This window comes from Salvelinus namaycush, chromosome 24, assembly GCF_016432855.1.
Source record: "Salvelinus namaycush isolate Seneca chromosome 24, SaNama_1.0, whole genome shotgun sequence".
NCBI classification, from domain to species: Eukaryota; Metazoa; Chordata; class Actinopteri; order Salmoniformes; family Salmonidae; genus Salvelinus; species Salvelinus namaycush.
The window spans coordinates 944,566-1,010,643 of NC_052330.1; the positions used below are offsets into that span (position 1 = coordinate 944,566).

The 66,078-nt window shown below is 42.6% G+C and overlaps 2 protein-coding genes across 2 annotated transcripts; one reads left to right on the top strand and one right to left on the bottom strand.

Annotated features, from left to right (window-relative positions):
- The first annotated feature begins 34,491 nt into the window (after positions 1–34,491).
- Positions 34,492–36,995, top strand: LOC120019583 (NF-kappa-B inhibitor alpha-like). Its single transcript, XM_038962891.1, has 5 exons — positions 34,492–34,798; positions 35,352–35,460; positions 35,697–35,993; positions 36,116–36,373; positions 36,589–36,995. The coding sequence occupies exons 1-5, from the start codon at positions 34,554–34,556 to the stop codon at positions 36,619–36,621; spliced, it is 942 nt and encodes a 313-aa protein (XP_038818819.1). The 5' UTR covers positions 34,492–34,553; the 3' UTR covers positions 36,622–36,995.
- Positions 36,996–38,935: 1,940 nt separating this feature from the next.
- LOC120019584 (proteasome subunit alpha type-6) lies at positions 38,936–42,325 on the bottom strand. The gene is made up of 7 exons (XM_038962893.1): positions 42,139–42,325; positions 41,387–41,481; positions 41,187–41,268; positions 40,792–40,947; positions 40,345–40,523; positions 40,057–40,151; positions 38,936–39,837 (listed from the first exon to the last, which is right to left on the bottom strand). Exons 1-7 carry the CDS (start codon positions 42,212–42,214, stop codon positions 39,780–39,782), a joined length of 741 nt encoding a protein of 246 aa, XP_038818821.1. The 5' UTR covers positions 42,215–42,325; the 3' UTR covers positions 38,936–39,779.
- Between the last annotated feature and the right edge of the window lie 23,753 nt (positions 42,326–66,078).

Sequence of the window (66,078 nt, forward strand, 5' to 3'; positions counted from 1 at the left end):
CATGTGTAATTGACATAAAAATTGAAAGAATTTCAAAAAACGGTCCAGAAAGCACTTTTTTAAGGGGGTGATAAGTTTTTGCCAAAAAGTTCAAAATTTAAAATTTTTACTCTTGGGTCTTGACTTGTGTTACAATAGGAATATGAAAAATTAGGGTAGAGCGCATTCGCCCCCTATAGGATTTTTGGAGTGTTACACAGCTCATTTGCAATATGGCATTTGCAATCAACTTTGGATTAATCAACGCCGGATTGAGTGGTATTGTCCATCGTGTATATGGTTCGCTCTGTGCCAATAACTTGCCATGTTATTTTGTACAATTCAGGGGGGAGTTCCCTTACAGAAAAAATTCCCGAAGCCAAGTCTCTCAAGGGAGTGGAAGAGAAACTGAAGCTCTACTGTGTCAAATGCTTTATAAAAATCTAAAAATAATATGAAGCTATCCTCAGTTATTAGGTCTGACTAGTCAAGTATGTCTAATACTAGTTTGACATTGTTAGAAATATGTCTGTTCCTCATGAAGCCAGAATGTGTTTCATCAATGATTGCATCCAGGACTTCTTTAATTCTTTTTGCAAGTAGTAAGGCTAATATCTTATAGTCATTATTAAGAAGACAAATTGGACGCCAGTTATCGATGAGCAGCACTTATAGACTCTATAATCTCTTCAACTTTGATGGGTTCATCACACTGTTTAGATTCTATATCACTGATAGAGTGAACATTATTCAGTGAGTTAAAAAACATATCTGTGGATTCCTGACAGTACGTAGAGCTAATCAATTTTCTGTAAAAATTGCTACAGTATTTAGCGATTAATTTTTGGTCATCTGTAATAACACCATCAATGTTTAATTTATGGATAGTGTTATTTTTAGAGTGACATTTCTCAAGTCTAAAGAAATAGGATGAATTCTGTTCTCCCTCCTCAATCCATTTTTTTCCTAGATCTAATAAAGGCTCCTTCTGCTTTTAATCTATATATATTATCCAGTTTATTTTGTAACTCAATTAGTTCCATCTTCTCCTCCCCCGAGAGGCCGGTTGGGGACCTCTGAGAAAGTATATCTTAATTAAATTATATCTTAATTAAATATCTTAATGATCACCTTTTCCTCCTCAGCTCTTCTGGTCTTAGCAAGATTACTACCATATTTTCTAAGGTATTTGGACACCTCAAATTTAAAGAGCTCCCAGTTCTTGCAATAAGATTTTTCTTCACAAGCCCTTTCCCAAAAGTATGAGAGCAGATCTTTAACCTCAAATTTAACTATATCATTATTTAATAATGAGCTATTTAGCTTCCAGTAGGATGCTCTGCCAAGGTTAGTATCAGGGGTAAATATTTTGATATCAATGTAAATAGCCCTATGGTCTGTGAGGGGAGTAGTACAGATATTTGTAGTAACACTCACTATCAATACATTTGGATATAAGCCAAAAATCTATTCTGGATTGTCTGGAACCTGTTTTGTTACTCCAAGTGAATGATCTGTCGGCCGGAAACCTCTCTCTCCATATATCAGTAAGATCAAACTTGTCACGTTCCTGACCTGTTTTCTGTTATTTTGTATGTGTTTAGTTGGTCAGGGCGTGAGTTGGGGTGGGCATTCTATGTTTTGTGTTTCTATGTTTAGGTCACTTGTAATTAGCCTTATATGGTTCTCAATCAGGGACAGGTGTTTGACGTTTCCTCTGATTGAGAACCATATAAAGGTTGGCTGTTCACACTGTTTGTTTGTGGGTGATTGTCTTCCGTGTCTGTGTCTGTGCACCACACGGGACTGTTTCGTTTGTTCGTTCGTTTGTGTCGTCTGTACCAGTTCATGCGTTCTTCGTGTTATGTAAGTTCGTTTGTTCGGGTCTGTTTGACTTCGTTTATTATTTTGTATATTCTCAAGTATGTTTAGTTTTCGTCTGGTTTAATAAATATTCATGTCGTATCACAACGCTGCGTTTTGGTCAAATCCCTACTCCTCCTCTTCGTCTGAAGAGGAGGACGACAACCGTTACAAAACTTTTCCATAAAAAGTATTAAACCCAAATTCTGATTGGTTTGTCTACCTGGGGGCCATCTATCAGTTGAATTATCTATAGTAATGTTAAAGTCCCCTCCTATCAATAATAACGAAGGTGTTGTACCCGTAGAAGTTTACAGTAATGAGCGTAATGTCATTGTAACTGACCACAAGACAAATAAAGTGACCAAAGGGGTCACATTCCGAGTGTAGAATATTACCACCAAAGGTATTTTTCATTGTAGTGACACCAGCGGAGCGTTCAGATCCATGGGAAAGCCAAATATCGTTGCCCCACTGTGACCTCCAGAAGTTGGCATCAGCCAAAATTGAGTGAGACTCTTGAAGAAAGCAAAAATCTGTTCGAAATTGTTTAGCAAATAAAAATAAGGCCTTGCGCTTCACATTGTTTCGTAACCCCCTAGCATTAAGAGAAACTAAAGACAAAGACAAAACAACAAAGATTATATAAAAGTATAAACTGTAGTAGGATGAGTCAAAGACATAGGAGCAGTGAACGTAAACGATAAGGAACCGAGATCTGCACCATTTAAGTCAATTTAAAGTGAAAATAGATTATTCCATAAACTTTGAGCTGGACGTTATCCGGCTTTGAAATTCAACTCAACTGAAAATTATGTTCAAGTCCAAACCAAGGGTTCTTGTAGTAAGAGAGACTAAAAACCCGCTTTAGTGTAATCAGGAACTATTCTGAGAAACCTACCCCATACTCCTGCCAGTGCCAGCCAGACTCAGAGTCATGTATTTAGCTTGCTGACATTAGCGAGCTAAATGGTTAGCATTGTCACTAGCATGATATGCTAGCTAGCTAGCTTAATTCCTACCTTGCTTGCCATGGCATTGACTATTAGCTAGCTAGCTAACCAAGCAAACCATACGACAGGATTGACATGATGTAGCTAGCTAGCTTTTAATACGTCCAGACAAACTAAAATTCCTGCTAGGTAACTTGTTTCAACTCTGATTTTCTAGCTAAAGTTAGGTAGCTAGCATTCGAAGGCTGACTGTTTTCATAAATGTATTGTGTAGTGCAAAGATTTATGAAGAATCAAGCTATGATGGTCATTTGTGTCATGTCACTACTGCAGTACTACTTGTTCATGTGCTAGCTAACAGCAACAAGCGAAGACGAGCTAGCTAAATGTTGTGTATGGCAGGGTTGCCAGGTCAAGCTAAAAGGTCTAACCCAATGACCACTCAAAACCCTCACAAAAGCAAGACAGGAGTTGTCATATCTATACAATAAACCCTTTTTCCATGACATTATCGAGCCAATTAAGAAGGAATATCATAGTAACTTGTAATGACTTTAGATTTAAAAAAAATTGGGTTTCATCAAAATAATAATTATTGCAAGCTATGACGTGACGTAATTAAGGAATTTGAATTTGTGGCAAGAGAAAAGATAATTTTCCATCAATGGATGTCGAGTTGACTGCTATGATTAAGCTATAAGGCACAAGGGGTATGATATAGGGCCAACAGCTAAGGGCTGTTCTTTAGCACGACGCAACGCGGAGTGCCTGGATACAGCTTTTAGCCATGTTATATTGACCATATACCACAAACCCCCAGGGTGCCTTATTGCTATTATAAACTGGTTACCAACGTAATTAGAATAGTAAAATGTAATGTTTTGTCATATCCGTGGTATATGGTCTGATATACTACGGCTTCCAGCCAATCAGCATTCAGGGCTCGAACCAGGTTTATAATATTAAATAAATTCTCTTTGCGCATGTGCATAACTATAGATACATCCGACAGGAGAGATTGGGTGATGAAAGTTGGACAGAGGATCTCGAAATCTCTGAGCAAGAAACACTTGGATGAACATTAAAAAATGAATGTTAGGCTATGTGCCAGATGTTAAGACTACAAACCGTTATAAATGGCCCATTTGCGAGATTGACTTCACAATAGGCATAGGCTACAGACTAAAATCTGGGTTTATAATTGTTTTGATCTTGTGGACTGGGATATGTTCCAGGTAGCCTCTTGAGAATAACATGGTGACTGAGTTCATCAGGAAGTATATAGGTGATGTTGTTCCCACAGTGACTATTAAAACCTACCCAAACCAGAAACCCGTTTAGAGATGGCAGCATTCGCGCAAAAAAGTGAAAGCGCAAACTACCGCATTTAACCATGGCAAGGTGACTGGGAATATGGTTGAATACAAAGAGTGTTGTTATTCCGTCAATAAGGCAATCAAACAGGCAAAACATCAGAGTGGAGTCGCAATTCAATGGTTCAGACACGAGAAGTATGTGGCAGGGTCTACAGACATTCATGGATTACAAAGGCAAAACCAGCCACATCGCAGACACCAATGTCTAAATCTCCCAGACAAGCTAAACACCTTCTTCGCCCGCTTTGAGGATAACACAGGGCTCCCAAGGACTGTGGGCTCGCGTTCTCTGTGGCCGATGTGAGTAAAACATTTAAGCGTGTTAACCCTCACAAGGCTACCGGCCCAGACGGCATCCATAGCTGTGGCCTTAGAGAATGCGCAGACCAGCTGACTCGAGTATTTACGGACATATTCAATCTCTCCCTATCCCAGTCTGCTATCCCAACTTGCTTCAAGATGTTCACCATTGTTGCTGTACCCAAGAAAGCAAAGGTAACTGAACTAAATGACTATCGCCCTGTAGCACTCACTTCGGTCATCATGAAGTGCTTTGAGAGGCTAGTTAAGGAACATATCACCTCCACCTTACCTGACACCCTAGACCCACTTGAATTTGCTTACCGCCTCAATAGATCTACAGCCGATGCAATCGCTATCGCACTGTAAACTGCCTTTTCCCATCTGGACAAGAGGAATATCTATGTCAGAATGCTGCTTATTGACTGTAGCTCAACCTTCAACACCATAGTACCTTCCAAGCTCATCATTAAGCTCGGGGCCCTGGGTCTGAACCTCGCCCTGTGCAACTAGGCCCTGGACTTCCTGACGGGCCACCCCCAGGTGGTGAAGATAGGAAACAACACCTCCACCTTGCTGATCCTCAACACAGGGGTCCCACAAGGGTGCATGCTCAGCCCCCGTCTGTACTCCATGTTCGACCAAGGCTGTGTGGCTACGCACGCCTCCAACTCAGTCATCGAGTTTGCAGACGATACAACAGTAGTAGGCCGCCTGATTACCAACAATGACGAGACAGCCTACAGGGAGGAGGTGAGGGCCCTGGTGGAGTGATGCCAGGAAAAATAACCTCTCCCTCAAGGTCAACAAAATGAAAGAGCTGCTCGTGGACTTCAGGAAAGTGCAGAGGGAGCACGCCCCTTTCCACATCAATGGGACAGCAGTGGAGAAGGTGGAAAGTTTTAAGGTCCTCAGCGTACACATCACTGACAATCTGAAATGGTCCACCCACACAGACAAACTGGATGTAGTCTATCACAGTGCCATCCATTTTATCACCAAAGCCCCATATACTACCCACCACTGCGACCTGTATGCTCTCGTTGGCTGGCCCTCACTACATATCCGTCACCAAACCCACTGGCTCCAGGTCATCTATAAGTCTTTGCTAGGTAAAGCACAGCCTTATCTCAGCTCACTGATCACCATAGCAACACCCACCTGCTCCAGCAGGTACATTGCACTAGTCATCCCCAAAGTCAACACTTCCTTTGGCTGCCTTTCCTTCCAGTTGCATCAATTAGTATTTGGTAGCATTGCCTTTAAATTGTTGAACTTGGGTCAAACGTATTGGGTAGCCTTCCACAAGCTTCCCACAATAAGTTGGGTGAATTTTGGCCCATTCCTCCTGACAGAGCTGGTGTAACTGAGTCGGGTTTGTAGGCCTCCTTGCTCGCACATGCTTTTTCAGTTCTGCCCACAAATGTTCTATAGGATTGAGGTCAGGGCTTTGTGATGGCCACTCCAATAACCTTGACTTTGTTGTCCTTAAGCCATTTTGCCACAACTTTGGAAGTATGCTTGGGGTCATTGTCCATTTGGAAGACCCATTTGCGACCAAGGATTAACTTCCTGACTGATGTCTTGAGATGTTGCTTCAATATAGCCACAATTTTCCTCCCTCGTGATGCCATCTATTTTGTGAAGTGCACCAGTCCCTCCTGCAGCAAAGCACCCCCACAACATGATGCTGCCACCCCCATGCTTCACGGTTGGGATAGTGTTCTTCGGCTTGCAAGCCTCCCCCTTTTTCCTCCAAACATAACGATGGTCATTATGTCGGAAAAGTTATATTTTTGTTTCATCAGACCAGAGGACATTTCTCCAAAAAGTACAATCTTTGTCCCCATGTGCAGTTGCAAACCGTATTCTGTTTTTTTTAATGGTGGTTTTTGACCAGTGGCTTCTTCCTTGCTGAGCGGCCTTTCAGGTTATGTCGATGTAGGACTCGTGGATAAAAAACTTTTGTACCTGTTTCCTCCAGCATCTTCACAAAGTCCTTTGCTGTTGTTCTGGGATTGATTTGCACTTTTCGCACCAAAGTACGTTAATCTCTAGGAGACAGAACGCATCTCCTTTCTGAGCGGTATGAAGGCTGTGTGGTCCCATGGTGTTTATACTTGCTTACTATTGTTTGTACAGATGAACGGTGGTACCTTCAGGCGTTTGGCAATTGCTCCCAAGGATGAACCAACAACAACAAAAAATTCTGAGGTCTTGGCTGATTTCTTTTGATTTCCCCATGATGTCAAGCAAAGAGGCACTGAGTTTGATGGTAGGCCTTGAACTACATCCACAGGTACACTTCCAATTGACTTAAAGGATGTCAATTAGCCTATCAGAAGCTTCTAAAGCCATGACATAATTTTCTGGAACTTTCCAAGCTGTTTAAAGGCACTGTCAACTTAGTGTATGTAAACTTCTGACCCACTGGAATTGTGATGCAGTGAATTATAAGTGAAATAATCTGTCTGTAAACAATTGTTGAAAAAATTACTTGTGTCATGCACAAAGTAGATGAGAGAGAATACAGTTGACGGCACACGTCAAACATGTGATTTATGACCCTATTTTATGGTCAGGAGGTTACGCCCATATAAGTACATCCTGTCCGGAAGTTCTCACGGTAGGGGGAGGGTGTTTATTTAACCAGCTAGTGCATCTGTTCAGTTTGAAGTAAAGCTGTCATGATGATTGATGTGTAGTGACCTCGTTGAACTTGGGAATGTGTTTGAACATTTGTAAGAGTATGCCCCCCGGAAGTTCTCCCGGTATCGAGTGAGTGTTTATTTAACCAGATAGTGTATCTGTTTATGTTAAAGCTTAAAGCTGTCATGATGATTGATGTGTAGGGACCTCGTTGAACTGTGGAATGTGTTTGAACATTTCAAAGAGTATGGCCCCCCTATTGTAGTGAACTTAGGGCTGTTGTATATGAAAACAGTCATCTCTGGGGGTATTGGACAGCCGCACTACAAGTAAGCGCTGCCAATACTACAAGCGACCTTGATAAACCCCTAAATAAGAAATTAAAATAAACCCAGAACACTAAAGATGAAATTAAACATGTCTCCTAGGCCAATTTTAGGTGTACTTTGTTCCTCGTGTAAAGAACACAATGACAAAACCATCGAAGACTTTCTGTGTGATGCCCCTGATTGTTTTAATGGAGTGCTGGATATGAGTGACGGACATATAGGTTACATTTTCCAACCAGAGGATTCAACTGTGAAGATTTTCACAAACAGCGGCCACAAGCACCCTTTATCAAACAAAACCCGGGAGTTTTTCTCCTGCGCTGCGGATGAGAGAATGGCTTAAGATACGGCTGGCGCTATGACAGATCGAACACGCCCTGAGTGGGACAACCCTGCCCGGGTACGCGCTGGAAGAACAAGTCTGCGGGCGAGATGATTTAAAAGCCATAAGAATCTCTTCAATGGCGTATAGCCCCGACTCCAAAGTGACAATTTTAGCCTGTGAACAATATGATATTTAAAATGCTATAAAATCAGTTAGTTCATATGTATTTTCCAAAGCCTGCAAGGATGTGAACTATTTTATGCCTGTCTTTAGCATTAAATGGTACGATTATCATATATTCTTGACCATGATGAAAAAGCTGGACAATCTTTTCCAAAATCGTGAACAATTACGCCGCTGGGCGCTTCTATCCTTAAGACATACCCAGGGTCTACATGCACGACGTTTGATCTATCCATGGAATGAAAACTTACGGAACGTGGAATGTGAGGGATATCTAGCGAGCAAGAGCTCCTGTCTTGACGATGGTGAATTGGAAACGGATGGATGTCAGTGCTAACCCTATAGCCGGCCCTTTTATCTGTAAGAAAGGAATAGTAAAATTGTGTGTACTAATTATAGCATGTTTTAAAAGGTCTGTACTAAATATTTTGAATTAAATAAAGGGTTTTAAAATTGTATCTCACCTTTTAACGAAGAACCTTTTAACGAGAAAATGTTTCAGGCGGGTGTGCGTTTCAAAACATTGTTTTTTTTCAGAGCTGGGGGGTGTGTCTGCAATTGTTTTAAAACAATGTTTTTTTTATATGAATACAGTCTTTCCTACAACCGACAGTTATAAATAAATGCATTTAAAGGGTATTAAAATGTAGTACAGCGCTGTAATAATATATATATATCGGATGTATAACAATATATATCTTTTTTTGTTTGTGTATAAAACCATTGTGGCTTTGTTATACACTGCTCAAAAAATAAAGGGAACACTAAAATAACACATCCTAGATCTGAATGAATAAAATATTCTTATTAAATACTTTTTTCTTTACATAGTTGAATGTGCTGACAACAAAATCACACAAAAATTATCAATGGAAATCAAATTTATCAACCCATGGAGGTCTGGATTTGGAGTCACACTCAAAATTAGGGTGGAAAACCACACTACAGGCTGATCCAACTTTGATGTAATGTCCTTAGAACAAGTCAAAATGAGGCTCAGTAGTGTGTGTGGCCTCCACGTGCCTGCATGACCTCCCTACAACGCCTGGGCATGCTCCTGATGAGGTGGCGGATGGTCTCCTGAGGGATCTCCTCCCAGACCTGGACTAAAGCATCCGCCAACTCCTGGACAGTCTGTGGTGCAACGTGGCGTTGGTGGATGGAGCGAGACATGATGTCCCAGATGTGCTCAATTGGATTCAGGTCTGGGGAACGGGCGGGCCAGTCCATAGCATCAATGCCTTCCTCTTGCAGGAACTGCTGACACACTCCAGCCACATGAGGTCTAGCACTGTCTTGCATTAGGAGGAACCCAGGGCCAACCGCACCAGCATATGGTCTCACAAGGGGTCTGAGGATCTCATCTCGGTACCTAATGGCAGTCAGGCACCCCACACCATGACTGACCCACCCCCAAACCGGTCATGCTGGAGGATGTTGCAGGCAGCAGAACGTTCTCCACGGCGTCTCCAGACTCTGTCACGTCTGTCACATGTGCGTGTGAACCTGCTTCCATCTGTGAAGAGCACAGGGCGCCAGTGTTGAATTTGCCAATCTTGGTGTTCTCTGGCAAATGCCAAACGTGTTGGGCTGTAAGCACAACCCCCACCTGTGGACGTCGGGCCCTCATACCACCCTCATGGAGTCTGTTTCTGACCGTTTGAGCAGACACATGCACATTTGTGGCCTGCTGGAGGTAATTTTGCAGGGCTCTGGCAGTGCTCCTCCTTGCACAAAGGCGGAGGTAGCGGTCCTGCTGCTGGGTTGTTGCCCTCCTACGGCCTCCTCCATGTCTCCTGATGTACTGGCCTGTCTCCTGGTAGCGCCTCCATGCTCTGGACACTACGCTGACAGACACAGCAAACCTTCTTGCCACAGCTCGCATTGATGTGCCATCCTGGATGAGCTGCACTACCTGAGCCACTTGTGTGGATTGTAGACTCCGTCTCATGCTACCACTAGAGTGAAAGCACCGCCAGCATTCAAAAGTGACCAAAACATCAGCCAGGAAGCATAGGAACTGAGAAGTGGTCTGTGGTCAGCACCTGCAGAACCACTCCTTTATTGGGGGTGTCTTGCTAATTGCCTATAATTTCCACCTTTTGTCTATTCCATTTGCACAACAGCATGTGAAATTTATTGTCAATCAGTGTTGCTTCCTAAGTGGACAGTTTGATTTTACAGAAGTGTGATTGACTTGGAGTTACATTGTGTTGTTTAAGTGTTCCCTTTATTTTTTTGAGCAGTGTATATTGCGCTGTAAAATTGTATGTACTAACTATAGCCTGTTTTTAAAGGTCTGTACTAAATATTTAGAATAAAATAAAGGGTTTTAAAAATGTATCTCACTTTTAACGCCTGGAATATCATGCTTCCCTCTCTCCCTGGATGTCTGAGAAAAAGGCTTTCAGGAAAGACGGGTGTGTGTGCGTGTGTGTGTGCGTGCGCGTGCGGGCGTGTATGTGTGTGTGTTACAAAAACAATGGGTTTTTCAAGCTTGTGTGTCTGCATGGGGTGTTTGGAACCAGGTAGGCACTTTCGTGTCATTAACACACAAACCTTTCAAATCCGAATTTATTCCCCCCCAGAGTAGGTGGGGGCTCAAAAGTCAAAACCCACAGCCACAATATAAAACGGTCTAGACACCCCCTAAGGTTTAAAAACAATGTTATTTCTAATCAACACCGGTACTAACGGTTCATTATGCATACTGGGTGTCCCCAAAAACAGCAGGCGTTATATCCCCCGAGGATGTAGGAAGCAAAAGGCATATGCATCCCTGCATATAAAAGGTCTCGACAACCCCCCCCTAAGGTTGAAAAACAATGTTTATTTTCTAAACAACCCCTTTACTATCGGTTCAATTTTGCATAGAGGATGTCGCCCGAAAAATACTAAACTTCCCCCCACGCTCTGTAAATTCATTCCATACTGATGAAAACTATTTTCCTGCGTTTCTGCAAACCTATACAGATGGAGAATTTTGAAGGTGAGGATATTAATATAATCGATTTTGGGGTGCGGTAGGTATTTTCTGGGAATTGTTTGGATCTTACGAAATGAATGCCCTGTTGGGAACTATCTCTCTCTCTCTAATATTAAACCGGTGTTATATATGTTTTTACAGATATTCTAAAACAGGTGGACATAGATTTTTCAGGTATGTATTTATAACAATTGCACGTATTTTTATAAGTTAAAATGTATATATTTCATATAAATATATGTTAATATTATCTAACGTCTATAGGCTACCCAGCTGCTACCGGGAATAAATGATATGGATCATTCAAAACGTGTATAGGATACACATCTGCTACCAGAATAATTGATTTGGATCAGCCAACATTAGATGGGGGTTCTCAGAAGCAAACAGTGCCAGGTCCTTTACGTAGCCCGTCCCCTTAACGCTATTTTCGACTTAAGTCCAAAAATAAAATCCATAATAATATTTATACATTAAAAACAAAAAGTGTGTACCCTATTTGAAAAAAAAAATGATTGTGCTTTCAGCGGACAGCCCCCCAAAAATGAAACATGATGCATTATGGACTCTGAACGACTTCGGAGGAGCAGATGAAACAGACGGTATTCTACCGTTCTGTACAGCAGGCTTTACCCTAAATCCAAACACCAGCCATCAGCCCAGAACAGCGTGAAGACAGAACAGCCAAAAAGATAATCTGTGAACCCTTCCTTCCTAATGGAGCTTTTTGAAGGTGAGTTGAATATTCAATGTGATGTTTGTATATAGATATATATTATTTAAGAATGATATGTATTAATTATTTTCATTCACGTGTATGTTTAAAAAAAATGAAGGCTATTTATCCATTGAACCATTGTTTTTATTTATACTGTTTGTAAACAATAGCTTCTACAATCTTAGAGTCTATTTGACCCTCTAATTATATCAAACCTCTCAGACTAGAAAGTATGATTAGAAAGTATAATTAGAAACCATGGCCAACTATGTTCAAACTGTGATTAGAAACGATAATTAGAAACTATGACAAACTATGATCAAACTATGATAATAAACTATGAACAACTATGAAGACAAGGCGGTGTGTGTGAGTGATGATCTATTATTTAATTGTGTAATATTACTCTCTCTCTCTCAATGTATACCCTTTCACTCAATGTATACCAAAGTAACAAATATTTAACAACGTTTCAACTTTCGGTATTGCAACAGTTCTGAAAGACAATGACATACAATTTTAGGCAATTATTAATATAATGTGTTACAAGGATGCATCTGTGATAACTTTAGGTGGTAATACTCTCTCTCTCTCTCTCTCTCTCTCTCTCTCTCTCTCTCTCTCTCTGAAAAAGACATGACAGTGACTCCTGAGTGATGAATGTTTGCCCACTCTACAGCCAACCTGGTTATTATATGACCCTGAGAGTCATCTACGAACGTTGGAACATCTTGAATAACAATAAGGGGACACATGTACTCTTAAATGTCCACTCAGAGCATGTTTCCTCTATAATTTTGTTTCTAGGTTTATGACTTCTAGGGAGTGTTTCCTAGAGGCTGTGCTGCGGCATAGGCATTGATAGGTCTTAGATTTTATAGACTGGGTATCTGTAAAACACTTTGTGACAACTACTGATGCAAAAAGGGGTTTTAAGAAATACATTTGGTTGACAGATTTGTATTATTATAAAAAATTATGTTACAGGCGAGACATACCCAGAAATGTCAACGTCTTGTCAAGTGCTCAAATCTGTACAACAGCCCCATATAATCATGTAGAGTAGCTCCAACTTACATGAATGGTTTACCAGACAGTTATGAAAACATTTTAAAGGAGCTCTAATTCAAACATACAAAGATATATATTTGATACGATTACCCCGTTAAAAACTGTTGTTACAATATCACTTCTCATTGTGTACATTTCAAGGTTTCAACAACAATAAAACAACTATCTAATTAATGTTTCTCGGACTAACACACTGTTGAGTTTCCTATTTACTAAAGAACAATCACTAAGACAAAACACAAAAAGTTGTAATATAATCTGTATACATGTCATTCTATATTGAAAACAGGTACATTCTGAAAAATTTTGATGTTGATGTGATAACACTTTTTTAAAATTCATCTCGCAATTTAGGATAATACTGTTTATTTTATACTTTACTTAAACTGGATTATTTATCTTGTCTCATACCATGCTAATACACTACCAAGCAATGCAAACAGATGTGGAATTAACCTGTCATGACTTCCACCGAAGTTGGTCCCTCTCCTTGTTCGGGCGGCGTTCAGCGGTCGGCGTCACCGGTCTTCTAGCCATCATCGATCCATTTTTAATTTTCCATTTGTTTTGTCTTGTTTTCCTACAAACCTGGTTCTCATTTCCCTCATTAAGTGTTGTGTTTTTACCCTCTGTTCCCCCCATGTCTTTGTGTGGAATTGTTTATTGTAAGTGCTTGTGCACATGTTGACTGGTGCGCAACGGGTTTTGTACCCATGTCTTGTTATTCTTTATGCCATTGGTTTTTTCAATTAAACTGCCCCGGCTATTACCTAGTTCTGCTCTCCTGAATCTGACTTCCCTGCCACCGGTTACGCACCCCGTACAGAATTCCACACCCCCACCATGGAGTCAGCAGGAGCAGGTACCCCAGTTATAGGAGTAGAGGAGCGCGTCAGAGAACACGCGGCGATGCTACAACATCTTGGCGTCGCGATGGACCGCGTCGTCCAGACCATGGACCGCTGGGAGAGACAGGGAGTCCCTCCAGCGCCTCCACCAGCACAACAGGGGTTCCCACTACTCGTCCCTCCTGTACCCAGTCCCACTGGGATGCGTCTCGCCCTTCCCAGGGAGTATGATGGGACGGCGGCACGGTGCCAGGGGTTCCTACTACAGCTGGACCTATACCTGGGCACCGTTTACCAGAGCTCCCTCGGGAAGGGAGAGGGTGTCCGCCCTCGTCTCGTGCCTCTCAGGGAGAGCTCTGGAGTGGGCTAACGTCGGTGCATCTGCAGTGGTCGGCTGATGCAGACAGGGCTTTTGGTCACCTGAGGGCTCTGTTTACCTCAGCTCCCGTGCTGGCCCATCCGGATCCCTCTTTGGCGTTCATAGTGGAGGTGGACGCGTCCGAGGCTGGGATAGGAGCCGTGCTCTCTCAGCGCTCGGGTACGCCACCGAAGCTCCGCCTTCTTCTCGAGGAAGTTCAGCCCGGCGGAGCGAAACTATGACGTGGGGGACCGGGAGCTGTTGGCTGTCGTCAAGGCTCTGAAGGCGTGGAGACATTGGCTTGAGGGGGCTAAACACCCCTTTCTCATCTGGACTGACCACCGCAATCTGGAGTACATCCGGGCGGCGAGGAGACTGAACCCTCGCCAGGCAAGGTGGGCCATGTTTTTCACCTGTTTTGTTTTCACATTTTCCTACAGGCCACTCAGGTTCCCAGAACGTGAAGGCAGACGCACTGTCCCGGCTGTATGACACAGAGGAGCGGCCCATGGATCCCACCCCCATACTCCCGGCCTCCTGCCTGGTGGCACAGGTAGTATGTGAGCTGGACGCGGACATTGAGCAGGCGTTACGTGCAGAGCCCGCTCCCCTCCAGTGTCCCGCTGGGCGTCTGTACGTTCCATCTGCTATCCGTGATCGGTTGATCTATTGGGCCTACACGTCACCTTCCTCTGGTCATCCAAGCATCGGTCAGACGGTGCGCTGTCTGGGTGGAAAATACTGGTGGCCTACTTTGGCCAAAGACGTGAGGGTTTATGTTTCCTCTTGCTCGGTGTGCACCCAGTGTAAGGCTCCTAGGCACCTGCCCAGAGGTAAGCTACACCCCTTACCCGCTCCACAACGGCCATGTTCGCACCTGTCGATTGATTTCCTGACCGATCTCCCCCCATCACAGGGAAACACCACGATCCTGGTTGTTGTGGATCGTTTCTTTAAGTCCTGCCATCTCCTTCCTCTGCCCGGTCTCCCTATGGCCCTACAGACTGCGGAGGCCTTGTTTATGCACGTCTTCCGGCACTACGGGGTGCCTGAGGATATAGTGTCTGATCGGGGTCCCCAGTTCACTTCGAGGGTTTGGAGGGCGTTCATGGAACGTCTGGGGGTCTTGATCAGCCTTACCTCGTGTTTTCACCCCGAGAGTAACGGGCAGGTGGAGAGAGTTAACCAGGATGTGGGTAGGTTTCTGAGGTCTTATTGCCAGGACCGGCCGGGGGAGTGGGCGGCGTTTGTGCCCTGGGCAGAGATGGCCCAGAACTTGCTCCGCCACTCCTCCACTAACCTCTCCCCCTTCCAGTGCATACTGGGGTATCAGCCGGTTCTGGCTTCTTGGCATCAGAGTCAGACCGAGGCTCCTGCGGTGGACGACTGGTTCCGGCGCGCGGAGGAGACATGGGACGCCGCTCATGTTCACCTTCAGCGCGCCGTGCTGCGCCAGAAAGCCAGCACAGACCGTCACCGCAGTGAGGCCCCGGTGTTCGCACCGGGGGACCGGGTCTGGCTCTCGACCCGAGACCTGCCCCTCTGCCTGACTTGCCGGATGCTGGGTTCGCGGTTTGTGGGGCCATTTAAAGTCCTGAGGAGACTGAACGAGGTGAGTTACAGGTTACAGCTTCCCCCCGATTACCATATTAACCCCTCATTCCATGTGTCTCTCCTCAGGCCGGTGGTGGCTAGCCCGCTCCAGGAGTCTGAGGTGCGGTTCCTCCGCCCCTTCTGGACATCGAGGGGGCCCCGGCGTACTCCGTTCAATCCATACTGGATTCGAGGCATTGGGCGAGGGGCCTTCAGTACCTCGTGGACTGGGAGGGGTACGGTCTGGAGGAGAGATGCTGGGTTCCGGTGGAAGACGTGTTGGACCCTTCTATGCTGTGGGAGTTCCACCGTCTCCGTCCGGATCGCCCTGCACCTCGCCTTCCGGGTCGTCCTCGAGGCCGGTCCCGGCGCGCTGCTGGAGCTGTGCATCAAGGGGGGGGTACTGTCACGACTTCCACCAAAGTTGGTTCCTCTCCTTGTTTGGCGGTCGGCGTCACCGTCACTTCGGCGGTTGGCGTCACTTCTAGCCATCATCGATCCATTTTCCATTTGTTTTGTCTTGTTTTCCTACACACCTGGTTCTCATTTCCCTCATTAAGTGTTGTGTTTTTAACCCTCTGTTCCCCCCATGTCTTTGTGTGGAATTGTTTATTGTAAGTGCTTGTGCACATGTTGACTGGTGCGCGACGGATTTTGTACCCATGTCTTGTTATTCTTTATGCCGTTGGTTTTTTCAATTAAACTGCTCCGGCTATTACCTAGTTCTGCTCTCCTGAATCTGACTTCCCTGCCACCGGTTATGCACCCCTTACATAACCCCATAACAGGTGTGTGTCTTTTTGGGATCAATAATTGATCAAGAATACCAATATGCGTGATCAGATTACCTAACTCTGTACAGACCAAAGGAATTTCCAGAGTTAGCAATCCCTGACACGGTGTATGATAACTCTGACTCGTACGTCTAATGGTTATTGTAGATGTGAGCTACAGAGGGAGTTTACAGTATGTAAAAGAGCTTTATAAAAGCAAAGAGAGCAACAAATTGACCTACGTGAACTCAGAGGGGCCCCCTACTTTATAATAGAGAATGCAAGGATGTGTACTGAACCTGTACCCATTATAAAACAAAATGATCTATGGTCAAATGCATCTAAAGGTTTTAATGAAGTGGCAGCTGCATTCATATAGATTTTATCAACATAGTCTAGAACCAGTAAGAACATAGATTGAATGATCTGCTTTGTACTATTAAGCAAGAGGCCTGCCCTATTTCTATAGAAGAAGCCCCTTTTTATATACGGCATCTTAATTAACTAACACATCAATATGTTTTTTGAAAGTCAGCTTAGCGTCTATACTAATAAAAACATTAATCATTAGAACAATTTTTGTACACTCTAGAAAACAACATATACTTAGTTTTACACGTATTCAATAATAATTTAAGGTCAATAAAGATTTTATGCAAAATAATGAAAGCATAATGTACTTCAGATAGAGCATGATCAGCAGGGCGGACGATAGAGTACACAACTGTATCGTTGGCATGCAGGTGCAGGTAAAACTTTATTATTATTATATTTATATATTTCTGACAAAACAATATTATTAATGTATACAATATAGTTGTTTATTAGACATTCTAACATATAACCCAATATCGAGATACAAAAAATAAATTAAAAATAAATAAATAAATTATATGCAACACTTGAACAAATGGGAACCCCATTGCTTATAGGTATGCTCGGCTAGTCCTAAATCCAGACATATGTGATTGTTAGTTTGCACCCTCGGGCCTGCTACTACGTCGGGTTAGCGGCAGGCGGACGAGCAATATCCACCATCTGTCGTATTACGGATAAAGCCTGAGCGGGAATGTGACACAAAGCTGACTAGCTTTAGAAAACCCTGAGTAAATATATCTTCCTTCGTAGTATATCCCTCTAGGGCTTGTTACTCTGGACAGCATTGGCTGCGTCCTTTTAATTGAATGAAAACTGCTGTTCTGTGCTATCACTCTGAAAGTGCTATTGATTTTACCTTGAGAGGCGGCAAGTCATCCTCGTCTGAATCCTTGAACTCAATACAAACAGCGATGTTCCTGGCGATGCCTTACCATAGGTCACTTTGAACCATCAACCCAATGGTGAAACACAAGACAGAGTAGACAAAAAGAAGTAAACAGAAACAGCATGCATGATCATTGACTAGGCAACAACAAATGAATCAACAAATGACTTAGTTAGCTAGAAAGTAAGCCTAGATGGAGCAGAACACAGCTAGCAGCATTTTTTACTTTTTAATCAGATGTTCCAATTTTGTACCTTTAAACCAGTCGGAAAGAGTGTTTTGTATTGTCCTGCCAATGCGTCACTTAAGCTTCACTTTTCTTCTTTAGCTAATTTAGTTAGTTAGTCCCTGAATGAAAACAGCTTTGTCATTAGGCTGGCTATCAAGCTCACCAAATCAGGATTTAAAAACTGTGCGGCCCTTTCTAATTGGCACATTCCTGAATTTATAATTAGTTAGTTACATTGGAGGCTGCTAAGGGGAGGATGGCTCATAATAATGGCTGGAATGGAGTAAATGGAATGGCATCAAACACATGGTTTCCATGTATTTGATACCATTCCACTGAATCCGCTCCAGCCATTACCACGAGCACGTTCTCCCCAATTAAGGTGCCACCAACCTCCTGTGGTTAGTTAGCTAAATGTTAGCTAGCTAGTTGTTCATCTAAACATGACGAGATTGCATCTATGGATATCTCGTCCAATGTTAGCTAGCTAGTATGGTAGCTAGATAGCTTGGCTAGTGGGCTGACTTGACATTGTATGTTCTAATGATTTGGATTGAACATTTATATGAAAGTAATTTGTTGAACATTTTAACATAATTTGTTGAATAAATAAAGGTAATACTCACAGTTCACAAAATTATTGTTTATTGTTCTAGATATATATTTGTTTCCCACGCCACATGGATTTTCTCGTCCTGTCATGACATCATCACACTGTGCCTTAAGTGAAACAGATCTCTGTCCATTTGTGGATTGAGCAAACAAACCATCAGAAAAAGAGTTAAAAAATGATCTAAGCACAGAATACACATTCCACAGGGATTTCTGAACATCTGCTCACAAATTGTTCTATATTTGTTCAAATTGTAGTTTTATTTGTGACTTATGGGGAATACATACATACAGTTGAAGTCGGAAGTTTACATACACCTTAGACAAATAAATTTGAGCTCAGTTTTTCACAATTCCTGACATTTAATCCTAGTAAAAAGTCCATCCTTTTAAGAATGTGAAATGTCAGAATAATAGTAGAGAGAATGAACATTCCCAGTGGGTCAGAAGTTTACATACACTCAATTAGTATTTGGTAGCATTGCCTTAAAACTGTTTAACTTGGGTCAAACGTTTCGGGTAGCCTTCCACAAGCTTCCCACAATAAGTTGGGTGAATTTTGGCCCATTCCTCCTGACAGAGCTGGTGTAACTGAGTCAGATTTGTACGCTTTTCAGTTCTGTTATAGTTAAAATTCTAGACACAAAAATAATGACCTAGTTTGCATTTATTGATGCTGCTATTGCTTAAGTTAGTGTTGCAATGTTTTACCAAACACTACTTCTGTAAATGGTTTTTGTGTCTAGAATGTTCTATGGGATTGAGGTCAGGGCTTTGTGATGGCCCTCCAATACCTTGACTTTGTTGTCCTTAAGCCATTTGGCCACAACTTTGGAAGTATGCTTAGGGTCATTGTGTCACGCCCTGACCATAGTTTGCTTTGTATGTTTCTATGTTTTGTTTGGTCAGGGTGTGATCTGAGTCGGCATTCTATGTTGTATGTCCAGTTTGTCTATTTCTATGTGTTTGGCCTGATATGGTTCTCAATCAGAGGCAGGTGTTAGTCGTTGTCTCTGATTGGGAACCATATTTAGGTAGCCTGTTTTGTATTGTGGGTTGTGGGTGATTGTTCCTGTGTGTGTGTGTGTGTGTGTGTGTGTGTGTGTGTGTGTGTGTGTGTGTGTGTGTGTGTGTGTGTGTGTGTGTGTGTGTGTGTGTGTTCACGTTACGGGACTGTTTCGTCGTCGTCGTCGTCGTCGTTTGTTTGTTGGTTTGTTGTTTTGGTTCTTGTTTCAAGTATTCTTATTAAAATGAATACTCACCACGCTGCATCTTGGTCCTCCTCTCTTTCGCCCGACGAAGACCGTTACACATTGTCCATTTGCGACCAAACTTCCTGACTGACGTCTTGAGATGTTGCTTCAATATATCCACATAATTTTCTTCCCTCATGATGCCATCTATTTTGTGAAGTGCACCAGTCCCTCCTGCAGCAAAGCACCCCCACAACATGATGCTGCCACCCCCGTGCTTTACGGTTGGGATGGTGTTCTTCGGCTTGCAAGCATCCCCCTTTTTCCTCCAAACATAACGATGGTCATTATGGCCAAACAGTTCTATTTTTGTGTCATCAGACCAGAGGACATTTCTCCAAAAAGTACGATTTGTCCCCATGTGCAGTTGCAAACCGTAGTCTGGCTTTTTTATGGCGGTTTTGGAGCAGTGGCTTCTTCCTTGCTGAGCGGCCTTTAACTTCTTATGGCTGCAGCCCGAGGCCGCCCACAATATGACAACAGCCAGCTCAAGTGCAGGGCGCGAAATTCAAAAGATATTTTTTTTAAATATTTAACTTTCACACATTAACAAGTCCAATACAGCAAATGAAAGGTACACATCTTGTGAATCCAGCCAACATGTCCGATTTTTAAAATGTTTTACAGCGAAAACAGCACGTATATTTATGTTAGCTCACCACCAAATACAAAAAAGGACAGATATTTTTCACAGCACAGGTAGCATGCACAAAGCCAACCTAACTAACCAAGAACCAACCAAACTAACCAAGAAACAACTTCATCAGATGACAGTCTTATAACATGTTATACAATAAATCTATGTTTTGTTTGAAAAATGTGCATATTTCAGGTATAAATCATAGTTTACATTGCAGCTACAATCAGAAATTGCACCGAAAGCAGCCAGAATAATTACAGACACCAACGTCAAATACCTAATTACTCATCATAAAACATTTCTGAAAAATACATAGTGTACAGCAAATGAAAGACAGGCATCTTGTGATTCCAGCCAATATTTCCGATTTATTAAGTGTTTTACAGCGAAAACACAATATAGCGTTATATTAGCTTACCACAATAGCCAGAAACACAAGCCCTTCCCCAGCAGTAAAAGTTAGCGATCGTGACAAACCAGTAAAAGATATATAATTTTTGACTAACCTTGATATTCTTCATCAGATGACAGTCCTATAACATCAGGTTATACATAGACTTATGTTTTGTTCGAAAATGTGCATATTTAGAGCTGAAATCAGTGGTTACACATTGTGCTAACGTAGCTACTATTTCCCACAACGTCTGGATATTTTTCTGACACTTTTTCTGACACACATATTCTGACCAAATAGCTATTCATAAACATAACTAAAAAATACGTTGTATAGGAAATGATAGATCCATTAGTTCTTAATGAAATCGCCGTGTTAGAATTCTAAAAAATAACTTCATTACGACATCCAGCTTCGGTATAGCTAGAGTACCCAAAAGTTGGGCGCCGACGACAAGTTCACATGTACGACAGATATATGAAATAGCATCATAAAATGTTTCTTACTTTTGCTGATCTTTCATCAGAATGTTGGACAAGGGGTCCTTTGTCGGGAACAATCGTTGTTTGGATTTAGAACGGCCACTTTCCCTCTTGAATTAGCAAGCACACTAGCCAAGTGGCACGAATCTCTCCATCGTCAACAAACTCAGAGAACGGAACACGGCAAAACTCCCGAAAAAATTTCAATAATCTGATTAAACTATATTGAAAAAACATACTTTACGATGATATGGTCACATGTATCAAATAAAATCAAAGCCGGAGATATTGGTCGTCCATAACGGCAGCTAAACAGAAGGCAAATCCAGGTACCTCCTCGCGCTCTCCAGAAAACAGGAAATGGGGGACACGTCATACAAAGAGCTTGTATTCCACTTCAGACCAAGATAAACACTCAATTTCTTCTCTCACCGCCTCTTGACATCCAGGGGAAGGTCTATGAAGTGCATGTATACTAATACGTATCATGCCCATTTATAGGCAGGAAGTAGAACAGAGCCTCGATTTCAGACTTTCCACTTCCTGGTCAGGAAGTTTGTGCCAAATGAGTTCTGTTTGACTCACAGATATAATTCAAACGGTTTTAGAAACTAGAGAGTGTTTTCTATCCAATAGTAATAATAATATGCATATTGTACGAGCAAGAATTGAGTACGAGGCCGTTTGAAATGGGCACCTTTTATCTGGCTACTCAATACTGCCCCTGCAGCCCAAACAGGTTAAGGTTATGTCAATATAGGACTCGTTTTACTGTGGATATAGATACTTTTGTACCTGTTTGATCCAGCATCCTCACAAAGTCCTTTGCTGTTGTTCGTGGATTGATTTGTGCTTTTCGCACCAAAGTAAGTTCATCTCTAGGAGACAGAACGCGTCTCTTTCCTGAGTTGTATGACGGCTGCGTGGTCCCATGGTGTTTATACTTGCGTACTATTGTTTGTACAGATGAACGGGGTACCTTCAGGCGTTTGGAAATTGCTCCCAAGGATGAACCAGACTTGTGGAGTTCTACACATTTTTTTCTGAGGTCTTGGCTGATTTCTTTTGATTTCCCCATGATGTCAAGCAAAGAGGCACTGAGTTTGAAGGTAGGCCTTGAAATACATCCACAGGTACACCTCCAATTGACTCAAATTATGTCAATTAGCCTATCAAAAGCTTCTAAAGCCCTAACATCATTTTCTGGAATTTCACACTTCCAGTGGTGATCCGTCAGTCAAGGCAGGTGGGGCAGACCCACATTTTTAGCAAAAATAAATTAATAATAACATAAATATACTGTATATTTGTATATATATATATAAATCTATATATCTATATGTCTCTCTCTATATATATATCTCTCTATATATATATATATATATATATATATATATATATATATATATATATATATATATCTATATATTTTTTTGGGGGGGGGGCTTGCCTGTTTTGCATGTTATTTTGGCATTAATACGTGTCACATATCAGTTTGCAAACAATGTAAAAAAATATATCATTCAGTTAATAAAACTGCATACACACATGATCTCTTTTTTTTGAGTAAGGCAGCTCCAAAATGCAGGTGTTTCAGCCTGGCTCAGTGCTCTCTGTGGTGGTGGGGCGAGCCAGCAGAAAATACGGAGCGTTGCGCCGTGATTGGCTCAGTGGTCTGTCACTCATGGGGACAGTATGTCATCACCAGTGGTTAGTAATCCAAAATTTCAGCCCTTTGGATCCTGCCATAGAGTTATATTACAGGTGCCCTTCCAAGAAGGATTAAGGTCATTGGCCACAGATAAAAGGATATCAAATCACGTTATATTTACAGTAGCTGTCACGTTCCTGACCTGTTTTCTGTTGTTTTGTATGTGTTTAGTTGGTCAGGACGTGAGCTGGGTGGGAATTCTATGTTGTGTGTCTAGTTTGTCTGTTTCTATGTCCAGCCTAATATGGTTCTCAATCAGAGGCAGATGGTAATCGTTGTCCCTGATTGAGAATCATATATAGGAGGCTTGTTTTGTGTTGGGATTTTGTGGGTGTTTGTTTCCTGTCTCTGTGATTGTCTGCACCAGATAGGTCTGTGTCGGTTTTTGCACATTTGTTATTTTGTATTGTTGTTTGTAGTGTTTCACTTGTTATTTATTAAACATGTTTAACACTAGCCGCGCTGCACTTTGGTCCTCTCCTTCACCCCTGGAAGAAAACCGTTACAGAAACACCCACCAAACCCGGACCAAGCAGCGTGGCAACGGGCAACAGCAGCAGCAGTACAAGGAGGAATGGACATGGGAGGAGATTCTGGACGGAGAAGGACCCTGGGCAGAGCCAGAGGAGTGTCGCCGTCCCAAAGCGGAGCTGGAGGCATCAAAAGCGGAGAGGCGGCATTATGAGGCGCTTGCAAGGCAGAGTGGCTGGAAACCCGAGAGGCTCACCCAAAAATTTCTTGGGGGGGGCTAAAGGGGAGTGTGGCGAAGCCGGGTTGGATACCTGAGCCAACTCCCCGGGCTTACCGTGGAGTGAGAGGGCGTCGTACTGGTCAGACACCGTGTTATGCGGTAAAGCGCACGGTGTCCCCAGTACGCGTGCTTAGCCCAGTGCGGGCTATTCCACCTTGCCGCACTGGGAGGGCTAGGTTGGGCATCGAGCCGGATGTCATGAAGCCGGCCCAACGTATCTGGCCTCCAGTACGTCTCCTCGAGCCGGCGTACATGGCACCAGCCTTACAGGTGGTGTCCCCGGTTCGCCTGCATAGCCCAGTGCGGGTTATTCCACCTCGCCGCACTGGCAGGGCTACGGGGACCATTCAACCTGGTAAGGTTGGAGAGGCTCGGTGCTCAAGAGCGCGTGTCCTCCTTCACGGTCCGGTATATCCGGCGCCACCTTCCCGCCCCAGCCCAGTACCACCAGTGCCTACACCACGCACCAGGCTTCCAGTGCATCTCCAGAGCCCTGTTCCTCCTCGCCCTGAGGTGCGTGCCCTCAGCCCGGTACCTCCAGTTCCGGCACCACGCATCAGGCCTATTGTGCGTCTCAGCCGGCCAGAGTCATCCGTCTGCCCAGCGCCATCTGAGCCATCCGTCTGCCCAGCGCCATCTGAGCCATCCGTCTGCCCAGCGCCATCTGAGCCATCCGTCTGCCCAGCGCCATCTGAGCCATCCGTCTGTCCCGAGCCATTAGAGCCGCCCGTCTGTCCCGAGCCATTAGAGCCGTCCGTCAGTCAGGAGCCGCCAGAGCCGTCCGTCAGTCAGGAGCCGCCAGAGACGCCAGCCAGTCAGGAGCCGCCAGAGACGCCAGCCAGTCAGGAGCCGCCAGAGACGCCAGCCAGTCAGGAGCTGCCAGAGACGCCAGCCAGTCAGGAGCTGCCAGAGACGCCAGCCAGTCAGGAGCTGCCAGAGACGCCAGCCAGTCAGGAGCTGCCAGAGACGCCAGCCAGTCAGGAGCTGCCAGAGCTGCCTTCCAGTCATGAGCTGCCCTACAGTCATGAGCTGCCCTCCAGTCATGAGCTGCCCTCCAGTCATGAGCTGCCCTCCAGTCATGAGCTGCCCTCCAGTCATGAGCTGCCCTCCAGTCATGAGCTGCCCTCCAGTCATGAGCTGCCTTCCAGTCATGAGCTGCCTTCCAGTCATGAGCTGCCTTCCAGTCATGAGCTGCCCTACAGTCATGAGCTGCCCTACAGTCCGGAGCTGCCACTCAGTCCGGAGCTGCCACTCAGTCCGGAGCTGCCACTCAGTCCGGAGCTGCCACTCAGTCCGGAGCTGCCTCTCTGTCCTGAGCTACCTCTCTGTCCTGAGCTACCTCTCTGTCCTGAGCTACCTCTCTGTCCTGAGCTACCTCTCTGTCCTGAGCTACCTCTCTGTCCTGAGCTACCTCTCTGTCCTGAGCTACCTCTCTGTCCTGAGCTACCTCTCTGTCCTGAGCTACCTCTCTGTCCTGAGCTACCTCCTAAATCATGTGGGGGCCTTGGGGAGGATTCTTAGGCCTAGGTCGTGGGCGAGGGTCGCCACTCAAAGGACGCTAAGGAGGGGGACAAAGACAGTGGTGGAGTGGTGTCCTCGTCATGCGCCGGAGCCGCCACCGCGGACAGATGCCCACCCAGACCCTCCCCTTGAGTTTTAGGGGTGCGCCCGGAGTTCGCACCTTGAGGGGGGGGGTTCTGTCACGTTCCTGACCTGTTTTCTGTTGTTTTGTATGTGTTTAGTTGGTCAGGACGTGAGCTGGGTGGGAATTCTATGTTGTGTGTCTAGTTTGTCTGTTTCTATGTCCAGCCTAATATGGTTCTCAATCAGAGGCAGATGGTAATCGTTGTCCCTGATTGAGAATCATATATAGGAGGCTTGTTTTGTGTTGGGATTTTGTGGGTGTTTGTTTCCTGTCTCTGTGATTGTCTGCACCAGATAGGTCTGTGTCGGTTTTTGCACATTTGTTATTTTGTATTGTTGTTTGTAGTGTTTCACTTGTTATTTATTAAACATGTTTAACACTAGCCGTGCTGCACTTTGGTCCTCTCCTTCACCCCTGGAAGAAAACCGTTACAGTAGCTTTGATTGGACTGACTTTCAAAGTCTTAGCTACTATAGCAGTCATCATCATGAATCAAGTTGACACTCTACTGGCAAATCCTTTTTAATTCTTGTCAAATGAAGAGAAATAATGAAGAGAAATTATAGCTAAAGCGTATCGGTGCTCATCGGCCATTGGACATAAAGATTACACAACAAGTTGGAAATCGCAAATTCAACAATGAGTCGTTTGGAAGGAATCAGTGGCTAACCGCGAGCGTTGCAAAGAAACCACTAACGTTAGCCTGTTAATCAATGGAGTGGCTGTGTGTTTTTTTCTCCAGAGTTCCCACCATAAATCCAGAGAATACCAGACTTTGATGACAAAGTTTGATGACAAAATTTACTGCTGCACCTCCTTCACGAGGTCCAAAAATGTCTTGTGTGCTGCTGCATAAATTATATAATATGCAATGGAGATATGTATAAGAAAGTAAAACTAAGTGTATGTTGTGTACTTTAATAATGTTTATATATCTTGCATTACTCATCTCATATGTATATACTGTATTCTATACCATCTTTTGCGTCTTAGCCTATGCTGCTCTGTCAATGCTCATCCATATATTTATATTTATATATTCTTATTCCATTCCATTCCTTATTCCATTAGGTATTGTTCTGGAATTGTTAGATGTTACTTGTTAGATATTGTTGCACTGTCGGAACTAGAAACACAAGCATTTCGCTACACTCGCAATTACATCTGCTAACCATGTGTATGTGACCCAAAAAAGTTGATTTGATTTAGTAAGCTGTTAGTAGCCCATGTGCCTCATCCTAATAATTTGGTCTATTTTCACCAACCCAGTATTGTAAACACATTGTTCGTGGCCCGGTGTGTGCTTGTTTGCAACCTTTTTGTACAGCTTTGACAGTGCTACTGATAATAGTGGTGGCGCTTGGCTTGCACGTGCAAATTCAGCACACACAACATTCTATAATATAATTGTGTTATTTGACCTCACCCTAATAATTTGGTCTATTTTCACCTCCTAATTTCACCTATTGTTCTAACTTGGTGGTGCACATATAGCCTATAACATGTTTTAGAGAAACGTAATCATCGAATATTGTAGGAGCTTTCATTGTCTGTTTAGATGCCATCTGTATTTATCCTATGGTTCTGACTTGTACAGGGAGAGCACTGTAAGAATGGCCCATGTTCTGAATTCTGTCGCTGTACATTTCAAAAGTGCTGAACAAATAGTTACGTTGACTACGTCCATCGTCGCTTGCTCATTAATGTCTTAATCGAAACTACAGATTGCCTCTTATCCGCTTGTCGTCCCCTTACGCCATAGTATGTACATCTCAATTGTCAGTAGAAACCACATTTGTTTAAGCAAGCCAGCCATATCAGCTATGTTTTTTTTAAAAGGCAGAAAATGAGGCTGAATTAGCTGTTTCTCTGCCAGACAAGGCTCCACTGATAGCCAGGTGTAGCAGTGGTAAGGTGTTGGGACTCTACTGTTTGGGACTCTGCTGTTGGGAGAGCTTTATGTAGGCCCTAACCGTTTGTGGGCACCGTTTGTCACCATTATAGTGCAATTAATGTATTGTTTCGTGTTGTGTTGTGTAGTGTAGTGGCTTTGCTGGCATGCATCCCACTTCTTTTTTTTTGTTTCCCCACCAAGATTTACATGCTAAAATCGCCACTGCACACATCTAATACATTGCTTCATTTTTGGTAATATGCTAGACTAACAGGGGTTGCTACCCTCAGAATGTAGATCTGAGAGCAGCAGAACAGTAATCTGAAATGCAGTGGGAAAAGGAAGAACATGAGAATGATAACATTTTATCAAATGACTCTATTTTAATAATCAAGCCAGCTCAGAAGTCCCTTGATCCCTAGTCCAAGACAATAGTAAGAGCGCCCTCTTGTGTCCCGACTGTAATTGCATCTACTGCATAACGAATGCCTGACAGCATAGGAATGAATAGCATTAGTCTAAGCAAAAATTTAAAAAAGGTATCCCCTGAATCTCCTTTACTTTTAGTTTCAACTCAAAGATTTTTTACCCACTACACTAGCTTCATTTTGAAGCCTTTGAGTTGACCTAGAATACACCCCACACAGGATATAATGCTGCTGTGAGCCTGTGATTGTCAGTCTGGTATCTCCAGTATTTTCCTGATCTCACTGTGTGTGTGAACCTGTCACTAGTCTGGCTACTGAGCACAGCCACATACGTACAGTTGAAGTAGGAAGTTTACATACACCTTAGACAAATACATTTAAACTCAGTTTTTCACAATTCGTGACATTTAATCCTAGTAAAAATTCCCTGTCTTAGGTCAGTTAGGATCACCACTTTATTTTAAGAATGTGAAATGTCAGAATAATAGTAGAGAGAATTATTTATTATTTCAGCTTTTATTTCTTTCATCACATTCCCAGTGGGTCAGAAGTTTACCAACACTCAATTAGTCTTTGGTAGCATTGCCTTAAAATTGTTTAACTTGGGTCAAACATTTTGGGTAGCCTTCCACAAGCTTCCCACAATAAGTTGGGTGAATTTTGGCCCATTCCTCCTGACAGACAGAGCTGGTGTAACTGAGATTTTAGGCCTCCTTGCTCGCGCACGCTTTTTCAGTTCTGCCCACAAATGTTCTATGGGATTGAGGTCGGGGCTTTGTGATGGCCACTCCAATACCTTGACTTTGTTGTCCTTAAAGCCATTTGGCCACAACTTTGGAAGTATGCTTGGGTTCATTGTCCATTTGCGTTCATTGTCCAAATGATAAAAAGGGGGGTGTATAGAAAATGCTAGTATAGACATTGAAATAGAGACCTTTGGGGCTTATATTCACCTTAGACCCTTAACAGCTAAGATAAGATATGAAGACATGGGACACTTCACAGAGTTTGACCATTAAGTGATTGAACTCTTTGGGGGATTCGGTAGCCTGGAAGTGATACCTTGATATAGGCCTAAACAGTGAGAAGTTTAGCTCCAGTAAAAAAAAATAATAAACTGAAAAAGGAACCTAGTTACTTGCACATCTGAATGCATTCAACCATATCACTGGAGCAGTGGATCAGACAGGGAGAGGAACGCCCTCATGACACCCAGATCTCAGGTCTGTCATTATCTGACCATGGGAATGCTTGAGTGTAAAAGGTATTACCCCTACTCTGAAATTCACCCACGTTTCCTCGAAAATGTGCACCACACAGGAGCACCATACACTCAGCATGAAACCCTGAGAACGACGAGGGGAGAGGCATGATCTGAGGACTGATTTTGTTTTAGTTTCGGTGAATCTACAGTGGCGTGAAAAAGTATTTGCCAAGTCCTTAGAATAGACCATAGAAATATATTAGAATGGCATGCTAGTTCTTGGACAGCTGAAGTTGTTCCAAAGATTTGTATGCTCCTTTTTCTACAGTGCCGTGAAAAAGTATTTGCCCCCTTTCTAATTTTCACTGCTTTTGCATATTTTAGATACTGAATGTTATCAGATCTTCAAGCAAAACCTAATATTAGATAGAGGGAACTGGAGTGATCAAATATCACAACAATTACATACTTATTTCATTTATTTCATAAACAATGTTATGCAACACCCAATGCCCCTATGTGAAAAACTATTTCTCCCCTTACACTCAACTGGTTGTGCCACATTTAGCTGCAACGACTCCAACCAAACGTTTCCTGTGATCAGTCTCTCACGTTGTTGTGGAGGAATTTTGGCCCACTCTTATATCATATCTGCTTTAACTCAGCAACAAATGTGGGTTTTCAAGCATGAACTGCTCATTTCAAGTCATCTCAATTGGGATTAGGTCTGGACTTTGACTAGGCCATTCCAAAACTTAAAATATGTTGCTTCTAGCTATTTTTATGTAGACTTGATTGTGTGTTTTGGGTCATTGTCTTGCTACATGAACAATCTGTTCATTTAGGAGATATACCTTTTTCTAGGTAACAAGATTTGTAACCAAATCTTTGCTTGTTTTGAGGAATGTACGAACATACCTTGATTATTCTTGTTGTAGTAAGGATGGGTTCAGCTGAAACTTGCCTCATACCTTTCCTATTAGAAACATACACTAGATTACCAAAAGTATGTGGACACCTACTCGTTGAACATATCATTTCAAAATCATGGGCATTAATATGGAGTTGCCCCCCCCCCCCCCCCCCCCCCACTCCCGAAAAGCACAGCGGTCTAACACACTGCATCATAGTGCTTGAGGCATCACTACAGACCCTAGTTCGATCTCCGGGCTGTATCACAACCGGCCGTGATCAGGAGTCCCATAGGGCGGCGCACAATTGGCCCAGCGTCGTTCTGGTTAGGATTTGGCCGGTGTAGGCCGTCATTGTAAATAAGAATATGTTCTTAACTGGCTTGCCTAGTTAAATAAAGGTTAAATAAAAAAGACAAACAATTTGCTGCTATACCAGCCTCCACTCTTCTGGGAAGGTTTTCCACTGGATGTTGGAACATTGCTGCGGTGACTTGCCCTTATGATGTTTCGACTGACCTAATGATTTTAACATTTAGGCTTACTACAATTTATAATTTTAGTCTGGATTCAGACTTCAACTATCAGTCATGAGCATTAATGATGTCGGGCACTGATGTTGGGCGATTAGGCCTGGCTCGCAGTCGGCGTTCCAATTCATCCCAAAGGTGTTCGATGGGGTTGAAGTCAGGGCTCTGTGCAGGCCAGTCAAGTTCTTCCACACCGATCTCGGCAAACCATTTCTGTATGGACCTCGCTTTGTGCACGGGGGCATTGTCATGCTGAAACAGGAAAGTGCCTTCCCCAAACTGTTTCCACAAAGTTGGAATCACAGAATCGTCTAAAATGTCATTGTATGCGGTAGTGTTAAGTTGTCCCTTCACTGGAGCTAAGGGGCCTACCCCAAACCATGAAAAACAGCCCCTGACCATTATTCCTCCTCCACCAAACTTTACAGTTGGCACTATGCATTCGGGAAGGTATCGTTCGCCGGGCATCCGCCAAACCCAGATTGGTCCGACGGACTGCCAGATGATGAAGTGTGATTCATCACTCCAGAGAACGGATTTACACTGCTCTAGAGTCCAATGGCGGTGAGCTTTACACCACTCTAGCCGACACTTGGCATTGCGCATGGTGATCTTAGGCTTCTGTGTGGCTGCTAGGCCATGGAAACCCATTTCATGATGCTCCAGACGAACAGTTCTTGTGCTGATGTTGCTTCCAGACTCAGTTTGGAACTCGGTGGTGAGTGTTGCAACCGAAGACAGATGATTTTTACACGCTACAGCAGTCGGAGGTCCCGTTCTGTGAGCTTGTGTTGCCAACCACTTTGCAGCTGAACCATTGTTTCTCCAAAACGTTTCCAATTCACAATAACAGCACTTACCGGGGCAGCTCTAGCAGGGCAGAAATTTGACGAACTGACTTGTTGGAAATGTGGCATCCTATGACACTGCCACGTTGAAAGTCACTGAGCTCTTCAGTAAGCCCATTCTACTGCCAATGTTTTGTCTATGGAGATTTCATGGCTGTGTGCTTGATTTTATACACCTGTCAGCAACGGGTGTGGCTGAAATAGCTGAATTCACTAATTTGAAGGGGTGTCCACATACTTTGTATATATAGTGTATCTTATTATGTCCTCATTGTCACCTCACTCTAACTGAAACCCTGTTGTAATCTGTGTCTGAGAATAACTCATCAGACATCCACTATTATGTCAAATTACATCAGTCCAATTTACGTTATAAATATATTTATGTGGATAAGGGACGGGTGAAGTCCCTTAGACATGTTGGCCATAGCATGAGTCGGATGTGAGTCACTTCTGACATGTCAATTCAGGAGCAGAAAGGTTGACTATTTAATACTATTCAGACAGTGGAACATAAATGGTGCCATCTGATTGACATGTTAAAGTGCCCTTTCATTTTCACATTGGCTCATTAAACAGAAAGTGGGGGAAGTCAGTAAGAACTGTGGGTGGGTGCTGTGTCCACAGATTAAGGTCCTAGAACAGAAAGTAGAAGGCGTTAGTTTAAACTAAATCAATCTGCATGGTATTGTAACTGTGTCCACTCACACACACATATGCATTCTCACAAACACACACACCTGACCCCTGACATACAGTATATGGAACAGTGGAGGAAGTTATACATGCTGTGTCATTGTGTGATTCTATTTTTAGACTGGAATATCAAATTGTTCCTAGAAAGGGGAACTTGCCTTGCAGTATTATTGGAAAACAGACAGGAAATTACTGTACAAAGTTAACATATGAATTGTTTTAAATTGGTCATAGCAAGGATCATGTAGCTTTGATTTTGAATTTTAGGACCCCTCTAGGCATTAAAAACCCTCACATATTTAACCCCTTTTTTAGGCACTAAACTACTTCCTTAATTTTTTTAAACCGGTACCGGGCTACCTTCAGACAAGTCTTGTGAGGCTTGTGGGCATGCTAGAGAGCTACGTGTTCGTGAGAGTCTCGTCTTTCCATAGAGGGGTGATAATAGTTTTGTACGCCAAACCGTTCGGGTGCTACAGACACTTTCGATAAGACCGATTTTCAGGATGTCTCCTGGTCTGACAAACACAACTGTAGCTCTCCCACCTTTCACCGCAGATGCGGAAGGATGACATTGGCAAATGCAGTGGATTGTGACGCCACCCATACAAACAGATATCTCTAGCTTAAATAGACAGATTTCTACGGGGATTTTTGATTATGCTAATTAGATTTCCACGGGGGCGCGGACATCAACTCTAGGGCTTTTTAATAAGACTGAACAGCAAAATGGGGCAGTAACACAAAACTGACTGGAAAAACGAATGTGACTAATGTAACAATGAATGACTACTGAAACTACCAAATCAGTTGAATATAAGATGTGATCCCACAAATGACGTCCCATAAATAGATAGTTGAAGTCTGAATCCAGACTAAAGTTATACGTTGGAGTAAGCCTAAATGTTAAAATCATTAGGTCACTGGAAACATCATAAGGGAACTATCTTTGCAAACAAGTTTATGTGGTGCCTTGAGCAATGCATATGCTTGTGTAATAGTCAAGCAAGGAAGTAGCTGTTACAACTGCAACCCGATAGAGGGCAATAGAAATGGTGCGCATGGAAACCATAGTAAACACAGAACAAAGTGGCTGAAGGAAGGATGTTACAACATTTTACTATAGCAAATTAACAGGAACTTCCTATATTTTTGGCAGGGGGGGGGGGGGATCCTTAAAAAAATCTAATCAAAAGTCATGATAACATTATGAAATTAGACTGAAATCCCCTCCAGAAAAAGCATATTATGTCCTTAGCCTAGTTTCAGTATTGTGGCACTTTACTTGTCAGAGAGATGTTCTGTTACACAGATAGAGGAGTGTGCCTGCCACAACAGGCAGACTCCTGACGGTGTGACGCACACCCTCACTTTACATCAGACAGCAGGGTGTGTGTGTGTGTGTACAGTGTCATCTCACCCAGTATCGCCCCACAGATGTGTGAATGCTTACTGTTAGTGGTTACGGTTGCTATGTTGTTAAAATCATCTGTCCCTGTGCAAACATTACGTTTTCAGTTGATTTGTCAGGGTGAGGCTATCCCAGGTAGACAGTATGGAGTTTATAAACGCTGTCACGCAAGGTAAAGCCAGCAGAGATGTTATGCAAGGTGAGAAGTTTCCCTCTGGGGTGATATCCCCCTCACACATTCACATCCTTAGACTGGGTCAGACGTCAAGCATGATGTAAATACCAAAGATGTTTGCATAACCTACATCTTCACAACATCTCTCAATAGTGTTGTTTTAGGGAAACTCTTTTGATTTCCAAGGGAATGTCATGTAATATTACATTAGGTATTTGCAGCACATCAAGGGTTACTCCAGTAGGCTATATCCCATGAAGGAATATGCAGCAGTGTCAGTTTCATTGTGGGGTTATGTACACCATGCCCCCTGGTTTTATTCTGCAGTCAGAGTCCCTGTGGAATCATCTGTCTCCCAACTCTATCTGATTCACCAAAGACATGTGAACCATGCAACTAGAGGGAATATTTTGGTTTTGTTTTCCCCACACTGGACTTTTGTTCTGTATTCCTACATGAAGGCTGCAAACATCCCTCCAACATGGTATCCCAACCTGGATTAAAAACCTGGCCATATGGAGAATACATTTGCAATGTATTATCTGTTTATGCTTGCAGATATGCATTTTATTCATGTATGATAGCATATGAGATCAGGTGAGGTGCAGAACTGTAATCGTACAATAATAAATAGGGTAAACTAATATGATATTTCACACACTGGTTGACCTTCAATTTACATTCCATGGAACACCTGCATGCATAGTTATCAAAATACTAGTCTCTCCTGTATACAGTCAAAATCTGCAAAATGTGCTGAACAATTATGTAATTTCCCTCAATTACCTTGTTATGACACATTAATTCCCTAAGTGAAAAGGGATTTATTCTAGAACCTGTCAAAGGCACCCGTTTGTCTCTCATTCATTTATCTCATTCATTGAAGGTATTTCTGTCTGCATCACAGGTAGATTTTGATGTCTAATAGGAAACTACAAGTTTTCATTCTTACTCTGAGTCTGTGGGGCTAATTCGAAGGGGAATTTTTCTCATAAAAGCCCAGTCTATGAGTTTCCCTGCTAGTTGTGTCGAGATAACTCAATGTGGAAATCCCCCATTCTTTTGTCTCCTCCCCGTAGAGCATTAAACCCACTGGCGCCTCCCTCCAACACACACTCCAATTCCAAACTTGAGAGAGAACAGAGAAGTGAGTCGACTTGTCTTATTCACTATGGATGTTACAGTTTCAAACCACAAACAAATGGATTATAACTATGATGATATGGAATCAAAACACGGGAAAATGGTACCTTACCAAGAAGACCGTTTTGATAGCGGTCTGGATTCTCTAAAAGATGATGAATATGGTAACCTTGTGAAGGAGCTGGAGGAATTGAGAGTGGCCAATGTCGAAGTCTTGGCAAACCCCTGCAGTAATGAACCCTGGAGGAAAACAGTGACCGAGGACGGCGACACGTAAGTTCACTTTTATCTTTGGGTAATGTTGCATTTAAAAGGGATGTAGGCCTATAGGCCTACTGCAAGTGCAAAAAGGCAAATTGAAATATCCTATTATATTCTAAAACAATGTTTTAAGAATATAGCATTTTATGCAAAATCCTATGCTTTCATAAAGTATACAAAACTCACAGATATGCTCATGTTATCAAGATGTTGTAAAATTGAGCAGCTGATAGTCATAATTTGCAAGTAAACAACATGATAGTCATAATTTGCAAGTAAACAAAATGACTTTTGGACTCAGTTGTATGATGAGTATGTACTTTGCCTCAGAGCTGCGCCTAGGCGTTGCTAAAGTCAGCTCTGCGCAGTTAGGAAAGTCCCTGACGAGATGCGAGGAATGATAATGCATCAGATGTGTCAAGCCGCAACTGGTGGAAATAACCCAAAATAATCCTTTATTGCGCAAGGCTCTAGTGTTCGCGCTTTGTTCAACCACTTCCTATGCGCCATGCATATCTGAATCGCAGCCTTTTTTAAACGTTTTATTTTCCCCTCCTCCACACAGGTTTCTCCACCTGGCCATTATTCATGAAGCCACAGAACAAGCCGAGCAGATGATCAAACTGTCACACAATGATAATATATTACTGGACGCACAAAACAATCAGAGACAGGTAATTATTGATGACTAATGGGGAAATAGATAATTGATCAATTTAACAAATATATAGGTTAATAAAAAAACATACTTAATTCGTTAATTAAAACAAATCATTGGTTGATAAACAACTGTCTTATTGAAACAAGTGGTCATTACTACACATATAGTTATTAACTGTTATAAACAAGCCATCTAAATGGTGGTATTTACACCTGAAAACAATATCTAACCACCTAATTCTTTTCTCAGACTGCGCTCCACCTGGCAGTAATCACAGAACAGCCCCATCTGGTAGAGAGGCTACTGAAGGCCGGGTGTGACCCGCGGTTAGTAGACGACAGTGGGAACACCGCCCTCCACATCGCCTGTAAGAAGGGCTCTCTCACCTCCTTCAGTGTGATCACCCAGAACTGTCTCCGCCACCTCAGTTACATCCTCACCTTCCCCAACTACAGCGGACACAACTGCCTCCACCTCGCCTCCATTAATGGATACCTCTCCATGGTGGAGAGTCTGGTTCAGCTTGGTGCCGACATCAATGCACAGGTATGTTCATCACACAGGTATTCTGTTGCCAATAATCAAGTATCCCCATTGATGATTGAAAACCTAAATGTATTCTCAAACCCCAAAAAACTAATGTTTGGTGTATTTTTGTTTCCCCTCAGGAACAATGTAGCGGTCGTACAGCGCTCCACCTGGCTGTAGACCTCCAGAACCTATCCCTGGTCCACCGGCTCCTCTCCCTGGGGGCAGACGTCAACAGTGTGACATACGGGGGCTACACGCCGTACCACCTGACCTACGGGCGTCAGAACACAGAGATCTGCCACCAGCTGTATGAGAAGACAGACCAGGAGCTTAGAGAGCTGCCTGAGAGCGAATCAGAAGAGAGCGAGGAGGAGTGCATGTCTGATGATGAACAGGTGAGAAGCTAACAACAGCTACACTGGTCTCACTTGTAAAAGAGATTTGATCTCTATATAAACAAAGGTTAAATTAATTAAAAACTGCAGTACTAGAGAGAGGGGGGAAAGGCTCTATCTGTTCAAATGGATTGAATACTTACTACCAAATAAATATTTTTTTCTATTTAAATGACAGTTGAGTTTACAGATTCGTTTCTTTTTTTTCTACACAGATGTACGATGACATTACATTCGGGCAGAATTGAAGTGGTCGCATCACATGGTGATGTAAAGTCAAGTCGATGAAGCTTCTACGGGCCAGTCCAGTCAAAGCCCAGTGGGAACTCCAGGTCCCAGAAGCCTTCGGGAGAGCCGCCTAGAGCCTGCCGACATACAAGGCGACAGAGAGACAAGACTGAAGATGCCGTTCGGTCGGGATGGAAGTCTGGTGTTCTATGAAGATCAAACGCACCGGAACACATAATATGACCCCTGACCTCAGAGAATTCTCCTATTTTCATGTATATATCAGTAATATATTGTAAATACACAGAGATATTTTTATACTTGTGAATGTTTTTATTAAATGTGAGTGAAACACTATTGAAAATAATGAATAAAATATGCATCTATAAATGGATTTTGACTGCTCTATTTCCTACTCTTACGCACTGTGGTTTTGGTTCATTTCCTGTGACACGATGATTATTTCAGCAAACTGTCTCACAGTACAGTCCTGAATTTCCTGTCACACTCTAGTAATTCTCCATGTCCATTTTTACACAGTAATATACAGTATCAAACCATCTCAATAAACTGCCTAACTTAGCCAACACTACTCACTAACTGACATGGAAAATCCCACACAAGGCCAGTGGTGTAGTACTTATGTACTTATGTAGTACTTATGTAGAAATACTTGAAAGTAGTTGTGTTGGCGTATCAGTACTTTACTATTTATTTATATTTTTGACAACTTTTACTAAAGAAAATAATGTACTTTTTACAACATACATTTTCCATGACACCCAAAAGTGCTATTTACATTTTGAATGCTTAGTAGGACAGGAAAAAGGGCCAAAGAGAACATTCCAAAATGCAACTGCCTCTGATCTGGCGGACTCACTAAACACAAATGCTTCATTTGTAAATTATGTGTGAGTGTTGGAATGTGCCCCTGGCTATCCACACATTTAAAAAAACAAGAACACGGTGTCATCTAGTTTGCTTAGTATAAGGAATTTTAAATGAATTATACTTTTTCTTTTGATACTTAAGTATGTTTTAGCAATTACATTCACTTTTGATACTTAAGTATATGTAATACCAAATACTTTTTTACTTTTACTCAAGTAGTATTTTACTGGTTGACTATCACTTGAGTCGTTTTCAATTAAAGTATCTTTACTTTTACTAAAGTATGAAAACAGGGTACTTTTTCCCACCATTGCACAAGGCTCATGTACATTTTTCACAGACTTGCAAGACAAGTGAATTCCCCTTCCCCCACATAACACACACAGGACTTGAAATATATGATATATGCCATTTATATCCAAAGCACCAGTCACACATATTACGTATGGGTAGTTCTGGGAATCAAACCCACTATCCTGGTGTTGCAAATGCCATGCTCTACCAACTGAGCTACAGAGGACTAGTCTGGGGTTTCTTGGTTGGGGTGGGGTCATCAGATCTGTGAGTCACATAGTTAAAAGTCCCTCCCGGATTGGATGTGTAAGAGGAGCTCCTGTTCTGCACTGTTTTATACAAAACATTACTCCTCAAAAGTACCACTGAATCAGTGTCTGGGTAGGCATAGGAAGTGCCGACTCATTCTGTAGAAAACCTACTGTTCACCAAACTGGGAATTACTGAAATTTACCAGACTGGACTACCCATGCCTATTATTTGTATTACCAGTAGCAGTAATGACTACTGGGAAACCCTGAGAGCTAAAAGTATAACACAGGACAAGGCTGCATTTCAGCTGACTAAACATACCCCAGGTTTCCAACCAATTTGCGACAGATTTTCATACGAATATTTTAAAATCCGCAGCTCTCCTTCAGCAACCCTTGCTCCCAGTTGCACATCTGATAAACACTATTATAGTCAGTCAGTGTTAGAAAAATGCATGATCTTTGGACTACTGTCAGTGTAAAATGGACCCTATAATTGCTGTGGGTCATAAACATCAGTTGGCCTATAGACCTCTGGATTCTCAGGGGATTTCCTAAGGAATCTGACTCAGCCTCACCCAAGGACACAACAGTACCTCTGCATGTAATCTGTTCATACCCTCTGGACATAGAACTAACATGACGAGTCAACAAAACACTAATCCTGAGACTTTGGATTAGTCTTTTGCCTCTGTAATCTAAACCGCATTCGATATGTGACCCTTTCCAATAGGAAAATAACCCATCTAGTTCACTTATTGATAATACATTTATCTGGAAGCCATTAAACCTTTACCCGCTATGCATTCAGGTATGTAAACACCTTTTACTCACATCTCTCTCATCACATATAAATATTGCACAAGACAGTTTGCCTTGTGATTGACTGTGACTGAGGTGCATTTTCAAACAAATTTATTTTTGACTTTCTGAAAGTGGAGAATGCATAGAAATGATAGGAGCTAAACAGGACACAACCAGTTTTGACTGACTGTAGTAAAGAACCTCTACCACAGTTCTGCAGTAGTATGACGTGATTAAATGAGCAGAACCACAACAGGAAGTCAATGTTCTACTCTGCAGCAATGTTCAAAACTTTCCCAGTTTCTAAATCTGTCTCAGTCAGGTCACCTAATTTAAAGAGAGAATAGGATCTTAAGCACTTACAAACATATTGTAGAAATGCACTTACAAATTTGTAATATATTGTACGAATTGCAATTCGGAACACATCCCACGAATTGCAATTTATTTATATGTTGGATGTAGCATACGAAATGGATGACGTAATACACAACTGTGCAACATTTCCTGAACCCCGTTTTGCCTCGTGAGTACTACTTTCAGAATCATTAGCGAAAACATATACAAAACCTCTGGAACAGATCTTTAAACAGGTAAAAAAAAAAGTCAAATTAGTACTAGGTCATATAACAAAGGCCTGGTGCACAGAATTCAGTCAAATCTATGGTCACACAATGAGCACTGATTTAAAAATAAAAATATTGTCATACTCCTACACAGTCTGTCACTAGTACCTGAGAAAAAAACCTGTCCCGGCATTAAGAGATCTAACTGAAAATAAATGAATTCAAATATAAGAATTTACTAGAAATATTTTTAATGGAACAGGGGGTAAAATATACAGCAAACAAGGATAACACCATTCTTCAACTGGGGGACTACAAAATCCCATCATTCAGTTACACATCTCTCTCTGGGACTCTGTAGTCTTTCTGGGCTTAGTCTCTCTCCGCTAGGGACACCAGGTGGATGTCCACCTCAGACTCGGTCAGAATCCTGCAGTTAGAAAAAAATACAGATTCAAATTCGACATTCCTCACTATGAACTTCGCGACAACAATTCTGGTGGTACATTAGTGGGACAGACCAATATAGCACCTCCACACCTAAAGTGTACCTCTTTTACACACTTTCTAAACAACAAAGGTCTTACTGTATTTTATATGGGGCCTAATGATGCTAAGTGAGAGTGTTTAGAGCAGAGTGGTGCTTCACCTGAACTTAGGATCCTCTGTTGTGATGACTCCTATCTCCAGCTCAGAGGGCTTGAAATCAATTGACAGGACTGTTGACAGACAGGTGATGGCGGTCTGAAGAGAGGGAGGCAGAAGGAGAGAGATACAATTAAACCACTTGCAATCACATCTACTGTTTTTGCAGAGGGGAGAAACAAATGCTGACCGTACAACATTTCACTTAGTAGTTAATTTCACTTTCATTTTGTTGTATCACTAAACTTTGTACTGTATGTACACAGTTAGCGGAGTGGAAGGGGTTTTCTACCTCAACAGTTTCTTTAAAGTTCCAGTCGAGTTTCTTTTTGACTTTCTTCTCCAGGAAGCTGGTGGCCTCTGTCTGTTTGACCCCTGCAGCAGTGGCCTTGAAGCCACAGTAGTAGCCTGCAGGGTCACACTTGTACACCTGGGGACCACACTCATCATCCACACCTATCACTATCATGCCTGAAAAGCAGAAGAAAGGAGAGACATGATATTGGTCAAGGAGAACATTTTGTTTGTGCAGAAGATAATCTAAGAGTTGTAAACAATATCAGGGAAAAGATACATTGGCATTGTCTTTCTATAATTGTCAGAATTAAAATTAGGAGTACAACACAGCTCATTACAATTGCATGCTTTTGACTGCCTAGTATGTAGAACTTGTGCTTCAAATTTCAGTTCCAACACACATAAATCCAGTGATGGTGAACATGAATAAACATGCACTTACAGCATCCCAGCGGCCTCATCTCAGCATTCTGTGTATACACCTGAGAGATGTCAGCAATCCTCTTACACAGCATGTCCACTGGGATCTCATAACCATACTTGTACTTCCAGTTGGCTGCCTCGTAGCGCGCTCTCTGAACCTGGGACTTGCTGTCCGCTGGAGGAGAGAAGAGTCAAGCAGTTAGAGCCAGCACTGGGAATTGGCAATTTCAAGGTAGGCCTTAATGTTATGCACATGGAAGGGGGAAAGAGTACTTTTTCTTGGTAAGAGTTGAATTATATGAGTTGGGATACAAGTAAAAGTGAAGTTGTTGTAGTTGTTAATAAGAGTTGGCTTTGACCATCGTAGCAGTTTACCAAGTAGTCTTGCTAAGGTATTGTGTATCCTACTCCTACCTGTCATCCCTGACATCACACAGCCAATGTTCTCTGTTATCCTGAACAGGTGAGTGACTGTGGAGGCATCCAACAGCTTGTCCTAGTAGAGACAAAACAAGGTAACATCCTTTTTAAGGAATCCAATTGTTGGACTAAGTTAGTACTCCACTTGTGAAAAGCCTAAAACAATGAGGTCATGGTTTTACAGCTGAACTTACCGGTACTTTCTTCTGTGTGACGACTACTGCGCAGTCTTTACCTCTGACTGCTACTGACGTGAGACCACCTTGGTTTATGGCCTTGAAAGCATATTCTGTGTAAAACACAACAGGATTATTCAGAACATGATTGAATCAATGCATACAACAAAAATCAAAAGCACTTCAGATAACTGCACACCTCTGGCACCATAGAATTAGGAATCACAATTCTAATTAAATAGGATCTCTATGTCTGACCAATGATTATACACATAATTGTATCTGACACCCATTCTTCCTTCACGTTGAGATTGACCAAGATGGCCTCGCGAGACTTCCTAGCTTGCTAACAACATACTGTGGTTAGCTAGATTCCCTCACTAGCAACTAGCTAGCTGCACTCACGACTGCAATTACCACAATAAAGCAACATGTTTTCAGTAGCAATCTAGTACAAATGACATTTTCATGTTGAGTGAGTAGGTAGCTAGCTAGTTATTTTAATTGTGTTTCTTATCAGGTGTTAGCCTAGCAAGCTGAGCATTCTGCTTATTGTCCGGATATCGTTGGGGGCAGTCAAATTAAATTTCGAAACTTAAAACTACATGCAGAATTTGAATATGTTAAATTAAAAAATGACTATAGACGTAATGCAAGTTAGCTAGTTATCAACTTATTAGCGTTAGCTACTTAGCTAGGAACAATGACAGAGCATTTACCTAGCTGGGTACAGTATTGTGTGCATGCAAATGAAAATATACCGTACTAACCAACTTGGTAGAGTCTACCCTCTGGAGAGAAGATAGTGATGTGACGATCAAAACCTGCACTTGAGCCCCGGGACATCTTGGTTGGAATTTGGTTAGCTAAAAAGTGAGAAATATGTTGTAAACACAAACCTCACTTCATGCATAAATGAATCAGCGTCTCAGCAATACTAAAAGTACTTCCGGATCACGGAATTTCGGAGAAACGTTCTAAATAAACGTCCCCCACGTAATGGTAGTAAAAGGTGTCATTACCCTGTATTTATTCATGATGTATGAAAAATAATCCTCTAAACATGAACATTGATTCATATTTGTTCATATTTAAGTGACATTTGCATTAAATGTGGGTTTTTAAAATATGTCCAAGGTCAAATAAATGCCCCCAATGCAAATCACTATGTATGCATTACATATTGGGTTATAGAGAAAAAACGATTTGTGCTGATGTAAAAATGGGGTGGGGAGTACTCAGTAGGGTCTGTAGAATTTATATATGGTGTCGTTTCATGGGGCTCTGAATAATACAGTGTGTTGTTGGCTTTTTACTGTGGTAAAACAGCTTAAAATGGGTGTGCCTGGCCATGGACAATATCTATGGTACAGTTATAGCACTATACAGGAAAAACAATTATTTGTTCAGATGTAAAAGTTGGGTGGGGAGTTTTCAGTAGGGTCTGTAGAATCATTATATGGTGTCATTTCATGGGGTTCTGAGAATAATACTGAGTGTTGCTGGCCTTTTACTCTGGTCAAACAGCTTAAAGGGGAACTGCACTTGCTGATTTAGCCTTGTTTTTTGGCTTGCTACTCAACAAATGCTGGTGGCCAAGACAGAAGTGAGGCGTGAGTTGGCTTGGGAGTGTGGTTTGATGTGAGTGATTCTTGGGTATGTACTTGCCAACAACAAGACACACCCATTTGTCAGAACCTTGCCCGCAGCTGTTTCCCCCCACTCAATCACAACAAATAAACCTCCTGCAGTTTAATAACTACAGACAGATGTATGGTGAGATGCTGGAGGGAGCTTTGAATAGGTCAGTAACCAACAGAGTAATATGAGAATGCAATTGCTGAATTTATGGAGATATTCTAAAGTGTTCTGATAACTTTCAAATGTAGTAACAGGTACATGTAGAATAAACAATCCTTTCAATCAGGGGTGTCAAACTTATTCCATGGAGGGCCGAGTGTCTGCTGGTTTTTGTTTTTTCCTTTCAATTAAGACCTAGACAAGTAGGTGAGGGGAGTTCCTTACTAATCAGTGACCTTAATTCATCAATCAAGCACAAGGGAGGAGCAAAAACCTGCAGACACTAGGCCCTCCGTGGAACGAGTTTGACACGTGCTTTACATAATACCTTAGAAGCAGTGTTCTGCCAATATAACAATATGCACCTTTCATCTTTATTTCATTGTCATTCACAGCTGATACAGATACTGTGCCTATCTGCATTTTGACAAACATGTCATACCTTCCTGTGTGGTGTCCTGTATAAAACAGGAGTACCTGACACTGCTGCAGAACACACAGAATGGTATCAGTCAATGCCTCCCCGAATTGACTGATACCATTCAATTCAATAATAAAAAAGCAAATACAAGTAAAAGTTGTAGCTAGTAAAAATGTTATGACTAGTGACATTCAGAGACATCAGTATCATGCCTGTCTGTCAGTCTGGACTTCATCGCATCATCTTGCAAGTCTCCACGTGCTGGCTCCATCCAAAATTCTGTGAACACATTTTAATTCTTTAATTTATTTAACCAGGTAGGCTAGTTGAGAACAAGTTCTCATTTACAACTGCGACCTGGCCAAGATAAAGCAAAGCAGTTCGACACATACAACAACACAGTTACACATGGAATAAACAAACATACAGCCAATAATACAGTAGAAAAAGTCTATATACAGTGTGTGCAAACGAGGTAAGATAAGGCAAGGCAATAATGGCGAAGTAATTACAATATAGCAATTAAACAATGGAGTGATAGATGTGCAGAAGATGAATGTGCAAGTAGAGATACTGGGGTGCAAAGGAGCAAGATAAATAAATAAATACAGTATGGGGATGAGGTAGATGGATGGGCTATTTACAGATGGGCTATGTACAGGTGCAGTGATCTGTGAGCTGCTCTGACAGCTGGTGCTTAAAGTTAATGAGGGAGATATGAGTCTCCAGCTTCAGTGATTTTTGCAGTTCGTTCCAGTCATTGGCAGCAGAGAACTGGAAGGAAAGGCGGCCAAACGAGGAATTGGCTTTGGGGGTGACCAGTGAAATATACCTGATGGAGCGCGTGCTACGGGTGGGTGCTGCTATGGTGACCAGTGAGCAGAGATAAGGCAGGGCTTTACCTAGCAAAGACTTGTAGATGACCTGGAGCCAGTGAATTTGGCGACGAGTATGAAGCGAGGGCCAGCCAACGAGAGAGTACAGGTCGCAGTGGTGGGTAGTATATGGGGCTTTGGTGACAAAATGGATGGCACTGTGATAGACTGCATCCAATTTGTTGAGTAGAGTGTTGGAGGCTATTTTGTAAATGACATCGCCGAAGTCAAGGATCGGTAGGATGGTCAGTTTTACGAGGGGATGTTTGGCAGCATGAGTGAAGGATACTCTGTTGCGAAATAGGACGCCGATTCTAGATTTAATTTTGGATTGGAGACGCTTAATGTGAGTCTGGAAAGAGAGTTTACTATCTAACCAGACATCTAGATATTTGTAGTTGTCCACATATTCTAAGTCAGAACCGTCCAGAGTAGTGATGCTGGACGGGCGGGCAGGTGCGGGCAGCGATCGGTTGAAGAGCATGCATTTAGTTTTACTTGCCTTTAAGAGCAGTTGGAGGCCACGGAAGGAGAGTTATATGGCATTGAAGCTCGTCTGGAGGTTAGTTAACAGAGTGTCCAAAGAAGGCCCAGAAGTATACAGAATGGTGTCGTCTGTGTAGAGGTGGATGAGGGAATCACCAGCAGCAAGAGTGACATCATTGATGTATACAGAGAAGAGAGTCGGCCCGAGAATTGAACCCTGTGGCACCCCCATAGAGACTGCCAGAGGTCCGGACAATAGGCCCTCCGATTTGACACTGATTTGGTTGAAGGAGAAATGGGGGGGGCTTGGGCGAGTTGCTGTGGGGAGTGCAGGGCTGTTGACCGGGGTAGTGGTAGCCAGGTGGAAAGCATGGCCAGACGCATAAAAATGCTTACATACACTGTTCTATTACCAATGGCAGGATAGGTAATATCTGATAAAACCTAACCAATTATGGTCTCTCCATCAAACAACTGAGGCTACCATCTGACAAAAGCAGTTGAGGCAGAGTTCATCAGTGGCACATGGAATGAAAATGGACATTTGTGCTGCACTGTATTATTAGTAATCACCTCATTGTGGATGTGTTGAGTGGATGTGTTGAGTGCCAGGTCTTTCTGCATCTGTGAACGCATACAAACAGTCACTTTTCTATTACCAATGGCAGTTAGGGATAGGTGATGTCTGACAAACAAACATATACTATGTTGAAGTTTGAAAAGGCAGATTAAACCTACCTACTAAACTTAATACTGTTCACCTCATCAATGACCGTTGGTGATCAGGCAAGAGGTGAGGCTGGAGACCAACCAGTGGTGATGAGTGTGCCGGTAGATAGACCATAAACTGCTGGTTATGTATCTGTTTATGTATATTTTGATAATCCTTATCACTATCATTACTAGCATAGCTGACGTTAGCTAGCTACCTAACTACCTAGCTATACTTTTGTATATACAGTATAGTGTAGCTACTTTATTAGGTCAAAGCTGTGTGCTGGAAAACCTTGGTAGAGCATGGGTGGAGTAGGCATTGTGGTGCTAATGTGAATTTCCTTTCTTTTTCGGCTTCATACCAATCCTTACTTCTCACTTAAAACCATTTTTAATAGAATAGAAGTTAAAGCTATTCCAAGTTCTAGGCATAAGTGGTTGGCCAATGCTGGACATTCATTGGACACACAATGAATGCCAACTTTTTCAGCAATGATCAGCAGCCCATTTCCTACTCACACTCTTCGCCATCCATCAGATATTTACAGTAGCAGAAATATGTAGCCATATTCAGAGAGGGGTGTCGTCATGATTACGGCTGTGGCGGTCATGACATTTTGTGAGCAGGTGATTGTCAAGCAAATAAGGAAAGCAATGTACTTAAAATCAGGAAAGTTCATGAATAAATACAGTTGAAGTTGGAATTTTACATACACTTAGGTTGGAGTCATTAAAACTCATTTTTCAACCACTCCACAAATTTCTTGTAAACAAACTATAGTTTTGGCAAGTCGGTTAGGACATCTACTTTGTGCATGATACAAGTCATTTTTCCAACAATTGTTTACAGACAGATTATTTCACTTATAATTCACTTTATAACAATTCCAGTGGGTCAGAAGTTTACATACACTTAGTTGACTGTGCCTTTAAACAGCTTGGAAAATTCCATGGCTTTAGAAGCTTCTGATAGGCTTTTTGACATTATTTGAGTCAATTGGAGGTGTACCTGTGGATGTATTTCAAGGCCTAACTTCAAACTCAGTGCCTCTTTGCTTGACATCATGGGAAAATCATGGGGGTGCTTTTCTGCAGGAGGGACTGGTGCACTTCACAAAATATATGGCATCATGAGGGAGGAAAATGATGTGGATATATTGAAGCAACATCTCAAGACGTCAGTCAGGAAGTTAAAGCTTGGTGGCAAATGGGTCTTCCAAATGGACAATGACCCCAAGCATACTTCCAAAGGTGTGGCAAAATGGCTTAATGACAACAAAGTCAAGGTATTGGAGTGGCCATCACAAAGCCTTGACCTCAATCCTATAGAAAATGTGTGGGCAGAGCTGACAAAGCGTGTGCTAGCAAGGAGGCCTACAAACCTGACTCAGTTACACCAGCTCTGTCAGGAGGAATGGGCCAAAATTCACCCAACTTATTGTGGGAAGCTTGTGGAACCGAAGCTACCCGAAACGTTTGACCCAAGTTAAGCAATTTAAAGGCAATGCTACCAAATACTAATTGAGTGTATGTAAACTTCTGACACACTGGGAATGTGATGAAAGAAATAAAAGCTGAAATAAATCATTCTCTCTACTATTGTTCTGACATTTCACATTCTTAAAATAAAGTGGTGATCCTAACTGACCTAAGACAGGGAGTTTTTACTAGGATTAAATGTCAGGAATTGTGAAAAACTGAGTTTAAATGTATTTGTCTAAGTTGTATGTAAACTTCCTACTTCAACTGTATAGTAGGCCTAGACTATAGAAAGCTGATGGCCTCTATTAAAACAGGAGGATCCCATCAAAACTCTGTTTAATCACGCAATTGCATAGCCTATAGAAATGTTGCGCAACATGAGCTCTCATGTGTTTGATTTGATTTTCAAAAACATTTGTGTTGATGTCAGAATGATTAGAGGGACAATAGAGTGCTGAGTACCAGGCAGTTAGCAAGTTTGGTAGGCTAATGACCGTGAGCAGCATCAGAGCTTGGAGAAGCCTAGTTTCCGTGACTAATGGTCACGTGAAATTTGACTGCAGTCTGCAGTCATAGCCATAGTTACTCCTTGTCACTAAATGTTGTAACAGCCCAAGTCATGATCCCCCATTTCCTTGTACTCCTTATTTGGCCTCTGTGTGCTCCTCTAGAGAGACAGGGGAGTTCCTGCCAGGAATTTTACCAGACAAAAAAAACATAAACTTCCTTCCATGAAGGAAGGAAAGCACTCTATCGCTGGAGGGAAACAGTTTTCTTATGAAATTCTTATGTGTAATCACCAATAAACAAAAAGTACCGTAGTCCATGTGGCAGAACATACAGTACTTCCTTTACCCTGTTCTTGGGAGGCCTGACTGTTTGTGTAGAGGGTATCTTTCCCTGTTCCTGGTAATGTTTGAGAACAGGGATTATAATGGGATTGAATTGGACCATGTACGTACTTCGCAGGCCAGGCATTTCCCTTTTGGACTCACGGCTGGATTAAATTGCTTCCCTATAGCCATAGTTACTCCTTGTCACTAAATGTTGTCTCGGGTTCAATAGTGTTGAGAGATATGGCTTTGTTTGGAAAGACTTAAGGGCACAAGGCGAGACCCAGATGCAGACACGGGAGGCAGAGTCTTTGATATTTATTAATCAATCCAAAAGAGGTAGGCAAGAGAATGGTTGTAGACAGGAAAAAGGTCAAAACCAGTTTAGAGTCCAGGAGGTACAGAGTGGCATATAGGCTCGAGGTCAGGGCAGACAGAATGGTCAGGCAGGCGGGTACAGAGTCCAGGCAAGGGTCAAAACCGTGAGGACTAGCAAAAAGAGAATAGAAGCAGGAGTACGGGAAAACACGCTGGTTGACTTGAAAGACATACAAGACGAACTGGCACAGAGAGACAGGAAACACAGGGATAAATACACCAGGGAAAACAAGCGACACCTGGAGGGGGTAGAGACAATCATAAGGACAGGTGAAACAGATCAGGGTGTGACAAGACTAAAATGCCCACATAGGATTTCACAACTCCAGACTGTCTATTGTGGTAAGGGCACATATTTGCAATGTTTAGTTTTATAACTCATTTGCTTTTGTAAAACGTCAGAGCAAATGTCAGACAATAGCTCTAAACAGACTTGATTTTTCAGCCACCTTCTGACATTTGAAACAAAGGAATTTAAAATATTTTGGGGGAAATAGAAAATGACTGTTGAAAAGCACCACCTGCCACCTTGTTTTAATATTTCACAATGTACACAGACATCCCCCAACCCCATTAAACAGACCTGATACCTCTCATTAGTCTTTCCCTTTCCTGTCTTCTGTATTTCTCACTTCTGTTCTTTCTATATCAAAGGAAGCAGAATATTTCATTCATTATAGTCTATAGCCTACCTACCCTTTTTGAGAGGAAAGACCCCCACCGCCATTCCTCATGTAGCGATGCGTGGGACAGACAGTCACAGACCTACTCATGGGGTGCTGGGGGATCTCCACTGGCAGTGAGTACATATTTTCATTCAGAACCATCATAGTTTTGCTCATATTTTCCAAACATACCAAAGGTTAATAGGTGAGAGACACTCAATGACACTGCCTTCCTTTGTAATCGTGGGATCCATTCATTTGAAGTGCATACATTTGACACATTTATATACCAGACGTCTGTGAACTTATCTTTCCACGCATAATGATTTTAGTAAGAAAAACAAATAGAACACACAGTTCTAGGAAACTCATATCCCTGATTGAAATAAAGTTGATAGTAAGTTCTTCATAAATTCTTTGTTCATCACAGTGAGAGTAGCAAATCTCAAAGTACTGAGGTACTGTACTTTCTTGAGATAAGAATAAAATGTTGGTGCTGTACATTTCACAGTTTCTTAGAAACTAAATGTTTTTGAGAATGCCTTGTTGAAGGAAAAAGAAGGAATAAAATAAGTGGATAAGCAAGATGAATTTACAATGTGGTTTTACTTTTACTTTTGATTTCTGGGGACTTGTGTACGCCAATCCCTTTTCTAAAAGCTTGTGTTTTTTTTGTCATCAAGTCACATCATGAAACAACAGATTGACACTCAATATTAGCATTTATTCATAGAAAAAAAACTTTGAGGTATTTGATTAGTGGGACATGGAGGAATGGTTGTGAAATACTAAAACAGTTGCTTTGTAAATTCCACCACGCCTTTATGCATCAAAAGGTGTGAAAAAAGGTTGCCGTTTTGATGGTTTACCTCAGTGATTCTCAACCAGGCGGCTTGACTGAAACCCCCTGTTAGCCTGCCTCTGCCTCAGAGTGTTACTCCGTGGGTGTCTGAAGAGAAGCTACCTTTCCTTCTGTGACCTTTGACCCAACCCCCTAACTACCACCCACAATGAGCAGAGATGTGACCTCCCTGTCTCTTCACAGCTCTTCTCTGTGGTCAGGTACCTTCTAAACTCATTAGGAGCACTGAGGCGGTTGACTTGGCTGTGTGCCAAGCCTGCCACACAGACATACACTACATTACCAAAAGTATGTGGACAGCTGCTCGTCTAACATCTCATTCCAAAATCATGGGCATTAATATGGAGTTGGTTTTGCTGCTATAACAGCCTCCACTCTTCTGTGAAGGCTTTCCACTAGATGTTGAACATTGCTGCGGGGACTTGCTTCCATTCAGCCACGAGTATTAGTAAGGTCGGACACTGATGTTTTGCGATTAGGCCTGGCTCGCAGTCGGCTTTCAAATTCATCCCAAAGGTGTTTGATGGGGTTGAGGCCAGGACTCTGTGCAAGCCAGCCTCTTCCACACCGATCTCGGCAAACCATTTCTGTATGGACCTCGCTTTGTGCACGGGGGCATTGTCATGCTGAAACAAGAAAGGGCCTTCCCCAAACTGTTGCCACAAATTTGGAATCACAGAATCATCTAGAATGTCATTGTATGCTGTAGCGTTAAGATTTCCCTTCACTGGAACTAAGGGGCCTAGCCCAAACCATGAAAAACAGCCCCAGACCATTATTCCTCCTCCACCAAACTTTACAGTTGGCAGTATGCATTGGGGCAAGAAACGTTCTCCTGGCATCCGCCAAACTGAAAATCCATTTCATGAAGCTCCAGATTAATAGTTATTGTGCTGACATTGCTTCCAGAGGCAGTTTGGAACTCAGTAGTGAGTGTTGCAACTGAGGACAGATTATTTTTATGCGCTACGTGCTTCAGCACTCAGCGGGCCCATTTTGTGAGATTGTGTGGCCTACCACTTCGCAGCTGAGTAGTTGTTGCTCCTAGACGTTTTCACTTCACAATAACAGCACTTACAGTTGAACGGGGCAGCTCTAGCAGGGCAGAAATTTGACGAACTGAAATTTGACGAACTGATGCCACCTTTGTTGGAAAGGTGGCATCCTATAACAGTGCCATGTTGAAAGTCACTGAGCTCTTCAGTAAAGCCATTCTACAGCCAATGTTTGTCTATGGAGATTTGTGCTCGATGTCTGTGTGTTCACTTTTATACACCTGTCAGCAACGGGTGTGGCTGAAATAGACAAATCCACTCACTTGAAGGGGTGTCCACATACTTTTGTATATATATATATATATATATATATATATATATATATATATATATAGAGTGTAGCACCGTCACCAAGGGGCACTCTGTTCACAACGTTGAAGTCCGCAAACCACTCGCCCACACGACACCATACAAGCTTGTCTGCCATATGCCCGGTACTGTTAAAACCGTGATTTATCCATGGAGAGCACACTTCTCCAGCGTGCCAGTGGCTATCAAAGGTGAGCATTTTCCCACTGAAGTTGGTTACGATGCTGAACTGCAGTCAATTCCAGACCCTGATGATGACAACGAGCACGTGGACGATTTCTGACAGTTTGTGAAGAAATTCTTCGGTTGTGCATACCCACAGTTTCATCAGCTGTCCGGGTGGTTGGTCTCAGACCATCCCGCAGGTGAAGCCGGATGTGGAGGTCCTGGGTTGGTGTGGTTACACGTGGTCTGCGGTTGAGAGGCTGGTTGGACGTACTGCCAAATTCTCTAAAACGACGTTGGAGGCGGCTTATGGTGGTGAAATGAACTGCCTTGTTCAGGGGCAGAACAGATTTTTACCTTGTCAGCTCGGGGATTCGTTTTTGCAACATTCCGGTTACTAGTCCAACACTCTAACCAGCTGCCATTCTCTGGCAACAGCTCAGGTGGACAATCCTGCAGTCAGTTGCTGCAGTCAGTTGCTGCACGCTCCCTCAAAACTTGAGACATCTGTGGCACTGTGTTGTGTGCCAAAACTGGCCTTTTACTGTTCCCAGCACAATGTGGACCTGTGTAATGATTGTTCTGTTTCATCAGCTTCTAGATATGGCACACCTGTCAGGTGGATGGATTGTCTTTGCAAAGGAGAAATGCTTACTAAGAGGGATGTAAATACATTAGTGCACAAAATTTGAGAGAAATACGCCTTTTGTGCGTATGGAACATTTCTGGGATCTTTAATTTCAGCTCATGATACATGGGAGCAACACTTTACATGTTACGCTTATATTTCTGTTCAGCATACCCCAGGGTTTGTCTGTACCTGGAAAACACAGCCAGTGTTTTATATGTTCCCTGACCTGAGCTAATGCAAGGTGTAAGATGATTCTGTTACACCCATCCCATTCTCTGCTGTTTCCAGAGAGTTTCAGTTCTGTATTTGCAGCAAATATTTAGAAGATTCTCACACAGGTCTCCGGTCTCCTTTCCTGTTAGGGCTGAATTTCAGCAGAAATAAGAAGTGTGCTTGTGCTGGTACAGTCAATAGCTTCTTGGCTAATGTGAGATGCTGTATCAATAGTAACATAAGTTAATTTATGCTTAAGAATAGGACTTTGGTATGGTAAAATAGGAATAAAAAAACAACACTGTCAATGTTAAACTGTCTATCACCTCACCACAAATAGAGAAAAGGTAAATCCTATGGCTTTTAGGCAGTGTGCTCATGTATTTGTATGTATTATGGATCCCCATATGGATCCCCACTCTTCCTGGGGTCCAGCTAAATTAAGGCAGTTATACAATTTTAAAAACATTACAATACATTCACAACAGATTTCACAACACATTAAGTGTGTGCCCTCAGGCCCCTACTCTACTACCACATATCTACAACACAACATCCATATGTACGTGTGTGTATAGTAGAGGTCGACCGATTAATCGGAATGGACGATTAATTAGGGCCGATTTCAAGTTTTCATAACAATCGTTTTTTTTTTTTTTTACACCTTTATTCAACTAGGCAAGCCAGTTAAGAACACATTCTTATTTTCAATGACGACCTAGGAACGGTGGGTTAACTGCCTTGTTCAGGGGCAGAACGACAGATTTTTACCTTGTCAGCTCGGGGATTCGTTTTTGCAACATTCCGGTTACTAGTCCAACGCTCTAACCACCTGCCTTACATTGCACTCCACGAGGAGCCTGCGGGGCAGGCTGACTACCTGTTACGCGAGGGCAGCAAGAAGCAAAGGTAAGTTGCTAGCTAGCATTAAACTTATCTTATAAAAAACAATCAATCTTAATATAATCACTAGTTAACTACACATGGTTCATGATATTACTAGTTTATCTAGCGTGTTCTGCGTTGCATATAATCGATGCAGTGCCTGTCAATTTCTCATCGAATCACAGCCTACTTCGACAAACGGGTGATGATTTAACAAGCGCATTTGCGAAAAAGCACTGTCGTTGCACCAATGTACCTAACCATAAACATCAATGCCTTTCTTTAAAATCAATACACAAGTATATATTTTTAAACTTGCATATTTAGTTAATATTGCCTGCTAACATTAATTTCTTATAACTAGGGAAATTGTGTCACTTCTCTTGCGTTCCGTGCAAGGAGTCAGGGTATATGCAGCAGTTTGGGCCGCCTGGCTCATTGCAAACTGTGTGTCCATTTATTCCTAACAAAGGCCGTAATTAATTTGCCAGAATTGTACATAATTATGACATAACATTGAAGTGTCACGGCCATCAACAGAAGTAGACCAAGGTGCAGCGTGGTGAGCGTACATATTCCTTTATTTATTATGACGCCGACAAAAACAATAAACAATCCAAAACAACCGTGAAGCTAAAGGGCTATGTGCCACAAACAAAGTTAACTTCCCACACTGAAAGGAGAGAAAAGGGCTACCTAAGTATGGTTCCCAATCAGAGACAACGATAGACAGCTGTCCCTGATTGAGCACCATACCTGGCCAAAACATAGAAATAATGAAACAAAACCTAGAATGCCCACCCCAAATCACACCCTGACCAAACCAAATAGAGACATAAAAAGGCTCTCTAAGGTCAGGGCGTGACATGAAGGTTGTGCAATGTAACAGCAATATTTAGACTTAGGGATGCCACCCGTTAGATAAAATACGGAACGGTTCCGTATTTCACTGAAAGAATAAACGTTTTGTTTTCGAAATGATAGCTTCCGGATTCGACCATATTAATGGCCAAAGGCTCGTATTTCTGTGTGTTATTATGATTTGATATTTGTTAGAGCAGTCTGACTGAGCGATGGTAGGCAGCAGCAGGCTCGTAAGCATTCATTCAAACAGCACTTTTGTGCATTTGCCAGCAGCTCTTCGCAATTCTTCAAGCATTGCGCTGTTTATGACTTCAAGCCTATCAACTCCCGAGATTAGGCTGGTGTAACCGATGTGCTAGTTTAGGCTGGTGTAGCCGAGGCTAGCTAGTTAGCGGGGTGCGCGCTAATAGCGTTTCAAACGTCACTCGCTCTGAAACTTGGAGTGGGTGTTCCGCTTGCTCTGCATGGATAACACTGCTTCGAGGGTGGCTGTTGTCGACGTGTTCCTGGTTTGAGCCCAGGTAGGAGCGAGGAGAGGGACGGAAGCTATACTGTTACACTGGCAATACTAAAGTGCCTATGAGAACATCCAATAGTCAAAGGTATATGAAATACAAATCGTATAGAGAGAAATAGTCCTATAATTCCTATAATAACTACAACCTAAAACTTCTTACCTGGGAATATTGAAGACTCATGTTAAAAGGAACCACCAGGTTTCATATGTTCTCATGTTCTGAGCAAGGAACTTAAACGTTAGCTTTTTTACATGGCACGTATTGCACTTTTACTACGGGTTGGTAACAGGCTGATTGGTCGGCTATTTGAGCCAGTAAAGGGGGCTTTACTAGTGTTAGGTAGGGGAATGACTTTTGCTTCCCTCCAGGCCTGAGGGCACATTTCTGATTCAATGAATGATTTAGTGGAGTTTGCCTTTTTGGACAAAATTTCATTTAAGGTGCTCCAACGCTTTTTACTATCATTCTTTATGTCATTTATCTTTGTTTCATAGTGTAGTTTCTTATTATTTTTATTCAATTTTGTCACATGATTTCTCAATTTGCAGTAAAGTTTGACAATCGGTTGTGCAGCCAGACTTATTTACCATTTATTTTGCCTCATCCCTCTCAATCATGCAGTTTTTTAATCCCTCATCAATCCATGGGGATTTAACCGTTTTTAGTCGTTTTCTATGACCTCCAGCAGGCCACAAATGTGCATGTGTCAGCATATGATCTCACAAGGGGTCTGAGGATCTCATCTCGGTACCTAATGGCAGTCAGGCTACCTCTGGCGAGCACATGGAGGGCTGTGCGGCCCCACAAAGAAATGCCACCCCACACCATGACTGACCCACCGCCAAACCGGTCATGCTGGAGGATGTTGCAGGCAGCAGAACGTTCTCCACGGCGTCTCCAGACTCTGTCACATGTGCTCATGTGCTCAGTGTGAACCTGCTTTCATCTGTGAAGAGCAAAGGGCGCCAGTGGCGAATTTGCCAATCTTGGTGTTCTCTGGCAAATGCCAAACGTCCTGCACGGTGTTGGGCTGTAAGCACAACCCCCACCTGTGGACGTCGGGCCCTCATACCACCCTCATGGAGTCTGTTTCTGACCGTTTGAGCAGACACATGCACATTTGTGGCCTGCTGGAGGTCATTTTGCAGGGCTCTGGCAGTGCTCCTCCTTGCACAAAGGCGGAGGTAGCGGTCCTGCTGCTGGTTTGTTGCCCTCCTACGGCCTCCTCCACGTCTCCTGATGTACTGGCCTGTCTCCTGGTAGCGCCTCCATGCTCTGGACACTACGCTGACAGACACAGCAAACCTTCTTGCCACAGCTCGCATTGATGTGCCATCCTGGATGAGCTGCACTACCTGAGGCACTTGTGTGGGTTGTAGTCTCATGCTACCACTAGAGTGAAATCACCGCCAGCATTCAAAAGTGACCAAAACATCAGCCAGGAAGCATAGGAACTGAGAAGTGGTCTGTGGTCACCACCTGCAGAACCACTCCTTTATTGGGGGTGTGTCTTGCTAATTGCCTATAATTTCCACCTTTTGTCTATTCCATTTGCACAACAGCATGTGAAATTTATTGTCAATCAATGTTGCTTCCTAAGTGGACAGTTTGATTTCACAGAAGTGTGATTGACTTGGAGTTACATTGTGTTGTTTAAGTGTTCCCTTTATTTTTTTGAGCAGTGTATTTGTTTTGCTAATTTATATATATATATATATACAAATGGAAATATCACATTTACACATTACAGTTCAAAAGTTTGGACACAACTACTCATTCAAGGGTTTTTCTTTATTTTTACAATTTTTTACATCGTAGAATGATAGTGAAGACATCAAAACTATGAAATAACACACAAAGAATCATGTAGTAACCAAAAAAGTGTAAACAAATCAAAATATATTTATATTTGAGATTCTTCAAAGTAGCCACCCTTTGCCTTGATGACAGCTTTGCACACGCTTGGCATTCTCTCAACCAGCTTCATGAGGTTGTCACCTGGAACGCATTTCAATTAACAGGTGTGCCTTGTTTTTGTGGAATTTCTTTCCTTCTTAATGCATTGAAGCCAATAAATTGTGTTGTGAAGATATATAGAAGATTGCCCTATTTGGTAAAAGACCAAGTCCATATTATGTCAAGAACAGCTCAAATAAGTAAAGAGAAACGACAGTCCATATTTACTTTAAGACATGAAGGTCAGTCAATTGGGAAAATTAGAAGATCTTTGAAAGTTTCAGGTGCAGTCGCAAAAACCATCAAGCGCTATTATGAAACTGGCTCTCATGAGAACCGCCACAGGAAAGGAAGACCCAGCGTTACCTCTGCTGCAGAGGATACGTTCATTAGAGTTACCAGCCTCAGAAATTGCAGCCCAAATAAATGCTTCACAGAGTTCAAGTAACAGACAAATCTCAATATCAACTGTTCAGAGGAGACTGTGTGAATCAGGCCTTCAAATTAAATGTTATTAGTCACATGCACCGTATACAACAGGTGTAGACGTACGATTTACAGTGAAATGCTTACATACAAGCCCCTAATCAACAATGCAGTTTAAAAAAATAGGAATAGGAATAAGAAATCAAAGGAACAAGTCATTAAAGAGCAGCAGTAAAATAACAATAGCGAGACTATATACAAGGGGTACCGGTACAGAGTCAATGTGCGGCTGCACCGGTTCGTCAAGGTAATATGTACATGTAGGTAGAGTTATAAAAGTGACTATGCATAGATAATAACAGAGAGTAGCAGCAGCATAAAGAGGGGGTGGGGGGGTGGGGGGCAATGCAAATGTAGCCATTTGATTAGATGTTCAGGAGTCTTGTGACATGGGGGTAGAATCTGTTTAGAATCCTCTTGGACCTAGACTTGGTGCTCCGGTACCACTTGCGTGCGGTAGCAGAGAGAACAGTCTATGACTAGGGTAGCTGGAGTCTTTGACAATTTTTAGGGCCTTCCTTTGACACCGCCTGGTATAGAGGTCCTGGATGGCAGGAAGCTTGGCCCCAGTGATTTACTGGGCCGTACGCACTACCCTCTGTAATGGCTTGCGGTCGGAGGCCGAGCAGTTGCCATACCAGGCAGAGATGCAACCAGTCAGGATGCTCTCGATGGTAAAACTTTTTGAGGATCTAAGGACCAATGCCAAATCTTTTCAGTCTCCTGAGGGGGAATAGGTTTTGTCGTGCCCTCTTCACGATTGTCTTGGTATGCTTGGACCATGTTAGTTTGTTGGGTGTGGACACCAAGGAACTTGAAGCTCTCAACCTGCTCCACTACAGCCCCGTCGATGAGAATGGGGTGTGCTCGGTCTTCCTTTTCCTGTAGTCCAGAATCATCTCCTTTGATATTGGATGTTGAGGGAGAGGTTCTTGTCCTGGCACCACATGGCCAGGTCTCTGACCTCCTCCCTATAGGCTGTCTAGTCGTTGTTGGTGATCAGGCCTACCAATGTTGTGTCATCGGCAAACTTAATGATGGTGTTGGTGTTGTTTCTGGCTGTGCAGTCATGAGTGAACAGGGAGTACAGGAGGGGACTGAGCACACACCCCTGAGGGGCCCCTGTGTTAAGGATCAGCTTGGAGCATGTGTTGTTACCTATCCTTACCACCTGGGGGCGGCCCATCAGGAAGTCCAGGATCCACTTGCAGAGGGAGGTGTTTAGTCCCAGGGTCCTTAGCTTATTGGTGTGCTTTGAGGGCACTATGTTGTTGAATGCTGAGCTGTATTCAATGAATAGCATTCTCACATAGGTGTTCCTTTTGCCCAGGTGGGAAAGGGTAGTGTGCAGTGCAATAATGATTGCATCATCTGTGGATCTGTTAGGGCGTTATGCAAATTGGAGTGGGTCTAGGGTTTCTGGGATAATGGTGTTGATGTGAGCCATGACCAGCCTTTCAAAGCACTTCATGGCTACCGACGTGCGTGCTACGGGTCGGTAGTCATTTAGGCAGGTTACCTTAGTGTTCTTGAGTACAGGGACTATGGTGGTCTACTTAAAACATGTTGGGATTACAGACTCGGACAGGGAGAGGTTGGAAATGTCAGTGAAGACACATGACCAGCCTTTCAAAGCACTTCATGGCTACCGATGTGAGTGCTACGGGTCGGTAGTCAATTAGGCAGGTTACCTTAGTGTTCTTGAGTACAGGGACTATGGTGGTCTACTTAAAACATGTTGGGATTACAGACTCGGACAGGGAGAGGTTGAAAATGTCAGCGCATACTCGCAGTACATTTCCTGGTAATCCGTCTGGCCCAGTGGCCTTGTGAATGTTGACCTGTTTAAAGGTCTTACTCACATCGGCTGTGTCGTCCGGAACAGCTGGTGCTCTCAGGCATGTTTCAGTGTTATTTGCCTCGAAGTGAGCATAGAAGAAGATTAGCTCGTCTGGTAGGCTCATGTCACTGGGCAGATCTCGGCTGTGCTTCCCTTTGTAGTCTGAAATGGTTTGCAAGCCCTGCCACATCCGACGAGCGTCGGAGCCGGTGTGGTACGATTCGATCTTAGTCCTGTATTGACGCTTTGCCTGTTTGATGGTTTGTCGGACGGCATAGCGGGATTTCTTATAAGCTTTCGGGTTAGAGTCCTGCTCCTTGAAAGCGGCAGCTCTAGCCTTTAGCTTAGTGCGGATGTTGCCTGTAATCCATGGCTTCTGGTCGGGGTATGTAAGTACGGTCACTGTGGGGACGACGTCATCAATGCACTTATTGATGAAGCCAGTGGCTGATGTGATGTACTCCTCAATGCCATCGGAAGAATCCCGGAACATATTCCAGTGCTTCATATGACCACTTTTTTATTGACCGAGTCACTGGTGCTTCCTGCTTTAATTTTTGTTTGTAAGCAAGGTGGTGGTCAGATTGACCATTATGGTCAGATGGAGTAAATGTGTGTGGAGTAACAGTGGTCTAGAGTTTTTTCCCTCTGGTTGCACATTTAACATGCTGATAGAAATTTGGTAAAACAAATTTAAGTTGCCCTGCATTAAAGTCCCCGGCCACTAGGAGCGCCGCCTCTAGATGAGAGTTTTCCTGTTTGCTTATGGAGGAATACAGCTCATTGAATGTGGTTTTACTGCCAGCATCGGTGAGTAATCGCTGTTCTGATGTCCAGAAGTTATTTTCAGTCATAAGAGACGGTAGCAACAACATTATGTACAGAATAAGTTAAAAAATAAGTTGCAAAAAAACAAACAAAAAACATCAGCCATCTTCTCCGGCACCATTATACAATGGTATCAATGGTACAATGGTATCATGGTCCAATTGCTTCAAAAGAAATCACTATTAAAGGACACCAATAAGAAGAAGAGACTTCCTTGGGTCAATAAACACAAGCAATGGACATTAGACCGGTGGAAATCTGTCCTTTGGTCTGGTACGTCCAAATTTGAGATTTTTGGTTCCAACCGCTGTGTCTTTATGAGACGCAGAGTAGGTGAACGGATGATCTCTGCATGTGTGGTTCCTGCCGTGAAGCATGGAGGAGGTGTGATGGTGTGGGGGTGCTTTGCTGGTGACACTGTCAGTGATTTATTTAGAATTCAAGGCACACAACCAGCATGGGTACCACAGCATTCTGCAGCGATACGCCATCCCCATCTGGTTCGTGCTTAGTGGGACTATCATTTGTTTTCCAACAGGACAATGACCCAACACACTTCCAGGCTGTGTAAAGGCTGTTTGACCAAGAAGGAGAGTGATGGAGTGCTGCATCAGATGACCTGGCCTCCACAATCACCCGAACTCAACCCAGTTGAGATTGTTTGGGATGAGTCGAACCACAGAGTGAAGGAAAACCAGCCAAAAAGTGCTCAGCATATGTGAGAACTCCTTCAAGACTGTTGGAAAAGCATTCCAGGTGCAGCTGGTTGAGAGAATACCAAGAGTGTGCAAAGCTGTCATCAAGGCAAAGGGTGGCTACTTTGAAGAATCTAAAATATATTTTTATTTGTTTAACCCTTTTTTGGTTACTTCATAATTCCATATGTGTTATTTCATAGTTTTGATGTCTTCACTATTATTCTACCATGTAGTAAAAATAAAGAAAAGCCCTTGAATGAGTAGGTGGGTCCAAATTTTTGACTGGTACTGTATATATATATTTTTTATTTCTTCCTCAGTAGAGCTTTGAGATAACTCTGTAATGAAAAGCTCTATACAAATGAAATGTATTATAATTATTATTATAATAAGACGGCTGTCCATAAGCACAGACAAAGGATATCAAGGATCTGGGAAGATGTATAGAGGAATGGTTTGACATTTTTAACCTGTCTCTCCTCTCTGGGGAGGTTCCCATTGCTTGGAAGACAGCCAAGGTTCGTCCTTAAATAAAAGGGGGAGATCAAGCTGATCCTAACTGTTATAGGTCTATTTCTATTTTGCCCTGTTTATCAAAAGTGTTGGAAAAACTTGTTAACCTGTTTGGGCTGCAGGGGCAGTATTGAGTAGCCGGATAAAAGGTGCCCATTTCAAACGGCCTCGTACTCAATTCTTGCTCGTACAATATGCATATTATTATTACTATTGGATAGAAAACACTCTCTAGTTTCTAAAACCGTTTGAATTATATCTGTGAGTAAAACAGAACTCCTTTTGCAGCAAACTTCCTGACAGGAAGTGGAAAATCTGAAATCGATGCTCTCTTCTAGGGGCTGCCTATTAAAGTCCTTGATATTTATTCGTTTAGATGCACTTCATACGTCTTCCACTAGATGTCGACAAGGAGTGAGAGAAGAAATTGAGTGTGTAACTTGATCTGGACTCGAATAAATGCTCTTTGTATGACGTGTCACCAGTTTCCTGTTTTCTGGAGAGCGCGTCAAGGGACCTGGATTTGCCTTCTGATAAGCTGTCGTTATGGACGACTAATATCTCCGGCTTTGATTTTATTTGATACGTGACAATATCATCGTAAAGTATGTTTTTTCAATATAGTTTAATCAGATTATTGAAATTTTTTCGGGAGTTTTGCCATGTTCCGTTCTCTTCCGTTTGTTGACATGGAGAGATTCGCGCCACTTGGCAAGTGTGCTTGCTAAATCGAGAGGGAAAAAGGCCGTTCTAAATCCAAACAACGATTGTTCCCGACAAAGGACCCCTTGTACAACATTCTGATGAAAGATCAGCAAAAGTAGGACCCATTTTATGATGCTATTTCATATATCTGTCGAACATGTTGTGCTAGTCGTTTGCGCCCAGCTTTTGGGTACTCTCTCGCTATACCTAAGCTGGATGTCGTAATGAAGTTATTTTTAGAATTCTAACACGGCGATTGCATTAAGAACTAGTGTATCTATCATTTCCTATACAACATGTATTTTTTAGTTATGTTTATGAATAGCTATTTGGTCAGAATATGTGTGTCAGAAAAAGTGTCAGAAAAATATCCGGACGTTGTGGGAAAAAGATGCTACGTTAGCACAATGTATAACCACTGATTTCAGCTCTAAATATGCACATTTTCGAACAAAACATAAGTGTATGTATAACCTGATATTATAGGACTGTCATCTGATGAAGCTTATCAAGGTTAGTCAAAAATTATATATCTTTTGCTGGTTTGTTACGATCGCTAACTTTTGCTACTGGGGAAGGGCTTGTGTTTCTGGCTATTGTGGTAAGCTAATATAACGCTATATTGCGTTTTCGCTGTAAAACACTTAAGAAATCGGAAATATTGGCTGGAATCACAAGATGCCTGTCTTTCATTTGCTGTACACTATGTATTTTTCAGAAATGTTTTATGATGAGTATTTAGGTATATGACGTTGGTGTCTGTAATTATTCTGTCTGCTTTCGGTGCAATTTCTGATTGTAGCTACAATGTAAACTATGATTTATACCTGAAATATGCACATTTTTCGAACAAAACATAGATTTATTGAATAACATGTTATAAGACTGTCATCTGATGAAGTTGTTTGTTGGTTAGTTTGGTTGGTTCTTGGTTAGTTAGGTTGGCTTTGTGCATGCTACCTGTGCTGTGAAAAATGTCTGTCCTTTTTTGTATTTGGTGGTGAGCTAACATAAATATACGTGCTGTTTTTGCTGTAAAACATTTAAAAAATCGGACATGTTGGCTGGATTCACAAGATGTGTACCTTTCATTTGCTGTATTGGACTTGTTAATGTGTGAAAGTTAAATATTTCTAAAAAATATATTTTGAATTTCGCGCCCCACACTTGAAGTGGCTGTTGTCATATTGTGGCCGGCCTCGGGCTTGCAGCAAAGAATCAACTGACTGGCTTTCTTGATGTCTGTAGTATTCTCTCTGGTATGCAATCTAGTTTCAGCTCAGGTTATGGATGTGTCACTGCAAACTAAGGTCCTCAATGATGTCACCATTGCCCTTGATTCTAAGCAATGTTGTGCTGCTATTTTTATTGACTTGGCCAAAGATTTTGATACGGTAGTCCATTCCAATCTTGTGGGCCGGCTAAGGAGTATTGGTGTCTCTGATTGGTCTTTGGCCTGGTTTGATAACTACCTCTCTCAAAGAGTGCAGTGTATAAAGCCAGAACATCTGCTGTCTCAGCCACTGCCTGTCACCAAGGGAGTACCCCGAGGCTCAATGCTAGGCCCCATGCTCTTCTGAATTTACATTAACAATATAGCTCAGGCAGTAGGAAGCTCTCTCATCCATATGCAGATGAGAGAGTCTTATACTCAGCTGGCCCCTCCCCAGATTTTGTGTTAAAAGCTCTCCAACAAAGCTTCCTTAGTGTCCAATAAGCTTTCTCTGCCCTTAACCTTGTTCTGAACACCTCCAAAACAAAGGTCATGTGGTTTAGTAAGAATAATGCCCCTCTCCCTACAGGTGTGATTACTACCTCTGAAGGTTTAAAGCTAGAGGTTGTCACCTCATACAAGTACTTGGGAGTATGGCGAGATGGTACACTGTCCTTCTCTCAGCACATATCAAAGCTGCAGGCTAAAGTCAAATCTAGACTTGGTTTCCTCTATTGTAATTGATCCTATTTCACCCCAGCTGCCAAACTAACCCTGATTCAGATGACCATCCTACCCATGCTAGATAACGAAGACACAATTTATAGATCGGCAGGTAAAGGTGCTCTCGAGCAGCTAGATATTCTTTACCATTCGGCCATCAGATTTGCCACCAATGTTCCATATAGGACACATCACTGCACTCCTCTGTAAACTGATCATCTCTGTATACCTGTCGCAAGACCCACTGGTTGATGCTTATTTATAAAAGCCTCTTAGGCCTCACTCCACCCAATCTGAGATATCTACTGCAGCCCTCATCCTCCACATACAACACCCGTTCTGCCAGTCACATTCTGTTAAAGGTCCCCAAAGCACACACATCCCTGGGTTGCTCATCTTTTCAGTTCGCTGCAGCTAGCGACTGGAAAGAGCTGCAAAAAATACTCAAACTGGACAGTTTTATCTCAAACTCTTCCTTCAAAGACTCAATCATGGACACTCTTACTGACAGTTGTGGCTGCTTTGCGTGATGTATTGTCTCTACCTTCTTGACCTTTGTGCAGTTGTCTGTGCCCAATAATATTTGTACAATGTTTTGTGCTGCTACCATGTTGTGCTGCTACCATGTTGTGCTGCCATGTTGCTCATATTTATCAAGGGTGCCAATAATTATGGACCTGGCTGTATTTTACAACCACCCACCTTATCTTCGCTTTTTCCGATAGAAAACTGATCTATAACTGTTTTTTCTCTGAGAAATTAGTGAGTAAGTAACTATGAATCATCCTTACCTGCCGATCTATAAATTGAGTAGGGTTCTGTTTGCATTTGAGTTAGAGATGTACCATTTACTCTGAATGAATGAATGAGCAAATGTTGTGTATCAACTACCAGGTGTTGGCAGTAACAATAGAGGGGGATATCTGTGGTTTACCCCACATATCCTACCATGAATGTCACAGTAAAATGTTTGAATATAACTCGCATGAAACCCTGCTAGACAGACGTAGACACAACCATTCAGGCAAGCTATCTACGGTATATGCACATTGGACTGAGCGGCCAGCATTACTGTAAGTTCACGTACAGTCGTGGCCAAAAGTTTTGAGAATGACACAAATATTAATTTCCACAAAGTTTGCTGCTTCAGTGTCTTTAGATATTTTTATCAGATGTTACTATGGAATACTGAAGTATAATTACAAGCATTTCATAAGTGTCAAAGGCTTTTATTGACAATTACATGAAGTTGATGCAAAGAGTCAATATTTGCAGTGTTGACCCTTCTTTTTCAAGACCTCTGCAATCCGCCCTGGCATGCTGACAAGTAAACTTCTGGGACACATCCTGACTGATGGCAGCCCATTCTTGCATAATCAATGCTTGGAGTTTGTCAGAATTTGTATGATTTTGTTTGTTCACCCGATTTTGTTTGTTCAACCCGAGGATTGACCACAAGTTCTCAATGGGATTAAGGTCTGGGGAGTTTCCTGGTCATGGACCCAAAATATCAATGTTTTGTTCCCCGAGCCACTTAGTTATCACTTTTGCCTTATGGGAAGGTGCTCCATCATGCTGGAAAAGGCATTGTTCGTCACCAAACTGTTCCTGGATGGTTGGGAGAAGTTTCTCTCGGAGGATGTGTTGGTACCATTCTTTATTCATGGCTGTGTTCTTAGGCAAAATTGTGAGTGAGCCCACTCCCTTGGCTGAGAAGCAACCCCACACATGAATGGTCTCAGGAGGCTTTACTTTTGGCATGACACAGGACTGATGGTAGCGCTCACCTGGTCTTCTCCGGACAAGCATTTTTCCGGATGCCCCAAACAATCGGAAAGGGGATTCATCAGAGAAAAGGACTTTACCTCAGTCCTCAGCAGTCCAATCCCTGTACCTTTTGCAGAATATCAGTCTGTCGCTGATGTTTTTCCTGGAGAGAAGTGGCTTCTTTGCTGCCCTTCTTGAAACCAGGCCATCCTCCAAAAGTCTTCGCCTCACTGTGCGTGCAGATGCACTCATACCTGCCTGCGGCCATTCCTGAGCAAGCTCTGTACTGGTGGTGCCCAGATCCCGCAGCTGAATCAACTTTAGGAGACGGTCCTGGAGCTTGCTGGACTTTCTTGGGTGCCCTGAAGCCTTCTTCACAACAATTGAACCGCTCTCCTTGAAGTTCTTGATGATCCCATAAATGGTTGATTTAGGTGCAATCTTACTGGCAGCAATATCCTTGCCTGTGAAGCCCTTTTTGTGCAAAGCAATGATGACGGCACGTGTTTCCTTGCAGGTAACCATGGCTGACAGAGGAAGAACAATGATTCCAAGCACCACCCTCCTTTTGAAGCTTCCAGTCTGTTATTCAAACTCAATCAGCATGACAGAGTGATCTCCAGCCTTGTCCTCGTCAGCACTCAAACCTGAGTTAACGAGAAAATCACTGACATGATGTCAGCTGGTCCTTTTGTGGCAGGGCTGAAATGCAGTGGAAATGTTTTTTGGGGATTCAGTTCATTTGCATGGCAAAGAGGGACTTTGCAATTAATTGCAATTCATCTGATCACTCTTCATAACATTATGGATTATTTGCAAATTGCC

What these genes read in the sequence shown, in the direction of transcription:
- LOC120019583 (XM_038962891.1), top strand. Translation starts at nt 34,554, where the DNA reads ATGGATGTTACAGTTTCAAACCACAAACAAATGGATTATAACTATGAT. An exon ending in GTGACCGAGGACGGCGACAC is followed by an intron (nt 34,799 to 35,351) that starts GTAAGTTCACTT and finishes TCCTCCACACAG; the next exon opens with GTTTCTCCACCTGGCCATTA. An exon ending in GCATGTCTGATGATGAACAG is followed by an intron (nt 36,374 to 36,588) that starts GTGAGAAGCTAA and finishes TTTTCTACACAG; the next exon opens with ATGTACGATGACATTACATT.
- LOC120019584 (XM_038962893.1), bottom strand. Translation starts at nt 42,214, where the DNA reads ATGTCCCGGGGCTCAAGTGCAGGTTTTGATCGTCACATCACTATCTTC. An exon ending in TGTGATGTCAGGGATGACAG is followed by an intron (nt 40,948 to 41,186) that starts GTAGGAGTAGGA and finishes TCTCTCCTCCAG; the next exon opens with CGGACAGCAAGTCCCAGGTT. An exon ending in ACAGAGGATCCTAAGTTCAG is followed by an intron (nt 39,838 to 40,056) that starts GTGAAGCACCAC and finishes TTCTAACTGCAG; the next exon opens with GATTCTGACCGAGTCTGAGG.